Source organism: Chionomys nivalis, chromosome X (assembly GCF_950005125.1).
Source record: "Chionomys nivalis chromosome X, mChiNiv1.1, whole genome shotgun sequence".
Lineage (NCBI taxonomy): Eukaryota > Metazoa > Chordata > Mammalia > Rodentia > Cricetidae > Chionomys > Chionomys nivalis.
Genome location: NC_080112.1, coordinates 38,689,120 through 38,761,208, shown reverse-complemented (window position 1 = coordinate 38,761,208; position 72,089 = coordinate 38,689,120).

Here is a 72,089-nt window from a genome sequence, read left to right as displayed (position 1 = left end):
AGTAAGTGGTCTATGCATAGCTATAATCTTAACTTCAATGCCCCTGCATAGAAATTTATATAAATATATATCTGAAGAAAGCAAATATGTAAGTTGAAATTAAAATTCTAAAATCTACCATAAACATTGAAAGTACCCATTTTTAGTTATTGGTTGATAAACAATGATATTTGTAGTACTGCTTCTTGGTATCAATTAGAGTCAGTGACTTAAACCTTGTTAAAAATTTCTGTGAGGTATCGTCATTCCCCATGTGATGCTTTCTGTGCTGTTGAATAAAGACAGATCAAAGCCCTTTGTCAGGGACAGGCACACATATTCATACAACAAAATCACAGACAGACACAGGGATAGAGACAGGGACAGATTTGCAAGACAAAAGACAGTCTTCTTCAAGACAGACACTGATTCAGACTTATGCAGCAGGCACACAGGAGACAAGATACAGGAATCATGAAGTAGAGAACTCAAATCTGTAGTCTCTTTTGGTTAGATGATTTCAAGGGAATGTGTTTTTATTTCTTTCCTTAATGCAACACCAATGTATTATGGAAACTTAGAGTTAATTACTAATGCATATAATCCATGCATTTTATGTGAAAAATCTTAAATTCCTTAGTGAAGCATTTTGAAGAACTCAGTGAGAAGAATGTATAGACTGAACTCACCAAAGCATATCTGGAAGATCCCTTGTTGGTGATGTATCACTTAGTCTGGATGTACATTTTGAAAGTCTTAGTCACCAAAAGTGACAGGAGCCTGGGAATATCCAAAAAGCTCCCAGTTTATCTGTCTGCAGTGGTAGTGAAGTCCAAGGAAAAAGGAAATTTCTATGTATCAAGTCAGCAGAACTGGTAAATTGATTTCAGAAAGACATATCCTATGCCCCAAAATCTCCCTTCAGTCTCTAACTCTTTTATTTCCTTGTTTCTTTTTCCTTATCAAGTCCAGTTTGATTCTGTTTCAACTTCTGTCACAAAGAAAAATCATGACTCTCTATCAATCATCCCATACCTCTTTCATGTCATTTCAGCTTTCAAACTGCTCCCACAATGGGGAATTCCCTATCTCCTCCCACAGTTCACACCTGCTGGCTTAGTTACTGATCTCTTGGTATGAAATAACACAAAGACCAAGTCAACTCAGAAAAGAAACATTTAATTGAGGGCTTGCTCACAACTTCCAAGAATGAGTCCATTGGCATCATGGTCAGGAGCATGGCAGCAGTCAGACAGGCATGGCACTGAAACAGTAGCTGAGAGTTTCCAACTGATCTGTGAGTTGGAGGTAGAAAGAGTGAGACTGGGCCTCATATGTGCTTTTAAATTCAAAGCCAACCTCTATTGACATACCTTTTCCAACAAGGACACATCTTCTAATCCTTCCGAAAAGCATTCGATCAATTATGGACATAGCATTCAAATAATGAGCCAATAGGGACAATGTACATTCAAACCACTACCCTCAGGCACAGCAGTTAAAACTTCACTTAAAGGAATTTGAGCCCAGGTGTCATTAAGACAAATTTGCAAACTACTGACTGCAATTAAAAAAATATTATCTCTGTCAAAACTGAACATAGATGATGACAATGAACTTTCCAAAATGGGTGGAGAAAAGCCCATGAGGCCTCACCCCTACACAAAGAACTATATAGACAACTGAGGAAAGCTGGGAATGGGAAAAGTGGCCTTCCCCAAGGAAGAGCATGCCAATTAGTTATACAATTCCAAACATTCAGCCCAGAAAACATCATACAGTCAGTATTATATGAACTGAATATGGTATATTTACAAATATATATGTATATACATATATATATATGCATGCAGCAATAAATATTTAGTTAAAAATAGGCCATAAATTGAAGAAGAGTGGGGAAAGGTATAGGGGAGGGTTTGCAGGAAAGAAAGTGAATGGAGAAATTTTGTCATTAAAAATAATCTCAAACACAAAAAAAAATTGTCCCTAGTATCCTGACCATGTAATGCTTGATTCAGAATCCTGGCAATGGGGATGCTGTCCAATTGGACTGCTCTGTAGGATCAGTTAAACTAAAATGTTTAGTCCTTTGGATGAGGTGAGGCTAATCTTATAACTTTAGAAAAATGAAAAGGAAGGTCCAGTAAAGATCCCACCAACTAAATTCTAGACTCCTCCACCACCTAGTTCTCTGAAAAATGGTAATACAATAAATAATCCACACCAACAAAGTACTTTTCAAAATTCAAAAGATTCTCAAGCAGGAGAATTAGTAATTGTGCTTTCAGTTATTAGAAAAGTAAGACCAAACCCTGCATATAAAGGGTTCCTATTCACCACATATAAAGATCTTTTTAAAAAATGTTATACAGACACAGGGAACTCTGAAGTTCCTCATCCCCCACCCTATACTCCCTGGGCTCCCTGCAGGGGCTCTACACCCCGCATACTGCCTCTCTCTTCTTGTTGCACCCAGCTTGCATCCAGAACCCTTCTTTCTTCTGACCTTTTCCTCTTTGGGCACATAACACCATCCAGCTCAGTCTGTCTGGCTCTGGGGGCAAATCCTCAGGGCAAGTAGGCAGACGAGACTTCCTTTGTTTCACTGGCCTGCCTGCAACAAGCAAGGTAGAGGCTTTGTTTACGAACTACCCAACCTGCAGGGAGATTTGATCTTTGCACCAGGAGAGCCATCAGTGGGAGAGCTATTCTGGGTACCAGGAGAGCCGTCTTTGGGCACGGAGATCTGATATTGGTACCAGGAGAGACATCACTGGAGCACCAGGAGAGCTATCACTGCAGAGTGCCATCACTGACAAGGTACATCAGTAGGCAAGGAGACCTGATCCGGTAAAAGAAGATCCATAGGGGACCACTCGGAGAAAGAGATGGGCAGGCGCCAATGCAAGAATTCACCCAACAATATGAAAAACTATATGAAACCACCAGAACCCAGCGACCTCACAACAGGAGGACATGAACACCTTAATCATGAAGAAGTAGAAAAAATTGACTTTATGAAAGTGATTGATGCCCTTAAACAGCATGTAAAAAATGCCCTTATAGAAATGGATGAGAAGTATAACAGAAAGTTTGAAGAATTGAGTAAATCAGTGAATGATACCCTAAGAAACCAAGGAAAAACAATCAAACATATAATGGAAACAGTTCAAGACATAAAACTGAAATGGAGGCAAAGAAGAAAACACAAACAGAAGGCCAGCTGGACAGGGAAAATCTAGGTAAACGAATAGAGACTACAAGCAAGCATAACCAACAGAATACAAGAGATAGAAGAAAGAATCTCAGATTCTGAAGATACCATAGAGAAGATAAACACGCTGATCAAAGAAAACAGCAAGGTCAACAAATTCTCATCACAAAACATTCAGGAAATATGGGACACAATAAAAAGACGAAACCTAAGAATAATAGGAATAGAAGAAGGAGAAGAAGCACAGCTCAACGGTCCAGAAAATATATTTAATAAAATTATAGAAGAAAACTTTCCCAACCTAAAGAAAGATATACCTATGAAGGTTCAAGAAGCATACAGAACACCAAATAGGCTGGATCAAAAAAAAACATCCTCTCGCCATATAATAATCAAAACACAAAGCATACAGAATAAAGAAAGAATACTAAGAGCTGCAAAGGAAAAACGCCAAGTTACTTATAAAGGTAAACCTATCAGACTTACACCTGACTTCTCTATGGAAACCATGAAAGCCAGAAGGTCCTGGATAGATGTACTGCAGAAACTAAGAGACCATGGATACAAGCCCAGACTACTATACCCAGCCAAGCTTTCGTTCACTATAAATGGAGAAAACAAAATTTTCCAGGATAAAAACAAATTTAAACAATACGTAGCCACAAATCCAGCCTTACAGAAAGTAATAGAAGGAAAATCACTAATCAAGGAGTCTAACAATGACCACAATAACTCAGACATCTAGAGACCCTTTACCAGCGCAACTCAAAGAAGGGAAACACACAAAATCTACTACTAAAAAAGTGACCGGAGTTAACAACCACTGGTCATTAATATCACTTAATGTCAATGGACTCAACTCACCTATAAAAAGGCACAGACTAAGAGATTGGATACGAAAACAGGATCCAACATTCTGCTGTTTACAAGAAACACACCTCAACCACAAAGACAGGCACCTACTCAGAGTAAAGTGTTGGGATAAGGCTTATCAAGGAAATGGACCTAAGAAACAAGCAGGTGTGGCCATACTAATTTCTAACAAAGTTGACTTCAAACTTAAATCAATCAGAAGAGATGGAGATGGACATTTTCTACTCATAACAGGAACAATTCATCAGGATGAAATCTCAATCCTGAATATCTATGCCCCTAATATAAAAGCACCCATGTACGTAAAAGAAACATTGTTAAAACTCAAGGCAGCCATCAAACCGCACACATTAATAGTAGGAGACTTTAATACTCCTCTCACCAATAGACAGGTCAATTAGACAGAGACCTAACAGAGAAATAAGAGAATTAATGGAGGTAATGAATCAAATGGACTTAACAGACATCTATAGAATATTCCACCCAAATACAAAAGAATATACCTTCTTCTCTGCAGCTCATGGAACCTTCTCAAAAATCGACCACATACTCGGTAACAAAGCAAACATCCACAGTTACAAAAAAATATTAATAACCACCTCTATCTTATCAGATCACCATGGATTAAAGCTAGAATTCAGCAACAATGCTACCCCCAGAAAGCCTACAAACTCATGGAAACTGAATAGACAACTACTGAACCATACCTGGATTAAGGAAGAAATAAAGAAAGAAATTAAAGTCTTCCTTGAAGACAATGAAAATAAAGAAACAACATACTCAAACCTATGGGACACTATGAAAGCAGTCCTGAGAGGAAAGTTCATAGCACTAACTGCCCACTTAAAGAAAACAGAGAAAGCACACATTGGAGACTTAACAGCCCACCTGAAAGCTCTAGAAAAAAAGAAGCAGACTCACCTAGAAGGGGTAGAAGACTGGAAATAATCTAACTGAGGGCTGAAATCAACAAAATAGAAACACAGAAAACAATTGAAAGAATCAATGAATCAAAAAGCTGGTTCCTGGAGAAAATCAACAAGATTGATAAACCCCTATCCAAACTAATCAAACGGCAGAGAGAGAATTTGCAAATTAATAAGATCAGAAATGAAAAGGGGGACATAACCACAGACACAGAGGAAATTTAGAGAATCATTAGATCTTACTACTAAAGCCTGTATGCCACAAAACTGGAAAATGTAAAAGAAATGGACACTTTTTTTAGATAAATACCATATACCAAAGTTAAACCAGGACCAGGTGAACAACCTAAATAGACCTGTTAGTCGTGAAGAATTAGAAGCTGTTATCAAAAACCTCCCTTCCAAAAAAGTCCAGGACCAGATGGTTATAATGCGGAATTCTACCAGAACTTCCAAGAAGACCTAATACCTATACTCCTTAATGTATTTCACAATATAGAAACAGAAGAGTCATTGCCAAATTCCTTTTATGAAGCTACAGTAACTCTGATCCCAAAATCACACAAAGACCCAACCAAGAGAGAGAATTACAGGCCAATCTCACTCAAGAACATCGACGCAAAAATCCTCAACAAAATTCTGGCAAACTGAATCCAAGAACACATTAGAAAAATTATCCATTATGATCAAGTAGGATTCATACCAGAGATGCAGGGCTGGTTTAACATACGCAAATCTATCAATGTAATCCATCATATAAATAAACTGAAAGAAAAAAACCATATGATCGTTTCATTAGATGCTGAAAAAGCATTTGACAAAATTCAACATCCCTTTATGATAAACGTCTTGGAGAGATTAGGGATACAAGGGTCATACCTAAATTTAATTAAAGCTATATACAGCAAGCCGACAGCTAATATCAAATTAAATGAAGAGAATCTTAAAGCCATCCCACTAAAATCAGGAACACGCCAAGGCTGTCCACTCTCTCCACACATCTTCAATATAGTTCTCGAAGTTTTAGCAATAGCAATAAGACAACATAAGGGGATAAAGGGGATTCAAATTGGAAAGGAAGAAGTTAAACTTGCATTATTTGCAGATGATATGATAGTGTATATGAGCGACCCCAAAAACTCCACCAAAGAACTCCTACAGCTGATAAACGCCTTTAGTAATGTGGAAGGATACTAGATCAACTCCAAAAAATCAGCCGCCCTCTTATACACAAAGGATATGGAAGCAGAGAGGGAAATAAGAGAATCATCACCTTTCACGATAGCCACAAAAAGTATAAAATATCTTGGGGTAACTCTAACCAAGGAAGTGAAAGATCTATTTGACAAGAACTTTAAGGCATTGAAGAAAGAAATTGAAGAGGATACCAGAAAATGGAAGGATCACCCTTGCTCTTGGATTGAGAGGATCAACATAGTAAAAATGGCAATTCTACCAAAGGCAATCTATAGATTCAATGCAATCCCCATTAAAATCCCATCAAAATTCTTCACAGATCTTGAAAGGACAATAATCAACTTTATATGGAGAAACAAAAAACCCAGGATAGCCAAAACAATCTTATACAATAAAGGAACTTCTGGAGGCATTACCATCCCTGACTTCAAACTCTATTACAGAGCTACAGTAATGAAAACAGTGTGGTACTGGCATAAAAACAGAGAAGTCAACCAATGGAATCGTATAGAAGACCCGGATTTTAACCCACAAACCTATGAACAACTGATTTTCGATACAGGAGCTAAAAGTATACAATGGAAGAAAGAAAGCATCTTCAACAAATGGTGCTGGCACCATTGGATGTCAACCTGTAGAAGAATGAAAATAGACCCATATCTATCACCATGCACAAAACTCAAGTCCAAATGGATCAAAGACCTCAATATCAATCTGAACACACTCAACCTGATAGAAGAGAAAATGGGAAGTACCCTACAACGTATGGGCACAGGAGATCGCTTCCTATGTATAACACCAGCAGCACAGACATTAAGGGCAACATTGAATAAATGGGACCTCCTGAAACTGAGAAGCTTCTGTAAAGCAAAGGACACCGTAATTAAGACAAAAAGGCAGCCTACTGACTGGGAGAAGATCTTCACCAACCCCGCAACAGACAAATGTCTGATCTCCAAAATATATAAAGAACTCAAGAAACTAGACTTTAAAAGGATAATTAACCCAATTAAAAAATGGGGCACTGAACTGAACAGAGAATTCTCAACAGAAGAAGTTAAAATGGCCAAAAGATACTTAAGGTCATGCTCAACCTCCTTAGCGATCAGAGAAATGCAAATCAAAACTACTTTGAGATACCATCTTACACCTGTCAGAATGGCTAAAATCAAAAACACCAAGGATAGACTTTGCTGGAGAGGTTGTGGAGAAAGGGGTACCCTCATCCATTGCTGGTGGGACTGCAAACTTGTGCAACCACTTTGGAAATCAGTGTGGCGGTTTCTCAGAAAAATTGGGATCAACCTACCCCTGGACCCAGCAATAGCACTCTTGGGAATATACCCAAGAGATGCCCTAGCATATGACAAAAGCATTTGTCCAACTATGTTCATAGCAGCATTATTTGTAATAGCCAGAACATGGAAGCAACCTAGATGCCCTTCAATGGGAGAATGGATGAAGAAAGTGTGGAATATATACACATTAGAGTACTACTCTGCGGTAAAAAACAATGACTTCTCGAATTTTGCATGCAAATGGATGGAAATAGAAAATACGATCCTGAGTGAGGTAACCCAGAACCAAAAAGAAGATCATGGGATGTACTCACTCATAATTGGTTTCTAGCCATGGATAGGGGCCACTGAGTCTATAATTTGTGATCCTAAAGAAGCTAAACAAGAGGGTAAACCCAAGGAAAAACATATAGATATCCTCCCAGCTATGGGAAATAGACATGATTGATGGGCAAAAAATTGGAATCTTGGGGGTGGGGTGGGACGGGGATGAGGGGTGATGGGGAGAGAAAAGTGTGAAGGAGAGGATGAGGGGAACTGGGGGAATCGGGGTGATTGGGGTTAAAGGAAGTTTGGATAGGGGAGCAGGGAAACTCATACCTTAGTTAAGGGAGCCACCTAAGGGTTGGCAAGAGACTTGAACTTGGAATGGCTACCAGATGCCCAGGGCAATGTCCCCAGTTAGTTCATTGGGGCACCTGAGGATAGGGAACCTGAAATGAACCTATCCTATAATCATACTGATGAATATCTTGCATATCGCCATAGAACCTTCATCTAGCGATGGATGGAGATAGAGACAGAGACCCACACTGGAGCACCAGACTGAGCTCCCAAGGTTAAAATGAGGAGCAGAAGGAGAGAGAACATGAACAAGGAAGTCAGGACCATGAGGGGTGCACCCAACCACTGAGACAGTGGGGCCAATCTATTGGGAGCTCACCAAGGCCAGCTGGACTGCTACTGAAAAAACATGGGATAAAACCGGACTCTCTTAATGTGGCGGACAATGAGAACTGACGAGAGGCCAAGGAGAATGGTACGGGAACTTTCATCTGGCGATGGATCGAGAGAGAGACAGAGACCCAATTTGGAGCAACGGTCTGAGCTCTTAAGGTCCAAATGAGGAGCAGAAGGAGGGAGAACATGAGCAAGGAAATCAGGACCACGAGGCGTGCACCCACCCACTGTGACAGTGGAACTGATCTATTGGGAGCTCTCCAAGGCCAGCTGGACTGGGACTGAATAAGCATTGGTTGAAACTGGACTCTCTGAACATGGCAGACAATGAAGGCTGATGAGAAGCCAAGGACAATGGCACTAGGTTTCGATCCTAATACATGAACTGGCTTTGTGGGAGCTTAGCCTGTTTGGATGCTCACCTTCCTGGACCTAGATAGAAGTGGGAGGACCTTGGTCTTCCTGTAGGGCAGGGAATTTGGACTGCTCTGCAGTATCGAGAGGGAGGGGGAATGGACTGGGGGGAGGAGAAGAGGAGTGGGGATAGGGGTAGGGGAGCAGGGGGAGGGGGCAATATGTGGGAGGAGGGGGAGGGAAATGGGAAACGGGGAGCAGTTGGAAATTTTACTTAAAAAAGAATAAAAAAATGAGAAAAAAAAGAATATAAATACTAGAAAAAAAATGTTATACAGTGACTAAGGTTCAAAGCCATTCCACTGGAGGAAAGAAATGCTATCACAAATGCATATGAAATTTGACTTTTGATTGATAATCTCTTATAAAAACAGTTCTTACCACTGCTCAATATAGCCTGTGGCTCACAACCAAAAGCAGGAGCCCCTCATAAGTACAGTTCCTGATCTTTACACTCCTTCAAGGTCCCTTTCCACTGTCAGACAAAATTCTTCAGACCTCTTCATGAACCTTGTTGATCATCCACTACTAGCTATAGAAAGACAGATAGACAACAAAGATGCTGGTGTCATTTTATCTTTTTCATTAGCTTATAAAAATGCAACTTCTAACTTCAAAACAAAAAAAAACTTCATTCTGCAGTTGCTACTCTTTTATCACACTATTGCCAACAGAATAAGAATATGCAAAAATGTTAACACAGAGGCTCATAAGGCTCAGTCAGATTCTTGCAGCAGCCTTGGAGCTCACTATGTGTTTCAAATGTAGAAAAAGAGGCCACCACCAAAAACTATGAATAAAAACCTGCTAATAAACCTCAATATTATTAAATTATCTGTTGATACCCGCCCCTTAAAATATGCCCAAAAGAGGCCCTTCGTTAGCGAGGTTCCTGGCCACCCAGGGAACCCGATCCTGCTCCGGGGGACCCATCAGAGTGGTTGGTGTGTGTGCTCTTGACCCCCCGGCAGGAGCCCAGAAACAGAGCAGGGACATTCCCCGACACCCTTCACTCCCCGGTCATTCAGCAGGGGCTGCTTCCCTCTGCTGGGGCCTCTCTCTCCCTTACCCATCCCAGTTTGTACCCAGGAACCTCTTCCCTTCTTCCTCCCTTCTGCGGGGCCACTGGATCCGCCAGCTCAGCCTATTTAGGTGCTGGGACGGGGTGCTGAGTGCAACGGGGCTGGCGGGAATTGCTTAGCTTCAATAGCCTGCCTGCAGCAAGGTAGGCCCTTTGTCAGCGAGGTCCCTGGCCAGCAAGGGAACCTAATCTTATTCCATAAGATCCATCATATAGCATTTGAAGGAAGAGATGGGCAGGTGCCAAGGCAAGAATTCCTCCACCATTCTGAAAACAACATGAAAACACCAGAACCCAGTGATCTGACAACAGAAGTCTTGAACACCCTAACACAGAAGAGGGGGGGGGGGTAAATTGACATTATGAAAGCGATAGAGTCCCTTAAACAGCATGGAAAATACGCTCTTATAGAAATGGATGAGAAGTATAACAAAAAGTTTGAAGAAATGAATAAATACGTAAATGATACCCTGGGAAACCAAGAAAAAGAACATCAAAGAGGTAATGGAAACGGTTCAAGAATTGAAAACTGAAATGGACACAAGGAAGAAAACACAAACCAAGGGCCGACTGGATATGGAAAATCTAGGGCAATGAACAGAGACTACAGAAACAAGCATAACTAATAGAATACAAGAGATAGAAGAAAGAATCTCAGACTCTGAAGACACCATTGAGAAAATAAACGCACTGATCAAAGCAAACAGCAAATCCAACAAATTCTCATCACAAAACATTCAGGAAATATGGAACACAATAAAAAGACCAAACCTAAGAATAATAAGGATAGAAGAAGGAGAAGAATTACAGCTCAAAGGCCCAGAAAATTTATTTGACAAAATTATGGAAGAAAACTTTCCCAACATAAAGAAAGATATTCCTATGAATATTCAAGAAGCATACAGAACACGAAATAGACTGGATCAAAAAAACATCCCCTTGCCATATAATAATCAAAACACAAAACATACAGATTAAAGAAAGAATATTAAGAATGCAAAGGAAAAAGGGCAAGTAACTTATAAAGGTAAACCTATCAGATTTACACTGGACTTCTCTATGGAAACCATGAGAGCCAGAAGGTCCTGGATAGAGGTACTGCAGAAACTAAGAGACCATGGATGCAAGCCCAGACTACTACACCCAGCCAAGCTATTGTTCACTATCAATGGAGAAAACAAAATATTCCAGGATAAAAACAAATTTAAACAATATGTAGCCACAAACCCAGCCTTACAGAAATTAATAAAAGGAAAATTACAACCAAAGGAATCCAACATTGCCAACATTGCCTATAATAACTCAGACAGCTAGCGACTCTTCACCAGCACAACTCAAAGAAGGGAAACACACAAACTCTACTACCAAAAAAATAATAAAAACCGGAGTCAACAACCACTGGTCATTAATATCACTTAATATCAATGGACTCAATACACCTATAAAAAGGCACAGGTTAAGAGATTTAATACAAAAACAGGATCCAACATTCTGCTTTTTACAAGAAATACACCCCAACCACAAAGATAGATATCTACTCAGAGTAAAGGGTTGGGAAAAGGTTTTTAAGCAAATGGACCTAAGAAACAAGCAGGTGTGGCCATACTAATTTCTAACAAATCTGACTTCAACCTAAAACCAATCAGAAGAGATAGAGATGGTCATTTTATACTCATAAAAGGAACAATTCATCAAGATGAAGTCTCAATCCTGAATATCTACGCCCCTAATATGAAAGCACTCACTTATGTAAAAGAAACATTACTAGAACTCAAGCCAGACATCAAACCACACACACTAATATTAGGAGACTTCAACACAACTCTCTCACCAATGAACAGGTCAATCAGACAGAAACCTAAAAGAGAAATAAGAGAATTAATGGAGGTAATGAAGCAAATGGACTTAACAGACATCTATAGGACATTCCACCCAAATAGGAAAGAATATACCTTCTTCTCTGTAGCTCATGGAGCCTTCTCGAAAATTGATCACATACTTGGTAACAAAGCAAACCTCCATAGATACAAAAAAATTTTAGTAACCACCTGTGTTTTATCAGATCACCACGGATTAAAGTTAGAATTCAACAAGAATGCTACCCCCAGAAAGCCTACGAACTCATGGAAACTGAACCGTCAACTACGGAACCACACTTGGGTCAAGGAAAAAATAAAGAAAGAAAATATAGTCTTCCTTAAATTTAATGAAAAGAGACAACATACTCAAACCTATGGGAAACTATGAAAGCAGTGCTAAGAGGAAAGTTCATAGCACTAAGTGCCCACATTAAAAAAAAATGGAGAAAGGACACATTGGAGAATTAACAGCACACCTGCAAGCTCTAGAAAAAAAAAGAAGCAGACTCACCCAGAAGGAGTAGAAGACTGGAAATAATCAAACTGAGGGCTGAAATCAACAAAATAGAAACACAGAAAACAATCCAAAGAATCAATGAAACAAAAAGTTGGTTCTTTGAGAAAATCAACAAGATCGACAAACCCCTATCCAAACTAATCAAACAGCAGAGAGAGAACACGCAAATTAATAAGATCAGAAATGAAAATGGGGACATAACCACAGACACAGAGGAAATTCAGAGAATCATTAGATCTTACTACAAAAGCCTGTATGCCACAAAACTGGAAAATGCAAAAAAATGGACATTTTTTAAGATAAGTACCATATACCAAAGTTAAACAAAGACCAGATGAACAATCTAAGAAGAATTAGTCGTGAAGAATCAGAAACTGTTATCAAAATCTCTCTTCCAACAAAAGCCCAGGACCAGATGGTTTCAATGCAGAATTCTACCAGAACTTCCAAGAAGAGCTAATACCTATACTCCTTAATGTATTTCACAATATAGAAACAGAAGAGTCATTGCCAAATTCCTTTTATGAAGCTACAGTTACCCTGATACCAAAACCACACAAAGACCCAACCAAGAGAGAGAATTACAGGCCTATCTTACTCAAGAATATTGACACAAAAGTTCTCAATAAAATACTGGAAAACCGAATTCAAGAACACATTAGAAAAATTATCCATTATGATCAAGTAGGCTTCATCCCAGAGATGAGGGCTGGTTCAACATAAGCAAATCTATCAATGTAATCCACCATATAAATAAATATGGAAAGAAAAAACCATATGATCATTTCATTAGATGCTGAAAAGCATTCAACAAAATTCAACACCCCTTTATGATAAAAATCTTGGAGAGATTAGGAATACAAGGGTCATACCTAAATATAATAAAAGCTATTTACAGCAAGCTGACAGCTAACATTAAATTAAGCGGAGAAAAACTCAAAGCCATCCCACTAAAATCAGGAACATGACAAGGATGTCCACTTTATCCATACCTCTTCAAAATTGTGCTTGAAGTTCTAGCAATAAGCAATAAGACAACATAAGGGGATCAAGGGGATTCGTATTGGAAAGGAAGAAGTTAAGCTTTCATTATTAGCAGATGATATGATAGTATACATAAGTGACCCCAAAAACTCTACCAAAGAACTCCTACAGCTGATAAACACCTTTGGGAATGTGGCAGGATACAAAATCAACTCCAAAAAATCAGTTGCCTTCCTATACACTAAGGATAAGGAAGCAGAGAGGGAAATCAGAGAAGCATCACCTTTCACGATAGCCACAAATAGCATAAAATATCTTCGGGTAACTCTGACCAAGGAAGTGAAAGATCTATTTGGCAAGAACTTTAAGTCTTTGAAGAAAGAAATTGAAGAGGACACCAGAAAATGGAAGGATCTCCCTTGCTCTTGGATTGGGAGGATCAACATAGTGAAAATGGCAATTCTACCAAAAGCAATCTATAGATTCAATGCAATCCCCATCAAAATCCCATCAAAATTCTTCACAGATCTGGAGAAGACAATAATCAACTTTATATGGAAAAACAAAAAACCCAGGACAGCCAAAACAATCTTATACAATAAAGGACTGGCTGGAGGCATTACCATCCCTGACATCAAACTCTATTACGGAGCTACAGTATTGAAAACAGCTTGGTATTGACATAAAAACAGAGAAGTCGACCAATGGAATAGAATAGAAGACCCTGACTTTAGCCCACAAACCTATGAACACCTGATTTTCGATAAAGGAGCTAAAAGTATACAATGGAAAAAAGAGAGCATCTTCAACAAATTGTACTGGCAAAACTGGATGTCAATCCGTAGAAGAATGAAAATAGATCCGTATCTATCAGAATGCACAAAACTCAAGTCCAAATGGATTAAAGACCTCAATATTAGTCCGAACACACTGAACCTGATTGAAGAGAAAGTGGGAAGTACTCTACAACAAATGGGCACAGGAGACCACTTCCTACATATAACCCCAGCAGCATAGACACTAAGGGCATCATTGAACAAATGGGACCTCCTGAGACTGAGAAGCTTCTGTAAAGCAAAGGACACTGTCACTAAGACAAAAAGGCACCCCATTGACTGGGAGAAGATCTTCACCAACCCCGCAACAGAAAAAGGTCTGATCTCCAAAATATATAAAGAACTCAAGAAACTAGACGTTAAAATGCTAGACCTGGATGGAGGGGGGAGGACCTTGGACTTTCCACAGGTCAGGGAACCCTGACTGCTCTTCAGACTGGAGAGGGAAGGGGAGAGGAGTATGGGGAGGGAGAGAGAAGGGGGAAGAGAGGAGGGAAATGGGAGGCTGGGAGGCGGAGGAAATTTTTTTTTTCAATTAAAAAAAATGGGGCACTGAACTGAACAGAGAATTCTCAACAGAAGAAGTTCAAATGGCCAAAAGACACTTAAGGGCATGCTCAACCTCCTTAGCAATCAGGGAAATGCAAATCAAAACAACTTTGAGATACCATCTTACACCTGTCAGAATGGCTAAAATAAAAAACACTAATGATAGACTTTACTGGGGAGGATGTGGAGTAAGGGGTACACTCATCCATTGCTGGTGGGAATGCAAACTTGTGCAACCACTATGGAAAGCAGTGTGGCGGTTTCTCAGGAAATTTGGGATCAACCTACCCCAGGACCCAGCAATACCACTCTTGGGAATATACCCAAGAGATGCCCTATCATACTGCAAAAGTATTTGTTCAACTATGTTCATAGCAGCATTATTTGTAATAGCCAAAACCTGGAAACAACCTAGATGCCCTTCCATGGAAGAATGGATGAAGAAAGTGTGGAATATATACATATTAGAGTACTACTCAGCGGTAAAAGGCAATGACTTCTTGAATTTTGCATGCAAATGCGTGGAAATAGAAAACACTATCCTGAGTGAGGTAACCCAGTCCCAAAAAAGATGAACATGGGATGTACTCACTCATAATTGGTTTTTAGCCATAAATATAGGACGTTGAGCCTATAATTCGCGATCTTAAACAAGCTAAACAAGAAGGCGAACCCAAAGAAAAACATACAGTTATCCTCCTGGATATTGGAAGGAGACAAGATTGCTCTGCAAAAATTGGGAACTGGGGGTGGGGTGGGATGGGGGAAAGGGGAGATGGGGAGAGACAAGTGAGAAGGGGAGGATGGGGAGAGCTTGGGGGAATGGGATGGTTGGGATAATTGAAGGATGGATATAGGAGCAGGGAAGTATATGTCTTAATTAAGGGAGCCATTTTAGGGTTGGCAAGAGCCTTGACTCTAGATGGGTTCCCAGGGGTCCAGAGAGATGTACCCAACTAGGTCCTTGAGCAGCTGAGAGAGAGCCTGAAATGGCCCGATCCTATAGCCATACTAATGAATATCTTGCATATCACCATAGAACCTTCATCTGGCGATGGATGGAGATAGAGACAGAGACCCACATTGGAGCAATGGACTGAGCTCCCAAGGTCCAAATGAGGAACAGAAGGAGGGAGAACATAAGCAACGAAGTCAAGACCTCGAGGGGGCACCCACCCACTGAGACTGTGAGGCTGATCTATTGGGAGCTCACCAAGGTCAGCTGGACTGGGATTGAAAATGCATGGGATAAAACCAGACTATCTGAATATAGTGGAGAATGAGGGCTGCTGAGAAGCCAAGGACAATGGCACTGAGTTTTGATCCTACTGCATTTACTGGCTTTGTGGAAGCCTAGCCTGTTTGGATGCTCACCTTCCTAGACCTGGATGGAGCGAGGAGGACCTTGGACTGCCCACAGGGCAGGGAACCCTGACTGCTCTTCAGACTGGAGAGGGAGGGGGAGGGGAGGGGGCGTGGGGAATGAGGGGAGGCGGGGAGGAGGTTGAAATTTTTAATAAAAAAAATAATTGTGATAACGATGTTTAAGTATAGATTTTCAGAAATGATGTCCTTTGGTACATGTGCAGGTAGGGAAAGACTTTTATTTATTGTTGATATTTTCATTTTAAGCAACTGAAAAATTTTATTTGTTTCTTTCAAAAAAATATGCCAAAATGTTTAATGGGTATTTACTGGGCTAGTTATTGTAACCTAGAGTGGATGGATGCCAAAGGCAATCCAATTTGGGAAAATGCGGGAATGAACGCCAGGGGGCAGCATGATAACACAAACAGGCCCTGGTAAATCCCAGTTTGGAATACCAATGCTCAGGCCCAGGAGCAGCAGCAACAGACTCAAAGCACACTGCCAATTCCATAGCATTCCACCCAGCTCCACTCCTAATCTAAAGACAATAAGATTACTCCCACTAAAAGTAATTCAGGATTAGACTTATCTATAATGAAAGACATAAAACTAGGAGGTAGAGACTCCCCTAAAATTTATGGGAACCCCTTCCAACAAATTGCCCTGGTTTGGTATTAGGCAAATCAATTTGGAGTTTTTTGTTTTCCCATATGTAATTGGTTCACATTTTAATGGTCAATTCGTATTATGGTTTATTCGTATCTACTGCACGCACTTCCAACTTTAATTCAGTTGGTAGAATTCCTGATCCAATCTGACAAATCCTTGATTATGGTTACCAAAATCAAGAACTTGACTTCTCCGACTCAGAGTAGACTGAGTTAATATCTCTTGATAAATCTTATATTATAGTTTCCATCAGCTATCTCCCCATAAAAGGCATTATAAAGACAAGATATGATGTGTCTATTACAGCTAAACAATCCTGGCCTTTTAATTGGCATAATCATGTTCCAGTTTTAGACATTTAAGGGGTTGGTGCCAAAGTAGCTCCCTACAAAGTTCAGAAACACTACATGTTCCAAAACAAAATGCTATTTTTCAGCCCCGTATTTTACCCTTGCCTTTTGCCCTTTGTGGTAGAGAAATGGTGTTTGTGTCTTTCTCAATGGGGTTGTGATAACTCTATACCTGAATATTCTCTTTCCTAGAAACCATAGAAATATACCTACCCAAATTTCTTTGATCGAAAAAAAAACTTCCTTTGGGGTGGATCAGTCACTGATTAAGGGGAACAAACTTAAACATGTGCATCAATTAACATAAGAACAACTTCAGAGAGACCATATAGAAACATCCTTCAACTCCTGGAATGCACCTATCTTTTATATCCCAAAACATCTGGCAAATAAAGGCTTTTACATGACCTCAATGCTGTTATTGTCATGTTTTACATGACCTCAATGCTTCATTCCTTCAGTACTCTTCAGCCTGGAGTTCTCTCCTACCACGGTCCATCAAAACTACAATATTATTATTATTGACTTAAAGGGTCATCTTTTTACTTCCCCTTTGCTTCCTGATGAGGCAAAAGATTTGCCTTTTAGTACCTACTTTCAATAATCAAGCACCTATATCTAATTTCCAATGGAAAAAATCTTCTCCAATGAATAATCAATAGCCCCACTTACTGCAAAAGGTGGGTGAATGGGACAATACACCCTATTAGACAAAAATTTCCTGTTAGTTACATATTTCCCTTTATGGATGGTATCCTATTAGCCTCCTATACTAAGATTGATATCTAATTTATTTTAGAGGATTTGCAAGCTTCATTATAAAATTGTGATTTATAGTTTGCCTCAGACAAAATACAGCTTACTGTTCTATATAGCTATCTTTGATACCTTGTCATTTGTTCCTCAATTAAACTTCAGTGATTAAAATCCAAAAAAACAGAGATAATTTTTTCAACAGATTTTAGGCAATATCAAATGACTTCAAACCTTTTCTGAGAATCCCCAGTGTGACTATTTTTCATCATTTTTCCTCTCTGAAACTAGATACTAACTTGACCTTGCCTCATACATTAACTCCTCTTGCATTGCAGCAACAATGTTCTCACACAAACTTAAATTTGCCTCTTTTTTGTTTTGTTTTTATCTTTAACATCCCTCTTTTATTTTCTGCATCCATTGAACACTTAATTCCTTCTTTAGTCATTTCAAAATGGTTATTTCTGCCCAATATACCTAAACAAGTTTGAGCAGGTGGAACTTATACTGTCCCTTCTGCCTTCAAAAAGTTCCTAGATCAGTCCTCCAGTTTACCAACTCATTCTCATTCAGTGGCACAAGACATTCTACTGTTGTTTCAAGCCACCTTGGCTCACACATCAGACTCCTTCTTGCTATGAGCATGTACCTCCTCTCAAAGCCTCCGTTGTAGAGTTAGTTGCCTGGCACCTCATGGAAAGAAGTTATCCTGACCACCAGTCATGCCCTCCTTTCAACAGCCTGCTGCTTCACGTCACTTCTTTCATCAAGAAGCTAAATGATCTGATCCTGTCCCTACCATCAATCCGTGCATTCCACCATCTCAAAAAGAGGCAACCACTGTGGTATTCATTCTAAGGATCTTTGGCAAATTGATGTGACCTGTTGCAAGGAAGCTACTTGGTCATTCCCAGCTGCTCAGCCCCAAAATAATCACATAGAAACTATTCATTAAATGATTGTTCAGCCCATTAGCTCTAGCTTCTTATTGGCTAACTCTTACATCTTAGTTTAACCCATCTTCATTAATGGGTGCATCACCACGAGGTCGTGGTCTACCAGCAAAGTTTTAGCACATCTGTGTCCAGTAGCTCCATGGTGTCTGCTCCACCCACTTTCTCCCAGCGTTCAGTTCCATCTTCCCTGCTTACATAAGTACAGCCCTATCAACAGGCCAAGGTAATTTCTTTATTCACTAAGGGTAATCACAGCACACAGAGTGGACTCCCATATCACCTCCCCTCTTCTGATTAAATAAAATGGAAGGTTTTAACTTTAATATAGTAAAATTACATATAACAAAACAGGTATCAAGCAAGAATTATAGTTATAATATTTACATCTACTTTATCTTGTATCATAACTAAGGAAAATGATAACTATAACTAAATTCTTCAACTCCATCAAAGATTCCATAAGGGTGTAATATTACCTAAGTAAACAGGAAGTACATTGCAAGCAACTTCTAAAATTTTAGAATTAACAGAGCAATGTCACTACCTGGACAGTCAACCAAAGTTCTTATGTACCATTGGGGCATCCATCTTCAGCCTACAGGCCCATAGTGTCCAGCAGACTTTTCCATGAAGCAGGAAAATTCGAAGACAGTTTTGCCTATTAGCAGATTATCAGTCACATTCTTCTGTGTCCTGCAGAATGTCTTGCAGACTTTTTCATGAAGCAGGAACTCCAAAGGATAGTCTCACCTTTAGAAAAGTTCAGCAGTCATTTATCTGCGGGTCCTGCATGTCAAGTTAAGCAGTCCAGGCAAGAGCTGTTTCTTGTCCAAATAGCTAGCAAACTCCATAAAGAGCCTCTTTGATGCCCATCTTCCTCTTGAAGTAGCTTGGTGCTATCAGGACCAGATGTGTCTCATTATCATGAAAAGTCTTCAGTTTTTAAACATTTTAAATGCCATATTCTGGAAGTCTCTGAAAGATTTGAAGAATACTTATTCATCTGAAATATATATCTGTACATCTAGAAAATCTAACTAACATGATTATAAGCTTGAGTATTTTAGATGACTATTAACTTATATTTCTTAATTACACATATCGTTATTAAATGAGCTACATAATCACAATGCCTTAATCAAGAGCACAAATATATATGTACATATAACAAAATTGACCTTAAATTTGTCTCAATAAACCAAGATTTATACCAATGAAAAGTATCCATATCTATAGTATATCCCTCTTTAAATGTAAAGAAACATTTATAAACAATATTTGGGAATATGGGCATGTTGTGTGGAGCTGCGGGCCTGCTTTTCATCCTGCCCGGCTCCTGCACAGCTAGCTTTACACCAGAAATAACAACACACAAACTGTATTCTTTTAAACACTGCTTGGCCCATTAACTCTGGCCCTTACTGGCTAATTCTCATATCCCGATCAACCCATCTCTAATAATCTGTGTAACACTAGTCTTACCGGGAAAGATTCAGCATGTCTGACCTGGCGGCTTGCTTCATCGTGTCTGCCCCAGAGAGGAGAGCTATCGAGTCAGCCTGGGAGAGGGGAGCATGGCGTCTGGCTCTGAGAGGAGCTGCCCTGCATCTGAGCTCACTTCCTCTTCCTCCCAGCATTCTGTTCTGTTTACTCCGCCTATCTAAATTCTGCCCTATCAGATGGGCCAAGGCAGTTGCTTTATTAGCCAATGACCTTCCTCCATCATTTCCCCTTTTTCTGCTTAAACAAAAAAGGAAGGCTTTAACTTTAACATAGCAAAATTACATATAACAAAACAGTTATCAAGTAAAAATTACAATATTTACATATATTTTATCTTTATCATAGCTAAGGAAAACAGCTATAACTATCTATATCTATCTATTCTTCAACTCCATCAAAGACTCCAGAAGGATATAATATTACCCAAGTAAATGAGACGTAAGCAACTTACAAAACTCTAGAAATCACAGAGACATCTCACTGCCTGGACAGTCATCCAAAGTTCCTCTGTACCATTGGGGCATCCATCTTCAGCCTACAGGTCCATAGTTTCCAGCAGACATTTCCATGAAGCAGGAAATTTCAAAGGCAGTTCAGTCGTATCTGTTGTGTCCTGCAGAATGTCTCACAGACTCTTTCATGAATCAGGAACCCCGAAAGATCATCTCACTTTTAGGCAAGTTCAGCAGTCCTCTCTCTGCAGGTTCACTGTGTCCAGTTTATGCAATAGTCCAGGCAAGAGCAGTTTCTTCCCCAACTGGCTATCAAACTCCATAAGGTGCCTCTTCGATGCCCATCTTCTTCTTGAAGTAAATTGGTGCTGCCAGGAGCAGATATGTCTCATTGTTATGAAAAACCCTAAGTTATTAAAACATTTAAAATGCCATATTCTATAATCTTTGAAAGATATGAAGAATGCCTATCTAAAATATATCTATGCACATCTAGAAAATCTTAAGTAACATGACTACAAACTTGACTATTATGATTATCTATTAACAACCTATATACATTACATTTTTAAATGAACTACACAATCAAAATACCTTAATCAAGATCAGAAATACATACATATATATATATATGCATATAACAAAATTGACCTTAAATTTATATCAACAAAGCAAAACTTATACCAATGTAAATTATCCATATCTATATCATATCCCCCTTTAAATGTAAAAGAACGTTTATAAACAATATTTGGGAACATGGGCGCAGTTTTTTCTCCCCAAACTGCTTCCTGCTGAATGGGGGCGCTGTTAATCAGGTCTTTTATGGTATAACCTGTATGTTAGGTTCCTCTCAGTCGGCAGTTGAGCAAAGTAATTTTTTGAAGGTGTTCACAGCAACCCTTCAGGAGGACGTGGTCCATCACACCATATTGGAATAAAAGTAATCCACAGTGTCTCATCCTCTGTGAAAACAAAAGAAGAAACTCTTTTCCAAAGTATCATATCCTTAGATCCAAATTCTGAAGTCAAGGTATTTTGAAAATATCTTTCATGGATTAGTTCAGCAGCATTTATAAACAAATATCTTTTAGCATCTGTTGCTCCTTCCTCAGCATTCAAACAATTCAAAGAGAGCATAATAGCATACAGTATCAAGATTCTCTGTGTATTTTCCATCTTTGTGCAGCTTTATTTTAACTCTGTTTTGTTTATTTTTACTTTTTGAGATAGGTTTTCTGTATATCTTTGTTCTGGAATAACTCGGTAGACCAGGCTGTCCTTGAACTCTCAGAGATCCTTCTGTCTCTGCCTCCCAGGCATTGGGATTAAAGGCTTGTGCTATCACACCTTGAAGTCACAGAGGTCAATCTCCCTCTACCTCCCAAGTGCTGGGATTAAAGGTGTGTATTACCACACCCAACTACTCTCTTTCTTCCTGTTTTACTTTTAAGAACTTTAATATTTAGCCTGCATATATTTTTAAGCACACTGTAAATCATTTAAAGGTTTTCTTTGTCTTTGAATCTCTCTTTACTGTATCTCTCTCTTTTTCTGACCACACGAGCCTTTAAATTACTGAGCAATATGGGTAGGATTAAAGCTGTGGCTTTGCCAGCTAGATCCAGCCCATTCCTTAGCTTTCCAGCCTCATGGCAGAGGTACCGGCTGTTTCAAGGGCCTTGCCAGCAAACAAGCTACAACATTCAAATGCTCTCTCTGTAGCTGATCTCCTGCCTCAGAGTGATGGAGGAAGGTCATTGGTTAACTAATAAAGGAACTGCCTTGGCCCATTTATAGGCCAGCCCTTAGGTGGGTGGAGTAAACAGACAGAATGCTGGGAGAAAGAAGCTGAGTTAGGGGTCGCCATGATTCTCGCACTCCAGACAGACGCAGGTTAAGATCTTTCCTGGTAAGCCAGCTCGTGGGCTACACAGAATATTAGAAATGGGTTAGATCAATATGTAAGAGCTAGCCAATAAGAGGCTGGAACTAATGGGGTAGGCAGTGTTCAAAAGAATACAGTTTCCGTGTAATTATTTCGGGGCATAAGCTAAGCCATGTGGGCGGCCGGGTGCCGGGGACGCAGCCCCGCAGCACATATTACAACAGAGTGGCACCCAACGTGCTAATGAACTCCACGTAAAACCTGAGAGGGCTTAAAAAGGAGAGAGAGAGAATTCAAGACAGTTTTTTGCTGTTTGTGGGTTGCGTGCCGCAAAGAAATTGTCCTGACTCAGCAACAGGAAAAAACTGGCTGTTTTAAAATGCCAGCTTTCTGGGCTGTGCCGCCATTGCAATCTCTGTCTGGCTCCTGCGGGAGACAGAGCTTCTGAATGGAGCATTTGGAGTAAAGTGCTACGATTTGTTTGATGGCAACTAGACTCACTGTGTGCCTAAAAGGAAGTCATTTTGTGCTGCGGCTCAGAGGCAATGTGCAATGTGCAAGGATCAGAGGCACAAGCGGCTCCGCCATGTTGGACTGGGCGGGGCAAGCAGGCAGTACCTGTTTTTGACCTAGGAATGTCACAGCTTAGATTCTTAAGCGCTTAGCGATTTAAAAGCACAAAACAAAGTGCTCCTGGATACTAAAAAAATTACAGATTCACAATAGAACTGATTCAGACACTGTTGGATGAATATACGTAGGCTTGAGAGAGAGAAAAAAATATATATAAAGAATAAAGTTAATGTCTTAAAAAAAAAGGGTAAAGTGTTTAAAGAGACAGAGTACAGATAGTTGTAGATTAAAAAAAATAAAGAAAAATAAGCCATGTAAAAATGGAAAATTCACAGAGAGTCTGGATTCTTTGTATTATTGTGTTTTCTTTAAAATTTTTGACTGTAAAGGAGCTAACTGCAGAGAGACATTTCATTATATGGGCTGCCAAGCTAAACCAGAATGGATACAAGGATATTATGATTTCAGAATATGGGTCTAAGGATATGATGCTTTGGAGAGGGTCTTCTTTTGTTTTCACAGAGGATGCAACCCTGTGGATTTCTTCTATCCCAATATGGTATGATAGACCACGCCCTCCTGAAAGGTTGCTGTGAACACCCTCAAAAAATTGCTTCACTCAACTGCCCACTGAGATGAACCTGGAACACAGGTTATACCATGAAAGACCTGAATAACAGTGCCCCCATTCAGCAGGAAGCAGTTTGGAGAGAAAAAACTGCGCCCATATTCCCAAATATTGTTTATAAATGTTCTTTTACATTTAAAGGGGGAAATGATATAGGTATGAATAATTTGCATTGGTATAGATTTTAAGGTCAATTTTGTTATATGTATATGTATTTCTGATCTTGATTAAGGTATTGTGATTGTGTAGTTCATTTAAAAATGTAATGTATAATTAGGAAATATAGGTTGCTAATGGATAATCATAAATAATAGTCAAGCTTGTAGTCATGTTAGTTAGGTTTTCTAGATGTGCATAGATATATTTCAGATAGGCATTCTTCATATCTTTCAAAGACTACAGAACATGGCATTTAAAATATTTTAATAATTTAGGGTTTTTTTTATGACAATGAGACACATCTGCTCCTGGCAGCACCAATCTACTTCAAGAGAAAGATGGGCACCGAAGAGGCTCCTTATGGAGTTTGATAGCCATTTGGGCAAGAAACTGCTCTTGCATGGACTGATGCATAAACTGGACACAAAGAACCCGCAGAGAGAGGACTACTGAACTTGCCTAAAGGTGAGATGGTCTTTCGGGGTTCCTGACTCATGAAAGAGTCTGCAAGACATTCTGCAGGACACAGCAAAAAGTGACTGAACTGTCTTTGGAATTTCCTGCTTGATGAAAATGTCTGCTGGATACTATGGGCCTGCAGGCTGAAGATGGATGCCCCAACGGTACAGAGGAACTTTGGGTGACTGTCCAGGCAGTGAGATGTCTCTGTCATTTCTAGAGTTTTTGGATCTCTTGTTTGCTTAGGTAATATTATATCCTTCTGAAGTCTTTGATGGAGTTGAAGAATGGTTAGTTATAGTTATAGTTTTCATTAGTTATGATAAAAGATAAAATAGATATAAATATTGTAACTGTAATTCTTGCTTAATAACTGTGTTTTTATGTAATTTTACTATGTTAAAGTTAAAGCCTTTCTTTTTTGTTTAAACAAAAAAAGGGGAAATGATGGAGGAAGGTCATTGGTTAACTAATAAAGGAACTGCCTTGGCCCATTTATAGGCCAGCCCTTAGGTGGGTGGAGTAAACAGACAGAATGCTGGGAGAAAGAAGCCGAGTTAGGGGTCGCCATGATTCTCGCACTCCAGACAGACGCAGGTTAAGATCTTTCCTGGTAAGCCAGCTCGTGGGCTACACAGAATATTAGAAATGGGTTAGATCAATATGTAAGAGCTAGCCAATAAGAGTCTGGAACTAATGGGCCTGGCAGTGTTCAAAAGAATACAGTTTCCGTGTAATTATTTCGGGGCATAAGCTAGCCATGCGGGCGGCCGGGTGCCGGGGACACAGCCCCGCCGCTCTTATTACAACATCAGAGTCAGAGTTTGCCCTGGCAGGACGGACCAGAATGCCAGCATTTTAAAACAGCACAACTTTTTTCCTGCTACGGCTGAAAACAAACAAGCATGCAGTCAGCTTTTATCAATATCATTTAAGTGTTTCGTGGCAGGACCTCTTAATGAGCTGCAGGGTTTTGCAGCTAAAGCTGAGTCAGGAAGCCTCTCTTAGATGAGAGCACTTGCTTGCCTCTAGCAAGCAGAGCAGACCCGAGAAATTGCTGCTACCAAGAAAACATGCTTTACTTTATTCTTTCCCAAGCTTTCTCAGGCTTTCTGTGGATATAGTCGTCCTCACGTTGGGGGATATTCTGTTGTGTGGAGCTGCGGGCCTGCTTTTCATCCTGCCCGGCTCCTGCATGGCTAACTTTACACCAGAAATAACAACACACAAACTGTATTCTTTTAAACACTGCTTGGCCCATTAGCTCTAGCCCTTACTGGCTAATTCTCATATCCCAATCAACCCATCTCTAATAATCTGTGTAGCACTAGATTGAGATATGAGATATGAGAATTAGCCAGTAAGGGCTAGAGCTAATGGGCCAAACAGTGTTTAAAAGAATACAGTTTGTATGTTGTTATTTCGGGGCATAAGCTAGCCAGGCGACCGGGAGCTGAGTGGCAGGAACGCAGCCCGCAGCTCCCTGCAACAGAATGGCCCCCAACGTGTGGACAACTGAGTCCAGAGAAAGCCTGAGAAAGCTTGGGAAAGAATAAAGCATGTTTTCTTGGTAGCAGCAATTTCTTGGGTCTGCTCTGCTTGCTAGAGCCAAGCAAGTGCTCTCATCTAAGAGAGGCTTCCTGACTCAGCTTTAGCTGCAAAACCCTGCAGCTCTTAAGAGGTCCTGCCACGAAACACTTAAATGGTATTGATAAAAGCTGACTGCATGCTTGTTTGTTTTCAGCTGTAGCAGGAAAAAAAGTTGTGCTGTTTTGAAAATGCTGGCTTTGTGGGCCGTCCGGCCAGGGCAAACTCTGACTTTCAAGCAGGCGGTCCTGACTACAGAGCTTTTGAGTGTTGCTTAATACTGTTGCAGTTTGCTTGCTGGCAGGGACCTTGAAATGCCTAGAGTTGTGGTGGTAAATATGGCTACAGTCAGTACCTCAGCCATGAGGCTGGAAAGTTAAGGAATGGGCTGGATCTAGCTGGCAAAGCCACAGCTTTAATCCTACCCATATTGCTCAGTAATTTAAAGGCTCGTGTGGTCAGAAAAAGAGAGATATACAGTAAAATAAAGATTCAAAGTCAAAGAAAATGTTTAAATGATTTACAGTGTGTTAAAAATATATGCAAGCTAAAAGTTAAAGTACTTAAAAGTTAAAAGAGGAAGAAAGAGAGTAGTTGGGTGTGGTAGTACATACCTTTAATCCCAACACTTGGGAGGCAGAGGGAGATTGACCTCTGTGACTTCAAGGTGTGGTAGCACATGCCTTTAATCCCAGTGCCTAAAAGGCAGAGGCAAACAGATCTCCATGAGTTCAAGGTGTAGTAGCATACACCTTTAATCCCAATGCCTGGGAGGCACAGACAAGTGGATCTCTGAAAGGTCAAGGACAGCCTGGTCTACAGAGTTATTCCAGGTCAAAGACACAGATAACCTGTCTCAAAACACAAAAAATAAAAGTAAAAATAAACAAAATAGAGGTTAAAATAAAGCGCACAAAGATGGAAAATACACAGAGAATTTTGATACTGTGTGCTATTATGCTCTGTTTGAATTGTTTGAATGCTGAGGAAGGAGCAACAGCTGCTAAAAGATATTTGTTTATAAATGCTACTAAACTAATCCAACATAGATATTTTGAAAATACCTTGACTTCAGAATTTGGATCTAAGGATATGATACTTTGGAAAAGAGTTTCTTCTTTTGTTTTCACAGAGGATGACACCCCGTGGATTGTTTCTACCACAATATGGTATGATGGACCACGCCTTCCCGAAAGGTTGCTGTGAACACCTTCAGAAAATTACTTCACTCAACTGTCGACTGAAATGAACCTAGCACACAGGTTATACCATGAAAGACCTAATTAACAATGCTCCCATTCAGCAGGAAGCAGTTTGGAGAGAAATAACTAGGTCCATATCCCAAATATTGTTTATAAATGCTCTTTTTCATTTAAGGGGGATATGATAGAGGTATGAATAATTTGCATTAGTATAGATTTTGCTTTATTGATAGAGATTTAAGGTCAATTTTGTTATATGTATTTCTGATCTTGATTAAGGTATTGTGATTGTGTAGTTCATGTAAAAATGTATTTTATATAGGTTGTTAATAGATAATCATAATAGTCAAGTTTGTAGTCATGTTAGTTAAGATTTTCTAGATGTACATAGATGTATTTTAGATAGGCATTCTTCATATCTTTCAAAGATTATAGAATATGGCATTTTAAATGTTTTAGTAACTTAGGGTTTTTCATGACAATGAGACACGTCTGCTCCTGGCAGCACCAATCTACTTCAAGAAGAAGATGGGCATCGAAGAGGCACCTTATGGAGTTGTTTAGCCATTTGGGCAAGAAACTGCTCTTGCCTGGACTGCTGTATAAACTGAACACAAAGAACCTGAAGAGAGAGGACTACTGAACTTGCCTAAAGGTGAGATGATCTTTCGGGGTTCCTGATTCATGAAGGAGTCTGTGAGACATTCTGCAGGACACAGCAGATAGTGACTAAACTGCCTTTGAAACTTCCTGCTTCATGGAAATGTCTCTGGACACTATGGACCTGTAGGCTGAAGATGGATGCCCCAACGGTACAGAGAAACTTTGGGTGACTGTCCAGGCAGAAAGATGTCTCTGTGATTTCTAGAATTTTGTAAGTTGCTTACATCTCATTTACTTAGGTAATATTATATCCTTCTGGAGTCTTTGATGGAGTATAAGAATAGATAGATAGTTATAGTTTTCCTTAGTTATGATAAAGATAAAATAGATGTAAATATTGTAACTGTAATTCTTACTTGATAACTGTCTTGTTATATGTGATTTTGCTATGTTAAAGTTAAAGCCTTCCTTTATTGTTTAAGCAGAAAAAAGGGAAATGATGGAGGAAGGTCATTGGTTAAATAATAAAGAAACTGCTTGGCCCTCATAGGTTAGAACATAGGTGGGTGGAGTAAACAGAACAGAATGCTGGGAGGAAGAGGAAGTGAGCTTAGACTCCATGCCTCTGCTCTCCAGCGCAGACACAATGAAGCAAGCTGCCAGGTCAGACATGCTGAATCTTTCCCGGTAAGACTGGTGCTACACAGATTATTAAAGATGGGTTGAGGGAGATCTGATCTAGGCACCAGGAGAGACATCAACGGGGTGAGTTTGTGACCTGACCGGTGGCGGCGGAAGCAGCCCTGGACAGGGAACTCTGAAGTTCCTCATACCCCACCCTATACTCCCTGGGCTCCCTGCAGGGGCTCTACACCCTGCATACTGCCTCTCCCTTCTTGTCCCACCCAGCTTGCATCCAGAACCCTTCTTCCTTCTGCCCCCTTTCCTCTTTGGGCACATAACACCATCCAGCTCAGTCTGTCTGGTGCTGGGGGCAAATCCTCAGGGCAAGTAGGCAGGCGAGACTTCCTTTGTTTCACTGGCCTGCCTGCACCAAGCAAAGTAAGGGCTTTGTTTACAAACTACCCAACCTGCACGGAGACCTGATCTCGGCACCAGGAGAGACAGCAGTGTGGTGAGTTTGTGACCGGCGGCGGAAGCAGCCCTGGACAGGGAACTCTGAAGTTCCTCATCCCCCACCCTATACTCCCTGGGCTACCTGCAGGGGCTCTACACCCTGCATACTGCCTCTCTCTTCTTGTCCCACCCAGCTTGCATCCAGAACCCTTCTTCTTTCTGCCCCCTTTCCTCTTTGGGCACATAACACCATCCAGCTCAGTCTGTCTGGCGCTGGGGGCAAATCCTCAGGGCAAGTAGGCAGGCGAGACTTCCTTTGGTTCACTGGCCTGCCTGCACCAAGCAAGGTAGGAGCTTTGTTTACGAACTACCCAACCTGCACGGAGATCTTATCTTGGCACCAGGAGAGCCATCAGTGGGAGAGCTAATCTGGGCACCAGGAGAGCCATCTTTGGGCACAGAGATCTGACATTGGTACCAGGAGAGATATCACTGGAGCACCAGGAGAGCTATCACTGCAGGGTGCCATCACTGGGAAGGTACATCAGTAGGCAAGGAGACCTGATTTGGTAAAAGAAGATCCATAGGGGAGCATTCGGAGAAAGAGATGGGCAGGCGCCAATGCAAGAATTCACCCAACAATCTGAAAAACTATATGAAACCACCAGAACCCAGCGACCTCCCAACAGGAGGACATGAACACCTTAATCATGAAGAAGTAGATAAAATTGACTTTATGAAAGTGATTGACGCCCTTAAACAGCATGTAAAAAATGCCCTTATAGAAATGGATGAGAAGTATAACAGAAAGTTTGAAGAATTGAGTAAATCAGTGAATGATACCCTAGGAAACCAAGGAAAAACAATCAAACAGATAATGGAAACAGTTCAAGACTTAAAAACTGAAATGGAGGCAAAGAAGAAAACACAAACAGAAGGCCAGCTGGACAGGGAAAATCTAGGTAAACGAATACAGACTACAGAAGCAAGTATAACCAACAGACTACAAGAGAAAGAAGAAAGAATCTCAGATTCTGAAGATACCATAGAGAAAATAAACACGCTGATCAAAGAAAACAGCAAGGCCAACAAATTCTCATCACAAAACATTCAGGAAATATGGGACACAATAAAAAGATCAAACCTAAGAATAATAGGAATAGAAGAAGGAGAAGAAACGCAGCTCAACGGTCCAGAAAATATATTTAATAAAATTATAGAAGAAAACTTTCCCAACCTAAAGAAAGATATACCTATGAAGGTTCAAGATGCATACAGAACACCGAAGAGGCTGGATCAAAAAAAAACATCCTCTCGCCATATAATAATCAAAACACAAAGCATACAGAATAAAGAAAGAATACTAAGAGCAGCAAAGGAAAAAGGCCAAGTTACTTACAAAGGTAAACCTATCAGACTTACACCTGACTTCTCTATGGAAACCATGAAAGCCAGAAGGTCCTGGATAGATGTACTGCAGAAACTAAGAGACCATGGATGCAAGCCCAGACTACTATACCCAGCCAAGCTTTCGTTCACTATAAATGGAGAAAACAAAATTTTCCAGGATAAAAACAAATTTAAACAATACGTAGCCACAAATCCAGCCTTACAGAAAGTAATAGAAGGAAAATCACTAATCAAGGAGACCAACAATGACAACAGTAACTCAGACATCTAGAGACCCTTTACCAGCACATCTCAAAGAAGGGAAACACACAAAATCTACTACTAAAAAAAATGTCCAGAGTTAACAACCACTGGTCATTAATATCACTTAATGTCAATGGACTCAACTCACCTATAAAAAGGCACAGACTAAGAGATTGGATACGAAAACAGGATCCAACATTCTGCTGTTTACAAGAAACACACCTCAACCACAAAGACAGGCACCTACTCAGAGTAAAGGGCTGGGATAAGGCTTATCAAGTAAATGGACCTAGGAAACAAGCAAGTGTGGCCATACTAATTTCTAACAAAGTTGACTTCAAACTTAAATCAATCAGAAGAGATGGAGAGGGACATTTTCTACTCATAACAGGAACAATTCATCAGGATGAAATCTCAATCCTGAATATCTATGCTCCTAATATAAAAGCACCCACGTACGTAAAAGAAACATTGTTAAAACTCAAGGCAGCCATCAAACCGCACACATTAATAGTAGGAGACTTTAATACTCCTCTCTCACCAATGGACAGGTCAATTAGACAGAAACCTAACAGAGAAATAAGAGAATTAATGGAGGTAATGAATCAAATGGACTTAACAGACATCTATAGAATATTGCACCCAAATACAAAAGAATATACCTTCTTCTCTGCAGCTCATGGAACCTTCTCAAAAATCGACCACATACTCGGTAACAAAGCAAACATTCACAGTTACAAAAAAATATTAATAACCACCTGTATCTTATCAGATCACCGTGGATTAAAGCTAGAATTCAGCAACAATGCTACCCCCAGAAAGCCTACAAACTCATGGAAACTGAATAGTCAACTACTGAACCATACCTGGATTAAAGAAGAAATAAAGAAAGAAATTAAAGTCTTCCTTGAAGACAATGAAAATAAAGAAACAACATACTCAAACCTATGGGACACTATGAAAGCAGTCCTGAGAGGAAAGTTCATAGCACTAACTGCCCACTTAAAGAAAACAGAGAAAGCACACATTGGAGACTTAACAGCCCACCTGAAAGCTCTAGAAAAAAAAGAAGCAGACTCACCTAGAAGGGGTAGAAGACTGGAAATAATCAAACTGAGGGCTGAAATCAACAAAATAGAAACACAGAAAACAATTGAAAGAATCAATGAATCAAAAAGCTGGTTCCTGGAGAAAATCAACAAGATTGATAAACCCCTATCCAAACTAATCAAACGGCAGAGAGAGAATTTGCAAATTAATAAGATCAGAAATGAAAAGGGAGACATAACCACAGACACAGAGGAAATTTAGAGAATCATTAGATCTTACTACAAAAGCCTGTATGCCACAAAACTGGAAAATGTAAAAGAAATGGACACTTTTTTAGATAAATACCATATACCAAAGTTAAACCAGGACCAGGTGAACAACCTAAATAGACCTGTTAGTCGTGAAGAATTAGAAGCTGTTATCAAAAACCTCCCTTCCAAAAAAAGTCCAGGACCAGATGGTTTCAATGCGGAATTCTACCAGAACTTCCAAGAAGACCTAATACCTATACTCCTTAAGGTATTTCACAATATAGAAACAGAAGAGTCATTGCCAAATTCCTTTTATGAAGCTACAGTAACTCTGATACCAAAACCACACAAAGACCCAACCAAGAAAGAAAATTACAGGTCAATCTCACTCAAGAACATCGACGCAAAAATCCTCAAAAAATTCTGGCAAACCGAATCCAAGAACACATTAGAAAAATTATCCATTATGATCAAGTAGGCTTCATACCAGAGATGCAGGGCTGGTTTAACATATGCAAATCTATCAATGTAATCCATCATATAAATAAACTGAAAGAAAAAAACCATATGATCGTTTCATTAGACGCTGAAAAAGCATTTGACAAAATTCAACATCCCTTTATGATAAAAGTCTTGGAGAGATTAGGGATACAAGGGTCATACCTAAATTTAATTAAAGCTATATACAGCAAGCCGACAGCTAATATCAAATTAAATGGAGAGAAACTTAAAGCCATCCCACTAAAATCAGGAACACGCCAAGGCTGTCCACTCTCTCCACACCTCTTCAATATAGTTCTCGAAGTTTTAGCAATAGCAATAAGACAATATAAGGGTATAAAGGGGATTCAAATTGGAAAGGAAGAAGTTAAACTTGCATTATTTGCAGATGATATGATAGTGTACATGAGCGACCCCAAAAACTCCACCAAAGAACTCCTACAGCTGATAAACGCCTTTAGTAATGTGGCAGGATACAAGATCAACTCCAAAAAATCAGTCGCCCTCTTATACACAAAGGATATGGAAGCAGAGAGGGAAATAAGAGAATCATCACCTTTCACGATAGCCACAAAAAGCATAAAATATCTTGGGGTAACTCTAACCAAGGAAGTGCAAGATCTATTTGACAAGAACTTTAAGGCATTGAAGAAAGAAATTGAAGAGGATACCAGAAAATGGAAGGATCTCCCTTGCTCCTGGATTGGGAGGATCAACATAGTAAAAATGGCAATTTTACCAAGGGCAATTTATAGATTCAATGCAATCCCCATTAAAATCCCATCAAAATTCTTCACAGATCTTGAAAGGACAATAATCAACTTTATATGGAGAAACAAAAAACCCAGGATAGCCAAAACAATCTTATACAATAAAGGAACTTCTGGAGGAATTACCATCCCTGACTTCAAACTCTATTACAGAGCTACAGTAATGAAAACAGCGTGGTACTGGCATAAAAACAGAGCAGTCGACCAATGGAATCGTATAGAAGACCCGGATTTTAACCCACAAACCTATGAACAACTAATTTTCGATAAAGGAGCTAAAAGTATACAATGGAAGAAAGAAAGCATCTTCAACAAATGGTGCTGGCACAATTGGATGTCAACCTGTAGAAGAATGAAAATAGACCCATATCTATCACCATGCACAAAACTCAAGTCCAAATGGATCAAAGACCTCAATATCAATCTGAACACACTAAAACTGATAGAAGAGAAAATGGGAAGTACCCTACAAGATATGGGCACAGGAGATCGCTTCCTATGTATTACCCCAGCAGCACAGACATTAAGGGCAACATTGAATAAATGGGACCTCCTGAAACTGAGAAGCTTCTGTAAAGCAAAGGACACTGTCATTAAGACAAAAAGGCAGCCTACTGACTGGGAGAAGATCTTCACCAACCCCGCAACAGACAAAGGTCTGATCTCCAAAATATATGAAGAACTCAAGAAACTAGACTTTAAAAGGATAAATAACCCAATTAAAAAATGGGGCACTGAACTGAACAGAGAATTCTCATCAGAAGAAGATAAAATGGCCAAAAGATACTTAAGGTCATGCTCAACCTCCTTAGCGATCAGAGAAATGCAAATCAAAACAACTTTGAGATATCATCTTACACCTGTCAGAATGGCTAAAATCAAAAACACCAAGGATAGCCTTTGCTGGAGAGGTTGTGGAGAAAGGGGTACCCTCATCCATTGCTGGTGGGACTGCAAACTTGTGCAACCACTTTGGAAATCAGTGTGGCGGTTTCTCAGAAAAATTGGGATCAACCTACCCCTGGACCCAGCAATACCACTCTTGGGAATATACCCAAGAGATGCCCTAGCATATGACAAAAGCATTTGTCCAACTATGCATTATTTGTAATAGCCAGAACCTGGAAGCAACCTAGATGCCCTTCAATAGAAGAATGGATGAAGAAAGTGTGGAATATATACACATTAGAGTACTACTCTGCGGTAAAAAACAATGACTTCTCGAATTTTGCATGCAAATGGATGGAAATAGAAAATACGATCCTGAGTGAGGTAACCCAGAACCAAAAAGAAGATCATGGGATGTACTCACTCATAATTGGTTTCTAGCCATGGATAGGGGCCACTGAGTCTATAATTTGTGATCCTAAAGAAGCTAAACAAGAGGGTAAACCCAAGGAAAAACATATAGATATCCTCCCAGCTATGGGAAATAGACAAGATTGATGGGCAAAAAATTGGAATCTTGGGGGGTGGGGTGGGATGGGGATGAGGGGTGATGGGGAGAGAAAAGTGTGAAGGAGAGGATGAGGGGAACTGGGGGAATCTGGGTGATTGGGGTTAATGGAAGGTTGGATAGGGGAGCAGGGAAACTCATACCTTAGTTAAGGGAGCCACCTAAGGGTTGGCAAGAGACTTGAACTTGGAATGGCTACCAGATGCCCAGGGCAATGTCCCCAGTTAGTTCATTGGGGCACCTGAGGATAGGGAACCTGAAATGAACCTATCCTATAATCATACTGATGAATGTCTTGCATGTCGCTATGGAACCTTCATCTGGCGATGGATGGAGATAGAGACAGAGACCCACACTGGAGCACCGGACTGAGCTCCCAAGGTTATAATGAGGAGCAGAAGGAGAGGGAACATGAACAAGGAAGTCAGGACCATGAGGGGTGCACCCAACCACTGAGACAGGGTGGCCCATCTATTGGGAGCTCACCAAGGCCAGCTGGACTGCTACTGAAAAAAACATGGGATAAAACCGGACTCTCTGAATCTGGTGGACAATGAGAGCTGATGAGAGGCCAAGGAGAATGGCACAGGAACTTTCATCTGGCGATGGATGGAGAGAGAGACAGAGACCCAATTTGGATCAACCGTCTGAGCTCTTAAGGTCCAAATGAGGAGCAGAAGGAGGGAGAACATGAGCAAGGAAATCAGGACCACGAGGCGTGCACCCACCCACTGTGACAGTGGAACCGATCTATTGGGAGCTCTCCAAGGCCAGCTGGACTGGGACTGAATAAGCATGGGTTGAAACTGGACTCTCTGAACAAGGCGGACAATGAAGGCTGATGAGAAGCCAAGGACAATGGCACTAGGTTTCGATCCTAATACATGAACTGGCTTTGTGGGAGCGTAGCCTGTTTGGATGCTCACCTTCCTGGACCTAGATAGAAGTGGGAGGACCTTGGTCTTCCTGTAGAGCAGGGAATTTGGACTGCTCTTCAGTATCGAGAGGGAGGGGGAGTGGACTGGGGGGAGGAGAAGTGGAGTGGGGATGGGGGAGGGGAGCGGGGGGAGGGGGCAATATGTGGGAGGAGGGTGAGGGAAATGGGAAACGGGGAGCAGTTGGAAATTTTAATTAAAAAAGATTAAAAAATAGAACCACTTCCTAGTAAAAAAATAAAAAATAAAAAAAAAATAAACTGTTTTATATACCAGAAAAAAAAAAAAAAAAAAGATGGGTTGATCGGAATATGAGAATTAGCCAGTAAGGGCTAAAGCTAATGGGCCAAGCAGTGTTTATAAGAATACAGTTTGTATGTTGTTATTTCGGGGCATAAGCTAGTCAGGCGACTGGGAGCTGAGTGGCAGGAACGCAGCCCACAGCTCCCCGCAACATCTCTGTACTTAGCTAGTCACAGTCAAAAAATTCAAAGAAAACACAATAATATACATAATCCAGAGTCTCTGTATATTTTTCATTTTTATGTGGCTCATTCTTTTCTCCTTTTAATCTATGACTATCTGTACTCTCTCTCTTTGAAGACTTTATCCTTTTTTAAAGCATTAACTTTATTTTATTAATCTCTATATTCTTTTTCTTTTCTCTTTTAAGTTTACGTACATTTATCCAACACTATGACTCATATGGATTTATCTTTATTACATATCTGTAATTATTTTGTGACCAGAGGCACTTCTTAAAATTCTAAATGCTTAAGAATCTAAGCTGTCACATTAGTAGGCTACATATGGCACTTTCTACTTGCTATGCCCATTCCAACATGCCGAAGCTGCTCACTGCTTTTGAGACACACACACACACACACACACACACACACACACCATCTCACTTGCAGGCACACAGCTGGTCCACATTGCCATTAAGCAAGCCAGCAAGCTGTAACATGCTTCTCTCAAAACCCATCCAAATACTTGGCCTCCTAAAAGAGCCAGAGGTGGTGCTGGCAGCACATCCCAGAAAGCCTGTATTTGAAAAGGCATTGCTTTTTTTCTGCTGCTGCTGCTGAGTCAGGAAAACCTCTCTTAAAGGAGCTATGCCATGCCACCAGCAAACAGCAAGAAGCTGCGTTACGCTCTCTAATATTTTTTGGCTAGAATTCCTTTTGAAGCCCTCTCAGGTTTTACATGCATTTAGTTGGCCACACGGGCACCAATTTGTTTCAAGGAAGCCCCAAAATAATCACACAAAAACTGTATTCATTGAATTATTGCTCAGCCCATTAGCTCTAGCTTCTGATTGACTAACTCTTACATCTTAGTTGAACCCATCTCCATTAATCAGTGCATCAACACAAGGTCATGGCCTACCAGCAAACTTTCAGCATGTCTGTCTCCAGTGGCCCCATGTCATCTCTCTGCTCCACCCTCTTTCTCCCAGCATTTAGTTCTGTCTTCCATGCCTACCTAAGTTCTGCCCTATAAATAGGCCAAGGCAGTTTCTTTATTCATTAATAATAATCACAGCACACAGAGGGGACTCCCACATAAATTTCTTTGATCGTCTTAAATGTGTTCATGCTTGTGTTGATAACTTCTCATGGGTTATCTATGCTGATGCTCAAACGCATGAGCCTGCTTGAGCTATTTGGAAACATTTATTGTATACTCTGTAATGGGAGTCCAAAAACAGATCAACACAGTCAATGATTCTGCTTATATGTTTAAAACATTTATCTCCTTTTGTCAACTTTGGGAAATTCATGCCTGTTATGGAATTCCCTATAACCACCAAGAACAAGCCATAATTGAAATAACTTGATTTTAACTGAAAAAACAAATACTTGAAACAAAATATAAATGGGTGTATAATATCTTAACTTCTCAGGACCAATGTGTCAAAGCAATTTATACTTTAAGATTTAAAAAGTCATTTCTCTCAATCTTACCCTGTTATCTTTAGAAAAAATATTACAAGAATCAAGAAGTTTTAACCAAACTTGTGATCTTATATAAATTCCCTCAAGGACAAAAGCAATGTCTGAATCTTGTTCCCTTGGTAGCTTGGAGACATAAGATGATAGGCTGGTAATAAAAGAGGTACATGTTCCTAAATTTCAACTATGTATTAACTACATATCACTTCCAATCCTTGCTCCATTTACCAAACTTCTCATTGCACAGTGACTTTTATCTCCATTCTTAGACAACAAGTCCATACATGAATTCCTGATAATAAGACTCATCTAAGGCACAGAGAATCTGCTACATATCAACTCAATTATACCCTGAAACATCTATGTATAAAAAGATTCATTGGAATGGTTGTTGCAGCTATCATAGCTACCACAGTTATCGCTGCCACAGCAGCAACAGTCTTATCTGTCTATCAAAACTGCAACAACTTGAAATTTATGTCTTCAAACTAAATGTCTTTAAATGGTATTTAAAACCAAGTGGCTCAACACTTTTATTTTCAGGATTAAATCATAAGATGTGTTTTTTATGGATATAGACATTCTATTTGTCTGCCTCTTCCTTGAATTCTTAAATTGTAAGTACCAATTTTTCAAGAGAACCATAAATTATGCAGATTCAGTCTGCCCCTACAGTCCACTATGCCTTGACCAACTCTTCACAGTGACCACCTCCATAGCTATGCTTCTTCTTTAATAAAACAAAAAAGTGAAGAATTGTGACAATGCAATGTTCTGAAAAATATCTCTTACTTTCTAAGAGACAGTAATATTTTCTGGATCTCTTTCTTAGTCAGAGTTAAGAGTACACCTTGAGATCGCTTAAGACTTAAGATTGCTATCCTCCTGTGTACTAAGCCTGTTTGGTCAACTTGCTTTTATGAGAACAGTATAATAGCCAAACTTACTTGCCTTGGATTTCTCAACCTTTACAGCCAAAGATAACGCATAGCTGTAATCTTGTTATGTATTCTTCCATGACCCTGACCCAGAAGAAATGTATCATTTACTAAAAGCAGCAAATACAGAGGTGGAAAACACGCTCCTAAAATATGTCATAAAGGTTGAAGGTATCCATCTATGGTCATTAGTTGATAAATGTTGATGTTTGTAAAGACTGTTGTCTGGATCAGTGGGGGCCATCCATAAAACTCTGTTAAAGATTTCCATAAAGAATCCTATTATTTCCCTATGTGATTCTTTCTGTGCAGTTCTATAAAGACAGAATGATGCTCTTTGTCAGAAATTGACAAACACAGTCACATGACAGACACATAGACACAGACACATGGATAGATTCACAGGACAACCTTCTTCATCCAGCCAGATTCAGATTGAAGCTTAAAGCAGAAATGAGACATGAGATACAGTGAGCATGAAGTAGAGAATTCATATCCATAATTTTTACAAGGGGAAATGCATCTATTTCTTTCCTTACTATGACACTGATGTGTTATTGGTAACTCTGTATTTAATCAATAATGGTATAGTTGGTGCACAAATACAGGAGACTTATATGTCTACTCACAAGTTCTTGCATATATGCACACTGAAAAGCATGTGGTTTTGATTACAGTCAAATATCTACTCAATTGCATGTATTTAGACATGTCCATTTCTAAGCACATTCACATACAGGCTCATTTGAATGTGTTCACAAACATGCAAATTCTGAACATGGTCACATGTAAAGTCCACTCAAGAAAGATACAGACAACTATGCTGATTAAACCAATTAAAAGTATATGAGTCCTTTACTGGCTGCTGAACAAGAGTGGGAAAAAACTACAATGACTGTAATTTACATCAAAGTTAGATGAGGGTCAGAGTCACCTTGAAACATTCATTTCTGGCAGAACATAGTAATTATTTCAGATATAACATGACAATTATTTTTATTTATACCCTCTTCATTTATTTTAGTTTATATTAACTTTGTATAAACATTAATTATTTGATTAATACATCTGGACCATGCTGGATAGACCAAGTGTCTTGAGTAGGTGTCCACTTGGGCCTGGAGAGATGGTACCAGCATGGGTGTCCAAAAATGTAATAACTCATACAAGAAAGATACAGGCAACCACAATTAAAAAGTATATGAGTCTTTCATTGGCTGGAGAGCAAGAGCAGGCCCATGGCTCAAAGTCTCTTGGTGCCTAAGCATTTTTAAAGACAAAACCTACAAAGACCATAATTTACATCAAAGTTAGATGATGGTCAGAATCACCTTGAAAGATTCATTTCTGGAAGAACATAGTGATTATGTCAGACAAAACATAACAATTATTTTTAACTTATACTTTCTTCATTTATTTTAGATTATGCTAAGTTTGTATAAACAATTATTTTGGTCAATGCATCTGGACCATGCTCAAGGTCATGAAAATCTCAAATGTGTTGCCAAGCAGATGTGACTGTTTCAGGGGTGAGAAGTGTCTAAACAAATACAAAATAGGTTCAGGGAAATATGGCTTTACCTTTACTCTCTTTAATGTCAGAGCATATATGCAAGTTCATACATGTGCAATTCTAAGTCTGGTCACATATCAGCACGTATTCACATTTTGACTTGAGAAAATTCTGAGAGTGATCACATGCACTTATGCATGGGTTGACAGGAGTGCAAGTTCCAAATGTGGTCACATGATGGTTCATATGCTCATTTCAAATTATGTACAAATTCCAGACATAATTCCAGGTCAACACACATGCATGTATTGACAATCATGCAAGTTCTGCACATGGTTACATGTCAGTGCACATGATGCATGCATTCACCCATATGTAGTTCAGAGCACAATCACATGATCACACAGTTTGGAAGCCAATCACATGTTGGTTCATATGTGTGTGTTTCATCTTGTGTAAATTTTATCACAGTCACTTGTCAACACATATGCACATGCTTGTGCATATGAAATTTCCAAGTGTAGTATATTCAGTTCATATGTGTATGTTCATATGTACAATTTTCAATTGTGGTCACATGTTGGTGCATATGTGCATAGTCACACATGTGAAATTTTTGAGCATTGTCATATGTTGTTATATATGCATATGTTTACATATGAAAATGTTAACGCACATAAAAGTTCTGAACATAGTCAAATATCACACATACATGTACCTTGACATAGGTATGAGCTCCACTATTGCAACATGTTAGCATTTATGCATGTGATCACATGTGGGCAATTTCCAAATGTAATGTACATGTATTAACATATGCACATTTTGAGTATTGATACTTGTCTGCACATATATATGTTTTGATATAGGTGCTATTTCCTACCACAGTAACTATCAGCACATATATGTATATCCACATTTGTGTAAATTATGAAGGCTTTTACATATGAATGATTTTGACACACACATTTAGTCACATCTGCACATTTTGAAACAGATACAAGTGAGAGTGAATGCATATTGGTTCATATGTATTTGTTAAGTCGCATGAGACATCTGCATGAGGTCATATGTCAACACATATGTATAAGTGTATATTCACACAATTCAGTTCCAAGCTAAGATACATGTCTTTCCAAATATGTGTTTACATGGGTATGTTTCTCAACAAAATTACATATTGGCACATAAGTGCATTTTGACAGTTATATAAATTATGAGCATTATAACTGTAGGTACAAATGTATATTTAAACAAATGTGCAAATTCTAAATGTGATAAGGTGTCAGTATAAAGCATATGTAAACAGTCATACAGATTTTGAATTTGGTCATTCATATGTGTATATATAAATTTTGACATATATGGAAGGTCCAAACACAGTCATGTTTAAATACATATGCACACATTCACATATATGTAGTTTAAAGCATGGTACATGTCATCATCACATATGCACATGTTCACACTAATCCAAGTTACAATTTGAGTTATATATTGACACATATGCACATGATCATGTGCAGTACATGTTTGCACATATGTATGCACTTACATATATGAAAGTGACATTGCCATTAAATGTACTTGCATACACACACACACACACATATTCACATGTGTGTAGCTCAGAGCATGGGAACATATCCATGCAAATGACTTATTTATACATGTGCATTTCTGAACATGGTCACATATGAGAACATGTGCATGTGTCCACACACATACAAATTTTTAATGTGGTCACATATAAAAGCAAATGTACATGTTCCTAATTGTGCAATTATGATTATGACCGTATGTTAGTAATATGTACTTTTTATTTTTAAAAAATTTTCATAAAATGTATTCCAATCACAAATTACCCTCCATCAACTCCTCACAGAACCTTCCAACATCCTCACCCACACAAATCCATTTCCTTTCTTATTCTTTATTTTTTTAAGAGCAAACAGCAAACAAAAATTCAAACAAACCAGGATTTTAAAAAACAACAGAGATGCCGGGTAATGGTGGTGGCACATACATTTAATCCCAGCACTCAGGAGGCAGACATATTGTGTTACAGGACAACTTGCTCTACAGAGTGAGTTCCAGGACAGCCAGGGCTACACAGGAAAACCCTGTCTTGAAAAACCACAAAACAAACAAAAACAAAGAAAAGACACAACACACACACACACAAAAAAAAACCCACAAAAAACATATTTAAAAACCACAATATACCAGAAAAAGAGCAGGAAAAAAAATAAATTCCCCAGACAAAGCACTGAGAGAAAAAGTGTACAAAAATATCTATGAATTTGTTTTGTGTTGGTCGTCTACTGCTAGGCATGTTGTCTACCCTTAAGCATAGTTTATATATTCAGTGGAACTTCCTTGTAGAAAACTAAGTTTTCCATTGCAAGCATATGGTTGTCAAGATGGGGATAGCTTATCGGTTAGGGGTGGGAGCCTCTGTATATTCCTCTAAGTTGCTGGGACCCTCTTTGGCTTGAACCTGTGCAGGTCCAGTGCATGCTGCCACATTTTCTGTGAATTCATATGTGCATCAATCCTGTTGTAGCCGCAGAACACTGTTTCTTCAGAGTCATCCATCACCTCTGGCTCTTACAATCTTTCTTCCTCCTCTTCCACATAGCTATCTGAGTCATGAGTGGAGAGTTTAAGGAAGACATTCCACTTAGCAATTAGCTATCCAAAATCTCTCATGATCGGAACATTGTCCAGTTCTGGGCCTCTGCGCTAGTTCCCACATACTACAAAGAGAAGCATCTCTGATGCTGATGATGGCTGAACCAAATGTTGACTTATGTGTATAGTAGAATGTAGGTAGGAGTCATTTTATTGCTATGTACCTTTAGCAGAACAAAAGTATTTGGTTTTGCCCTAGGGCCATGGCCTATCCAGTCTCAGCCTCTTGGTCACCCATGTAGTTTCAGGCATGAGTTCCATCTCATTTAGTGGGCCTTAAATCCAATAGGAGAAGGGGTGGTTACTTGCACAATGTTTGTGCCATAGTTGCATCAGTATATCTTATGGTGAAGTCACTATTGTAGATTTCATGATTTGTACCTGGGTTGATGGCTGCCTTTCTCCTCTGGAAGAATGCAGAGTAACTTCCAGTACCATGGACACTAGTCAGTATGGATGAAAGCTCTAGTTAGGAACTCTTTCAACTTCTTCATATTCAATGAAAATGTAAGTGATGTCTACAGCAATAGGACCTTATCAGTTTGGGGAGAGCAACTGATAGCCTTTACAACAACCTAAGATGTTTGCTGGTTTCCATGGACCACTCAGCTAGATGTAACCTAATCATGGTACTGGACATTTCACTTAGTGGCAAAAGATGTCTGGTTGGGCATTGTCTTTCTGAGTATTTGGCAACTCCATTAGAATTTCTCTCATCTATGTATGTACTTTTATTGTTATGTATTTTACAGAAGTCAGGTTCCATATGACTCCTCAAGTAGCCTTTAGAGTTTATTGTTCCTAACATGTATTTCCTCCCTTATACATTTCCCATTTAATCTTCCCATTCTTTTCTCCTTGCTGTCTTTCCATAACTATATATTCTATTTCCCATGTCTTGGGTGCCCCTATCCTTGCCAGATACTCTATACGTAGTATCTGCGACCACACAGATTATAACATGCATATCAAAAGCTTAAAAGTAACCATCCATCTAAAATAAAACATACAGTATTTGTGGTTTTGAGACTGGCTTACCTCACTCAGGATGATTTTTTTCTAGCATTTTCCATTTAAGTGAAAATTTCATGATTTTTAACAGCTAAATAATATTCCATTTTTTAAATATACCACATTTTCTTTATTGATTAATCCATTGATGGACATTTAAGCTGTTTTCCATTTTTGGTTATTATAAATACAGCAGCAATGAACATGAATGAATGAGATGAGTGAGGGTCTCTGTAGTAGGATATAGAGTCCTTTGGGTATATGCCCAAAAGAGGTATAGTTGGTTCTTGAGGTTGGTGTATTCAAGCTTCATGAGGAAACACTGGTTTCTACCTTGGCTGTACAAGTTTGTTGTCCTATCAGAAATGGATGAGTATTCCCCTCATTCCACATCATTGTTGACATGACTTGTTATTTGTATTATTGATCTTTTCCATTCTGGTGTGTGTAAGATGAAATCTCAAGTAGTTTTGATTTGCATTTCCCTGATGACTAAGGATTTTGGACATTTCTTTAAATGTTTCTCAGTCTTTTGAATTTCCTCCTTTGAGAACTGTTTCTCAATTTTTATCTTTTTGTTGTTGTTGTTGTTCTTTATATATTTTAGAAATTAAGCCTTAATTTGTGATCCTAAAGAAGCTAAACAAGAGGGTAAACCCAAGGAAAAACATATAGATATCCTCCCAGCTATGGGAAATAGACAAGATTGATGGGCAAAAAATGGGAATCTTGGGGGGTGGGGTGGGATGGGGATGAGGGGTGATGGGGAGAGAAAAGTGTGAAGGAGAGGATGAGGGGAACTGGGGGAATCGGGGTGATTGGGGGTAAAGGAAGGTTGGATGGGGGAGCAGGGAAACTCATACCTTAGTTAAGGGAGCAACCTAAGGGTTGGCAAGAGACTTGAACTTGGAATGGCTACCAGAAGCCCAGGGCAATGTCCCCAGTTAGTTCATTGGGGCACCTGAGGATAGGGAACCTGAAATGAACCTATCCTATAATCATACTGATGAATATCTTGCATATCGCCATAGAACCTTCATCTAGCGATGGATGGAGATAGAGACAGAGACCCACACTGGAGCACCGGACTGAGCTCCCAAGGTTATAATGAGGAGCAGAAGGAGAGAGAACATGAACAAGGAAGTCAGGACCATGAGGGGTGCACCCAACCACTGAGACAGGGGGGCCCATCTATTGGGAGCTCACCAAGGCCAGCTGGACTGCTACTGAAAAAAACATGGGATAAAACCGGACTCTCTGAATGTGGTGGACAATGAGAGCTGACGAGAGGCCAAGGAGAATGGCACAGGAACTTTCATCTGGCGATGGATGGAGAGAGAGACAGAGACCCAATTTGGATCAACCGTCTGAGCTCTTAAGGTCCAAATGAGGAGCAGAAGGAGGGAGAACATGAGCAAGGAAATCAGGACCACGAGGCGTGCACCCACCCACTGTGACATTGGAACTGATCTATTGGGAGCTCTCCAAGGCCAGCTGGACTGGGACTGAATAAGCATGGGTTGAAACTGGACTCTCTGAACAAGGCGGACAACGAAGGCTGATGAGAAGCCAAGGACAATGGCACTAGGTTTCGATCCTAATACATGAACTGGCTTTGTGGGAGCGTAGCCTGTTTGGATGCTCACCTTCCTGGACCTAGATAGAAGTGGGAGGACCTTGGTCTTCCTGTAGAGCAGGGAATTTGGACTGCTCTTCAGTATCAAGAGGGAGGGGGAGTGGACTAGGGGGAGGAGAAGTGAAGTGGGGATAGGGAGAGGGGAGCGGGGGGAGGGGGCAATGTGTGGGAGGAGGGTGAGGGAAATGGGAAACGGGGAGCAGTTGGAAATTTTAAGTAAAAAAGAATAAAAAAAAAAGAATTAAGCCTTGCTGGGTGGTGGTGACACACACCTTTAATCCCAGCACCCAAGAGGCAGAAGTGAACAGATCTCTGTGAGCTTGAGGCCAGCCAGGTCTACAGAACTTGTCCCAGGACAGCCAAGGGTGTTATACAAATAAACCCTGTCTTGAAAAACAAACAAAAAAAATAGAAAAAAAAAGGAAGAAAGAAAGAAAAATGGAAGAAGGGAGGGAGGGAGGGAGGGAGGAAAAAGACACAAAGAAAGAAACAAAGATATTAACCTTCTATTAGATGTAAAATTGTTGGTGAATATCTTTCCCCATTCTTTAGGTTTCTGCTTTGTCTGAATGATAGTGTCTTTTGCCATACAGGACCTACTCAGTTTCTTTCCTCCATGGGTACCTAAACATACATTCCCCAATGGCAGCATTTATTTCTGTTAGGAAACACACAGAAATAAAAAAACAAAAATAAATCTTAACAATCAAACATGCAGGCTAGTGAGACGACTCAGCTAGTAAAGACACTTGCTGTGCAATCTGACAACTTGAGTTTGAGTCCCCAGTCCCCACATGGTAGAAAAGAACTGGCTTCCACAAGTTGTCCTCTGACTTCCACACTCATACCATGTCACGGGTGTGCCTCCCTTCCCAACAAAAAAATAATAAATGTAATTTTCAAAACAAAATGAAATTTTAACCTAGTTAAATAAAAATTACATAAAGAACACTTTGCTTTGTTGTGTGGTCAGCACTAGTTTAGTTAATGTGCTTATCCAGGCTATTGCAGAAGGCATTTTCCGAATGGGGAAACCAGAAAATATTTATGAGACTACATTCTTTCAAGCCTTAATTTTCATGAAAGGTAAATATTTGTGACAATGGTTTTGCTCCCCACTGGTTGAAATATTCTTGCTGAGGCTTTTGGCTTGAATCCTTTAAACCTCCTGTCTGATGCCTTAACTCTTCTCTGTTCAAGCTCCGTGTCTGTATCAGCCAGCACAGACAACTAAAGGTACTCCAGGTCAGTCTCCAGATATGACAAAGTCCAGGCTTATTCATGCCTATGAAAGTGATGGTCAATGACATTTCTGTGTGGAGCAGAAGTATTTGAAACAAGAAAGGTGTTTTGTTTTACAGTGCCTATGTATGAAACCTAGACCCTCATGTATGTGAGACACATACTCTGTCACTGAGCTACAGCCTCAGCCCTTACTAGTTTTTTTTTTTTTTTTGGTCTGTTAGGTTTTAAAATTCAGAATGTCACAGCATGTCTTTGTGTCTATGGCATTTTGTGGGTCAAATGCATGATTCATTTCCTAAATTTTCTGTAAATAAATACACAGTTTAGTTTGTAATTGTTGTCTTCTTAATCATTTATAGACAAGATGTGAGACCTGGGAAAAGCTTGCACTGCTTTTGCTTTCTTCTTTCATTTCGTTGCAAGAGTCTCTCTGGAATAAATACTCCGACACCAATGAGAGTGGAAGGCAATTGCCACGTGTACACCTGACTCCAGGATAGCTCCTCAAAGGCCTTGGTATAGGGTTCAGTTTGAATTCTCATTTTATACTCTGAAACCACAAGGTAAGAGGAAGAGAGATTTTACAGAAGCTTACATGACCAGCAGCAGGATGTAAAGGGCAACTTCCCATTGCTTCAGCTATTTCTCCCGACCTCATTCTGTGATGTCATGCTTGGCAAATAGGCAGTACAAACAATGCTTTAAGTAAATCACTAAACAAAATAATAAATCAGTATCTAATAATTGGTCTTTTCTATCTTATTCTACTTCAATTTTCCCTTCATTCTCTTTTCATTCAGAGTTTTGTTTGGGGCTTTCTTTGTTTGTTTATTGCTTGTTTGTTTTGAGACAAGATCTCATGTACCCAGGATGGCCTTAAACTCAAACTCCTGATTCTACTGCCTCCACTCCCTCAATATTGGGATTAAAGGAAGACACTATCACACCTAGTTTCTGGGATCTTAGGTTTGTGAAAACAATTTACTAAAAAATATCACCAACCTATTGTTAATCATTTCTTAAGTCAGCATATAAACCTTGGGTTTTATTATAGCACTTTTACATGAACGTCTCTTATCATACTTTGTCTTATTCATTCACTTTTCAACTGCCCTCTCCCACTGCTTGCGCGTCATGTGTTTCCAACCTTCCACTTTCTGCTTTCAGCTCACATGAATTTTATTGCACTCTTTTTTCCCTCTTCCTCCCTCTCTTAATATCTCCTCCTCCCCTCTCATGATCTCCTATCTACTTTAGTGACCAACATACACACAAACACACAAATCTGGATTCCATATTGAGAGAAATGTGAGTTTTTAAAAAAATCTTTTTGAGATATGTAGGACTTTCTAAAGAAAGCAGGTTCATGCTACTGTATTAAGTCTCTTCTGTATAGATACCAAACCATTCATGTAAGTTCAGATTTTAGGTTTATTTGAGAAAACATGTTGCGGGATATTTGACCACACTATGAAACTCCAAAACTGTGTTAATAGAATTAATCTTGGTTCAAGAGGCAGAGCCACCAACAGGAATTAGCCATAGAAAAGATGGAGGAAACAGGAATACAGAAAGAGAGATGCACAGGAAGGAGTAGGGAAGGACTTTTTGGTTTGGTCTTTTTGGTTTGGTCTTCATGGTCTTTTTGGTTTGGGTCTCTTACCAAAAAGGAAGGTTAGCTGGTTGCTTCTTGACTTCTCTGATGGAGCAGGTTTTCACCACAACGTCTGACTTCCCAGATTGTATTGAGAAATAGGATGATAGAGACTTAGTTAAACCTACGATTGGTGGCAGAAGCCAAATGTGTGCCAGTCAACCAGAAATCCCGCCAGGTCTCAGTCTGAGCAGCAGAGTGCAGAAGGTAGTTAAAATATCAGTAGGTTCAGGTGTGGCCACTAAGCCAACAGAAAAAAAAACCAGAAACACTTGAATTTCCTTTTGTCTTTTTAGATAGGATCTTGCAATGTAGCCTACTCTGTAGCCGAGATTGATTTTTAAAATATATTCATTAGGGAGGAGAAGAGGGATTAGGAATTTGGATTGGTATTGTTTTTAAGAAATCTAATAGCTCTCTCTTCCTACCCCACCCAGATTGCATCCAGAACCCTTCTTCCTTCTGCCTCCTTCCTTCTTTGGGCACATAACACCACCTAGCTCAGCCTGTCTGGGCGCTGGGGGCGAATCCTCAGGGCAAACAGGCGAGCGGGAGTTCCTTTGTTTCACTGGCCTGCCTGCACCAAACAAGGTAGGGGCTTTGTTTACGAACTACCCAACCAACACGGAGATCTGATCTCGGCACCAGGAGAGCCATCACTGGGGAGTACCATCACTGGGAAGGTACAACAGTAGGCAAGGAGACCTGATCCTGTAAAAGAAGATCCATAGGAGAGCATTCGGAGGAAGAGATGGGCAGGCGCCAATGCAAGAATTCACCCAACAATCTGAAAAATAATATGAAACCACCAGAACCCAGCGACCTCACAACAGGAGGACATGAACACCTTAATCATGAAGGAGTAGAAAAAAATGACTTTATGAAAGTGATTGATGCCCTTAAACAGCATGTAAAAAATGCCCTTATAGAAATGGATGAGAAGTATAACAGAAAGTTTGAAGAACTGAGTTAATCAGTGAATGATACGCTAGGAAACCAAGGAAAAACAATCAAACAGATAATGGAAACAGTTCAAGTCTTAAACTTAAATGGAGGCAAGGAAGAAAACACAAACAGAAGGCTGGCTGGACATGGAAAATCTAGGTAAACCAATAGAGACTACAGAAACAAGCATAACCAACCGAATACAAGAGATAGAAGAAAGAATCTCAGATTCTGAAGATACCATAGAGAAAATAAACACGCTGATCAAAGAAAACAGCAAGGCCAACAAACTCTCATCACAAAACATTCAGGAAATATGGGACACAATAAAAAGACCAAACCTAAGAATAATAGGAGTAGAAAAAGGGGAAGAAGTGCAGCTCAACCATCCAGGAAATATATTTAATAAAATTATAGAAGAAAACTTTCCCAACCTAAAGAAAGATATACCTACAAAGGTTCAAGAAGCATACAGAACACTGAATAGGCTAGATCAAAAAAAAAACATCCCCTCGTCATATAATAATCAAAACACAAAGCATACAGAACAAAGAAAGAATATTAAGCGCTGCAAAGGAAAAAGGCCAAATTACTTATAAAGGTAAACCTATCAGACTTACACCTGACTTCTCTATGGAAACCATGAAAGCCAGAAGGTCCTGGATAGATGTACTGCAGAAACTAAGAGACTGTGGATGCAAGCCCAGACTACTATACCCAGCCAAACTTTCGTTCACTATAAATGGAGAAAACAAAATTTTCCAGGATAAAAACAAATTTAAACAATAAGTAGCCACAAATCCAGCCTTACAGAAAGTAATAGAAGGAAAATCACTAACCAAGGAGTCCAACAATGACCACAGTATCTCAGACAACTAGAGACCCTTCACCAGCGCAACTCAAAGAAGGGAAACACACAAAATTTACTACTAACAAAATGACCGGAGTTAACAACCACTGGTCATTAATATCACTTAATGTCAATGGACTCAACTCACTTATAAAAAGGCACAGACTAATAGATTGGATACGAAAACAGGATCCAACATTCTGCTGTTTACAAGAAACACACCTCAACCACAAAGACAGACACCTACTCAGAGTAAAGAGTTGGGGTAAGGCTTATCAAGTAAATGGACCTAAGAAACAAGCAGGTGTGGCCATACTAATTTCTAACAAAGTTGACTTCAAACTTAAATCAATCAGAAGAGATGGAGAGGGAAATTTTCTACTCATAACAGGAACAATTCATCAGGATGAAGTCCCAATCCTGAATATCTATGCCCCTAATATAAAAGCACCCACGTACTTAAAAGAAACATTGCTAAAACTCAAGGCAGCAATCAAACCACACATGTTAATAGTAGGAGACTTTAACACTCCTCTCTCACCAATGGACAGGTCAATTAGACAGAAACCTAACAGAGAAATAAGAGAATTAATGGAGGTAATGAATCAAATGGACTTAACAGACATCTATAGAATATTCACCCAAATAGGAAAGAATATACCTTCTTCTCTGCAGCTCATGGAACCTTCTCAAAGATTGACCACATACTCGGTAACAAAGCAAACATCCAGAGTTACAAAAAAATATCTGTAACCACCTGTATCTTATCAGATCACCATGGATTAAAGCTAGAATTCAACAACAATGCTACCCCCAGAAAGCCTACAAACTCATGGAAACTGAACATGCAACTACTGAACCATACCTGGATTAAGGAAGAAATAAAGAAAGAAATTAGGTCTTCCTTGAATTCAATGAAAATAAAGAAACAACATACTCAAACCTATGGGACACTATGAAAGCAGTCCTGAGAGGAAAGTTCATAGCACTAACTGCCCACTTAAAGAAAACAGAGAAAGCACACATTGGAGACTTAACAGCCCACCTGAAAGCTCTAGAAAAAAAAGAAGCAGACTCACCTAGAAGGAGTAGAAGACTGGAAATAATCGAACTAAGGGCTGAAATAAACAAAATAGAAACACAGAAAACAATTGAAAGAATCAATGAAACAAAAAGCTGGTTCCTGGAGAAAATCAACAAGATTGATAAACCCCTATCCAAACTAATCAAACGGCAGAGAGAGAATTTGCAAATTAATAAAATCAGAAATGAAAAGGGGGACATAACCACAGACACAGAGGAAATTCAGAGAATCATTAGATATTACTACAAAAGCCTGTATGCCACAAAACTGGAAAATGTAAAAGAAATGGACACTTTTTTAGATGAATACCATATACCAAAGTTAAACCAGGACCAGGTAAACAACCTAAATAGACTTGTGAGTCGCGAAGAATTAGAAGCTGTTATCAAAAACCTCCCTTCCAAAAAAAGTCCAGGACCAGATGGTTTCAATGCGGAATTCTACCAGAACTTCCAAGAAGACCTAATACCTATACTCCTAAATATATTTCAAAATATAGAAACAGAAGAGTCATTGACAAATTCCTTCTATGAAGCTACAGTAACTCTGATACCAAAACCACACAAAGACTCAACCAAGAAAGAGAATTACAGGCCAATCTCACTCATGAACATCGACGCAAAAGTCTTCAACAAAATACTGGCAAACCGAATCCAAGAACACATTAGAAAAATTATCCATTATGATCAAGTAGGCTTCATCCCAGAGATGCAGGGCTGGTTTAAAATACGCAAATCTATCAATGTAATCCATCATATAAATAAACTGAAAGAAAAAAACCATATGATCGTTTCATTAGATGCTGAAAAAGCATTTGACAAAATTCAACATCCCTTTATGATAAAAGTCTTGGAGAGATTAGGGATACAACGGTCATACCTAAATATAATTAAAGCTATTTACAGCAAGCGAACAGCTAACATCAAATTTAACGGAGAGAAACTTAAAGCCATCCCACTAAAATCAGGAACACGCCAAGGCTGTCCACTCACCCCATACCTCTTCAATATAGTTCTTGAAGTCTTAGCAATAGCAATAAGACAACATAAGGGGATCAAGGTTATTCGTATTGGAAAGGAAGAAGTTAAACTTGCGTTATTTGCAGATGATATGATAGTGTACTTAAGCGACCCCAAAAATTCCACCAAAGAACTTCTACAGCTGATAAATACCTTCAGTAATGTGGCAGGATACAAGATCTACTCCAAAAAATCAGTCGCCCTCTTATACACAAAGGATATGGAGGCAGAGAGGGAAATAAGAGAATCATCACCTTTCACGATAGCCACAAACAGCATAAAATATCTTGGGGTAACTCTGACCAAGGAAGTGAAGGATCTATTTGACAAGAACTTTAAGTCTTTGAAGAAAGAAATTGAAGAGGATACCAGAAAATGGAAGGATCTCCCTTGCTCTTGGATTGGGAGGATCAACATAGTAAAAATGGCAATTATACCAAAGGCAATCTATAGATTCAATGCAATCCCCATCAAGGTCCCATCAAAATTCTTCACAGATCTTGAGAAGACAATAATCAACTTTATATGGAAAAACAAAAAAACCCAGTATAGCCAAAACAATCTTATACAATAAAGGAACTTCTGGAAGCATTACCATCCCTGACTTCAAACTCTATTACAGAGCTACAGTAATGAAAACAGCGTGGTACTGGCATAAAAACAGAGCAGTCGACCAATGGAATCGTATAGAAGACCCGGATTTTAACCCACAAACCTATGAACACCTCATTTTCGATAAAGGAGCTAAAAGTGTACAATGGAAGAAAGAAAGCATCTTCAACAAATGGTGCTGGCACAACTGGATGTCAACCTGTAAAAGAACGAAAATAAACCCATATCTATCAGAATGCACAAAACTCAAGTCCAAATGGATCAAAGACCTCAATATCAATCTGAACACACTCAACCTGATAGAAGAGAAAATGGGAAGTACCCTACAAGATATGGGCACAGGAGATTGCTTCCTATGTATAACCCCAGCAGCACAGACATTAAGGGCAACATTGAATAAATGGGACCTCCTGAAACTAAGAAGCTTCTGTAAAGCAAAGGACACTGTCACTAAGACAAAAAGGCAGCCTACTGACTGGGAGAAGATCTTCACCAACCCCACAACAGACAAAGGTCTGATCTCCAAAATATATAAAGAACTCAAGAAACTAGACGTTAAAATGATAATTAACCCAATTAAAAAATGGGGCACTGAACTGAACAGAGAATTCTCAACAGAAGAAGTTCAAATGGCCAAAAGATACTTAAGGTCATGCTCAACCTCCTTAGCGATCAGAGAAATGCAAATCAAAACAACTTTGAGATATCATCTTACACCTGTCAGAATGGCTAAAATCAAAAACACCAAGGATAGCCTTTGCTGGAGAGGTTGTGGAGAATGGGGTACCCTCATCCATTGCTGGTGGGACTGCAAACTTGTGCAACCACTTTGGAAATCAGTGTGGCGGTTTCTCAGAAAAATTGGGATCAACCTACCCCTGGACCCAGCAATACCACTCTTGGGAATATACCCAAGAGGTCCCTTATCATATGACAAAAGCATTTGTTCATAGCAGCATTATTTGTAATAGCCAGAACCTGGAAGCATCCTAGTTGTCCTTCAATGGAAGAATGGATGAAGAAAGTGTGGAATATATACACATTAGAGTACTACTCTGCGGTAAAAAACAATGACTTCTCGAATTTTGCATGCAAATGGATGGAAATAGAAAATACGATCCTGAGTGAGGTAACCCAGACCCAAAAAGAAGATCATGGGATGTACTCACTCATAATTGGTTTCTAGCCATGGATAGGGGCCACTGAGTCTATAATTTGTGGTCCTAAAGAAGCTAAACAAGAGGGCAAACCCAAGGAATAACATATAGTTATCCTCCTGGCTATGGGAAATAGACAAGATTGCCGGGCAAAAAATTGGAATCTTGGGGGTAGGGTGGGATGGGGGTAAGGGGAGATGGAGAGAGAAAAGTGTGAAGGAGAGGATGAGGGGAACTCCGGGAAACGGGATGATTGGGGATATAGGAAGGTTGGATAGGGGAGCAGGGAAACTCATATCTTAGTTAAGGGAGCCACCTAAGGGTTGGCAAGAGACTTGAACTTGGAGTGGCTACCAGATGCCCAGGGCAATGTCCCCAGTTAGTTCCTTGGGCACCTGACGATAGGGAACCTGAAATGAACCTATTCTATAGCCATACTGATGAATATCTTGCATATCACCATAGAACCTTCTTCTAGCTATGGATGGAGATAGATACAGAGACCCACACTGGAGCACTGGACTGAGCTCCCAAGGTCCTGATGAGGAGCAGAAGGAGGGAGAACATGTACAACGAAGTCAGGACCACTAGGGGTGCACCCACCCACTGAGACAGTGGGGCCGATCTATTGGGAGCTCACCAAGGCCAGCTTGACTGTGACTGAAAAAGCATGGGATAAAACCAGACTCTCTGAACATGGGGGACAATGAGAGCTGACGAGAGGCCAAGGACAATGGCACAGGGTTTTGATCCTACTTCATGTTCTGGCTTTGTGGGAGCCTAGACAGTTTGGATGTTCCCCTTCCTAGATCTGGATGCAGGGGGGAGGACCTTGGACTTTCCACAGGGCAGGGAATCCTGACTGCTCCTGGGACTGGAGAGGGAGGAGAAGAGGAGTGGGGGGAGGGGGGAGGGGCAGGAGGAGGGGGAGGGAAATGGGAGGCGGGGAGGATGCGGAAAATTTTTTTTCAATAAAAAAAAAGAAATCTAATAAATTAAAAAAAAACTATTCATTATTTCACAATTTCATACATTCTGTTCTTAGATCAAAGAAACAAAAAATCTCTCTTATTCCCATGCCCCTCCACTGTGTGTGTGTGTGTGTGTGTGTGTGTGTGTACTTGTTCCCAATTCACAGAACTGCATTTAATTAGAATACTTCCTTGAGCATAGTTGAAGGGTAATTTACATAAGCAAGGCCAATATACCAATGGCCACATCAATGAAGAATATGATAGTCCTTACCCCTGAAACCTTTAACTTCCTATCCTGCTGAGTACTGAGATTATAAATATATATTGCCATGACTGGCTTCAGAATTATTTTATTTAATATTCTGAATTTGTAATTATTTGCAACATTTTAGTGAATGACATTTTTTCTCTATATTTTTTTAAAGTTTGACAGAGTCTATTATATATCTCTGCCTACTCACTATATAGACCAGGTTGGCCTCAAACTCACAGAGATCCACCTGTCTCTCCTTCCTGAGTACTGGGTGGGAATAAAGGCATGTGCCACCATGCCAGGCTCTTAGGTATGATTTTTTTCCATTAAGAGATATTTAAACCCAGTTTTGGTGAAACATGTCTGTAACCTCAGGCTTTGGAAATATAGTGGGGTGATTTGAGGCTAGGCTCATAATGAGGCCCTGTCCCTAAAAAGTATCTGTTTTATTTTTGAACTATAAATATGTTTGTGGGTGGGTGCTGGCAGAGTCCAGAAAAGGGCATCAGATCCCCTTGAGCTGGAATTGCAGACAGTTGTAAGCTATCTAACTTGGATCCTGGGGTTCTAGGAACTGAACCCAGGTTATCTAAAAAGTAGTATACTCATTCTTAACCACTAAGACATCTCTCTACCTACCCACACTCCCTTTTTTGAGGTAAGGCTCTTGTAGTAAAACCTGCCTACAGCTCTCTATGTAGCCAAAGATGACTTTGGGTTTCTTTCTTTTTAGATTAGAATTTGTGTGTGTGTGTGTGTATGTGTGTGTGTGTGTGTGTGTGTGTGCTTGTATATATACTTGTATGTGTATGTGTACGTGGGTGCCTTCAGAGAACAGAAGAGGGTGTTAAATCCCCTGGATCTGAACTTCTAGATGGTTGTAAGATGCCCAATGTGGTTTGTAGGAACTAAACTCAAGTTCTCTGCAACAGTAACCACTAGCCTCTCTAGCCCCAGACCAGGCTGTCCTTGAACTCAGAAATCTGCCTACCTCTGCTTACCAAGCACTGGAATTAGAGTGTTTGTCCACATGCCTGGCTCTAGCCCCAAATTTGAGTCTCTCTAATCTGCCTGCCTCCACTTTCTAAATGTTGATATTACAGTCATGCACAACCACGCTGGGGATCAGCCTCATGAATACTAGGCAAGCACACCAACTACTAAGCCACATCCCCAGACAGAGATTCTGTACTGAGAGGAAGAGGTAGGAAAAGAGAAACAAGAGAGATGAGGAGATGAAAGAGGAGGAGGGAGTATAAGAATACAAACACAATGACATATCTTATTACAAAAATTAATAATTCTAAATTGAATATCCTTGATAAATCATCTAAAACATGGAGGATCTTACCAACACTGCTTATGCTTATTAGTCATGTGCTGAATTTCTATTAGTATATAAAAGTCATGACACTGTTTTCTATATACAATAGCATTAATATTTATGAATGAGTAAGCCAGGAGGATATATCAAAAATGTTCTAGATGCCTAGCCATGGACCTGTTAGAGACAGAAGATACTCCAAGGGAAAAACAGCAACTACACACAGAACCTGAGGAAGCCTTAACTCAGAAAAACCATCCCTCCAAATCCAGCACCATCTGCCTACAAGGCGTATATTCCCTACTTACTGTCCTTTACTTTAAAAGCTACTGTATGCAAAATAAGTAAATATTCCTGAACTAAATTATACTCAGGTTTTTTTTTATTTCCTTAAGTATCATTTCCCATAAAACACTGTTTAAAACCATTTCCCTTTTTAAAATTTTAAAAATTTATTTGTAATTGTATGTATGTGCATGGAGGTGGGGGTGGCATGTGTCACATAGTGTGTGTGTGTGGAAGTCAGAGGACAATTTGCAAGAGTTAGTTATCAGGTCACCAGACTTGAACAGCAAGTGGCCTTTCGCTAATGAGCCATTTTCCCGGCCATGAAACCTCTTTCTATTATAAACATCGTGTTCTTACATTATGGCAGTACTTCCATGTGATTATGCTGTTTCATGTACTTAGTATTCGAATTTAAGTTGTGAATGGCTTTTCTCCTCCCTTTATCAGAGGTGGAGGGGTCACACAGGTTAGAAGGTCCTTAAAACACACTTAAACCAAACTTCTCTGTTGTGATTTGGAAATTAGAAACACAGAGACATACTCTAACCATGGTGACCATCATCCAGATCACATATCTACAGACAGAAAACCTCTAATATTTAGCATCTAAGGGCTCTGGTTGAAACTGAATCATGGCACGTTTGTACTCTGCCAAGCATTCCATAGGCAGACATTTGAAATGTACACTCAGCACTGTGAGAATACTGATAAGAAAGATACCTGTCCTCTGGCATCACCCTGAGGTGGTCCTCAGGAAAGAACACATGGGAACTAGCAGAGGAAAACACCCTTGAACCCACTAAGTAAGAAATATAGGGGTTCAAATAGAAAGGGTCCTGACGTTTGAAAAATTAGTTCTTCAGAAAGTCAAAAGTAGTGGATCATTCAGTAAGAGTACAAATACATTTTAAAGGTTTTTATGGCTTAATTGTAGAGCGGAGAAAGAAAAAGAAGGGGGACTGGACAGGATAGAAAGGCCAGGTGTAGCCCTGTAATCTTGTCACTCAGGGGCTGGAAGCCAGGGAATCAAGAGTCCTAGGCCATCCTTGGCTACGTAGCTTGAGGCCAGTCTGAGATAAATGAGGCCCTCCCTCAAAATAAATTAATAATAATTTTAAAAAGGTCTGCTTGCAGACGAAGCTTGCTTATGCTCCTAAGGCTGAAGCAGCAATGCCTACTTTATCAGGTCATATAGATGTTACATATGATATGAATTATGGCAGGCATGTGGCTTTCTTCTGGGCATTTGTACATTTGGCAATTGCTAGATGGAATGCCTGTGTTCTGTGTGATTCTATTCCTGGGGAGAGGTGAGCAAATGTCTGGTCACCTCAAACAGGAAAGTAGCATCAGATTAATGTAAGGATACTACCAAAATCCAGCTTGGTGAACCAATGAGTTTTAGTTGGGATTGCTTACAGGAGTATGGGTGAGTGATTACTTACAGGAACATAAATGACTCAAAGACAACTACGCTACTTAAAACTCACCCCAGCGTGGGCAACAGCTCCCAAAACCTGGCAACCTGGAACTCATTGTATAATCTTCAGGCAGCTTGGCTGATCTGAGATTGTCTCGCAGCCATTTTTACAGGTTATAGTCTCTTGAAGAAAGAAGAGCCTACTATATCTGGTCAGTTTTAGAGAAATACTGAAGCTTTGGTTTACTTCCTGAGCTTCAGCACCAATCATCCCTGCAGGATATAATATTTTATCTGGAGAATATTACTTCACAACACCTATGTGACCACCAGTCCTGGAAGAGTCTTGGATTCTAGGACTTATAGATAGTTCAGCACGTAAAGGTGGTTGCTTTGTGCTTGCTCCTGATCCTAATGCCCTGGGTTTGAACCCAGGGTCCTACGTAGTGGAAGGAGAGAACCAATTCCTGAAAGTTTTTCTCTGAGTGCCACATGTATACATTGGCAATATATACACATACATGCACTCATACATGCATGTGAATCTGTGTGCTCACATATAAATAAATAAATGTAAAATATAAAATAAAAATAAAATCTTAGGTGCTATGTCTCTCTAGGTGGCGTAAGCAGATCCACTGGACATGTGCCTCTGTTTTTGTTGCTGGAGAAAGAAACAAATAAGTTGCTATGCCTCCTCACCCCCACCAGGCTAGACAACAACACCAAAAGAAAGAAAGAAAAAGAAGCCTGTGTTATTTTTACTGTGCTGGTCCCATTATGTGCCTTTTGCTATAATGAAGCTAAGTCAAGAATACAGCTATAGCATTAGTCCTGTGAATTATATTTAACAAACAGCCTGGTACAATGAGGCTTGTATAAGTTATACCATCTTTCCTTTCCTAAAAATAAAAGAGCTATTATATTTACATTAAATATTTCCAGGTCACAAGACATCAAAAGACAGTTTTATTCAGCCTATTTTAACAAAGAGAAAGTATTGTTTGAAAGACACAGAAAATTCTAAGCACTCTTGTTTAGACCAAATTAGTTTTCTGTGGGGATTTTTTCAACATGATTCTCACAGTAAAATCTTTCCTCCTTTCCCCTACACCATGAAGACAAGTTGCTAGGGCTACTTTATAAGTATAAGGTCATAAGCTGCACTCCATTCAAGAATGGCATGTTTATAAAAGCTCTGTTTGTCCTACAGAGTGAGCACTGGTTCATTTCAAATATTGTTTTCAGCCTAGATCAGAATTCAAAAAGAGTACACATTGCACATTTTGTTTTAAGCACAATAGAGCAATTGTTTCTCTGTTTTCTTTTTTCTTTCTGTGTGTGTGTGTGTGTGTGTGTGTGTGTGTGTGTGTGTGTGTGTGGTACTGATTGAATCCAGAATCTCATGCATGGTCGACAAATGCCTTCCAATACAGTTATATCCCCAACCCTAATTTTTAAATTTTATTCGTATGGGTCTTTGCCTGCATGTATGTTTGTGCACTCCAGGTGTGCCTGGCACCTGAAGAAGACAGAAAGGGGCATCAGATGGCCAGGAACTGGAGTTAAAGATGGTTGCGAGCTTCCATGACAGTGCTGCAATTGAGCAATGGTCATCTGCAAAGGCAGTCAGTGCTCTTAACAACTGGACTCTCTCTCCAGCTTTTCCTCTTTTTAATGATTCTGTGACCTTTAGAAGTGTACACCTTTAGAAGTCATACACTTGGGCAGAAGAGCAGGAATGACAAGACTCTCAGAAGACAATGTGAAGGTAAATCTCAGGAAAGGAGCAAAGTACGAATTTGAATGGTGATAATTGAACAGCTAAAAAAAATTAAAACTGAGCAAACAACTTGAATAGTTTTTTTTTTTCAGAAAAAGCTACACAAATAACTAGTCAACACATAAAAAGACACCATCGTTATTCATCAGGGAGATGTACATGAACCACAGTGACATGTCATTTCACACCCTGAGGATAGCTAAAATAAGAACAGCAACCATTCAAGAGCTTGTAGAGAACTAGTCTGCTAGTTCCTCAAAATGTTAAAGCATGGGGCCAGCTAGAGGGTTCAGTGTGTAAGAATGTGCCATGGTATGAGTGCACACACACACACACACACACTTGTGCATTTGCAACATAAAGAAGACCTACAAATAATAAATCAAACATTTTTAAATGATAAGCCTTAAGGTCTATGAACCAGAAATTCTAGTCTTAGGTAAATAATAAGAAAAACAAAAGCACAGCTAGCATTTTGGGTCAGTGGCTAAAAGGACTTGCATTCGAGCTTGCATACTTGAATTTGACTCCTGAAACCCATGTAAAGATAGAAGGAGAAAACTGACTCCTATAAGCTGTCTCTGACCTCCACAGGCATGCCTGTGCTCACATACACATATCATACACATTTATTATTATAATAATAATAAATAAAACAAAAAGTAAAAAATAATGTTTACACCAAAACTTATATTTAAATATTCATAGTAAGAAGTACTCATCAGCCACATAGCAGAAACAACCATTCATTAACTGAAGAAAATAGACTAATTAAACATTTCCATATAGTAGATTATTATTTATAAGAGGAACAAAGCACTAGTACATATGCACATCAATGACATTTAAAACATGCCAAATGAGGGCTAGGTATGATGGCACATACCTTTATTCCCAGTATACAGTAAGCAGAGGCAAACAGACCTCTGAGTTCAAGACCAACTTGGTTTGCAACCTACACATATTCCTATTGGGCTGGAGAGATGGCTCGGGGACTCAATGAACCCAGATTTGTCCCAGCACCTACATTGTCTGCTCACAACCATTTGTAAATTCAGTCCCTGGGGATCTAAGCTCATCTTCTAACCTCTGAAGACACTGCATGCATGTGGTATACAGATATACATACAGACAAAATACCCATCCACATAAAAGAAACATAATTTAAAATAAATAAACACATCTTTAAAATGCCAAAATGAAAAATGTCAGACACACACACACACACACACACACACACACAAATAAAAATTAAAACCTACAGAGACTGTATGAAGCTATTCATTTGAAATGTCCAGAACAAACAAATCCATATGGACAGAAAGGAGACTAACAGTCACTTAAGACTCTAAGGCGGGATGGGTTATGAAGAGGGCAGAGCATATCAAGTAGTTCACCTAGTGAAACAGAACAAGGGGCATGTTATAAGCCATGTGTGGTGGTGCACATGTGTATAATCCCAGTGCACCAGAGGTAAAGTCATGAAAAAATTCCAAGGTCATTCTCTGCTACGACCTTTGTAGCCTTTTTCTTTCTTTCTTTTCCTTCCTTCCTTCTGTCCTTCCTTCCTTCCTTTCTTTCTTTAGAAAAAGAGAGCGATGAGGTCTCGTGGGAAGGCTCAGTGGGTAAAAGTACTTGCTACTAAATCTGACAAGCTGAGGCTGGTTGAACGCTAGAATCCACACAGTGGAAGGAGAAAACCAACCCTCAAAGTTGTAATCCAACCTCCACAAATGAACTATGGCAGGCATACCTCCCACCCACAAAAAAAAAACCCTGAATCAATCAATGAATGGGATGGAGGGACCAAAAAGAAAAGACTATGTAGAAGCCTTATACTGAGAGGTTTAATGCAAAGACTTGACTTTTTTGACAGTCTAGGCAACCTTGAATCCATGGACCAGGTAATTAGAAAGGAGAGACGAGAACTCTCAGGCTGAAATTGCAGTCTACTCACAGAATTTCTATGGAAAATCTTTCATCTAATTGAATCAGGCCCTCTTGGAGGAACTCAACTATAAGATACCCTTCCTAGACAGATAGAGATCAAAGTTTTGTTTTTGTATATTTTGATTTTTGTAGTTGTTTTTGTTTATTTATTTGCTTTGTTGTTTGGACAGAATCTCACTGTATATCTCAAGCTATCCTCAAATACATGATTCTCATTCATTAGCCATCTGAAAGCTGGGCATCACCATGGCTGACTAGATTAGTGTTTGATTGAATACCTGGAAACTGTGATCAAGTTGACTCATAAACTGATCATGAGGAAGCAGAAATGAGGAATGGCTTTTTTGTTGGTGGTGGTGGGTTTTTTTTTTTTTTGAGACAGGGTTTCTCATAGCCCTGGTTGTCCTAGAACTAATCTGTAGACCAGACTGGCCTCAAACTTAAAAGATTCACCTCCTAGGAGTGCTACTATTAAAGGAATGTGCCACAACCACCCTGATAGAGAATTTTTAAAGTTTTTTTGGGCGGTGTGGCAGTCATTGTATGTCTAAATATATTGAAAAATGAATTATATACTTTAAGTGGAAAACTGTGTGGCATATGAATTCTATATCAAAAAAAGTTTCCTATTTATAGATTTATATTCATGGTGCTGTAGTTAAATGACAAAAAGGATCCAGATGTCCAAATGCATAGTGATGTAGGACAACATTCTTGTACACTGTAAAGATTTGTCACTCATATTGGTTTAATAAAACACTGATTGGCCAGTAGCCGGACAGAAAGTATAGGCAGAGCAACCAGACTAGGAGAATTTTGGAAAGCGGACAGGTAGAGAGTCAGTCACCAGCCAGATGTAGAGAAATCAAGATAAGAATACCGTACTGAGAAAAGATACTAAGCCACAAGGCTAAACATAGATAAGAATTATGGGTTAATTTAAGTTGTAAGAGCTAGTTAGTAATAAACATGAGCTAAGAGGTCAGTTTATAAGTAATATAAGCCTCTGTGTATTTCTTTGGGACTAAATGGCTACAGGACTAGCCAAAACAGAAACTTCTGTCTATAAGATAGGACCAGCAAATAGTTCATCGGGTAAAGTCTAATGACATGAGCTCAATCCCCATATGTAGATAACTAACTTCCACAAGTAGTCCTTTGGCTTACCTGTGTCCTATGACATGTTTACACACCCTACACCACACACACACACACACATGCACAGACACAATGAGTAAATAAAAGTGTATTAAAATGTTTTAAATGAATAGGTGAACATATTGGCACATATACAGAATAGAATACTAATCTGAAGACAGGAGGGATTCCTGTTCCATATTACAAAATGAATGAGTCATGAGAACATTATGCCAAGTCAGAAAAGGAGTAATATTGCCATGACTTCACTGAAGTGGGGTATCTATTTAAAGCTGTCAAATTTACAGAAACTGAAAGTAGATGGTAGTTCCTAGGTACCAAAATATGGGACACAGAAAAATAATTGTTAAGTACAGAATTTTAATTTTACAGAGTGAAAAGTTTTGGAAATCTGTTGCATGACACTGTGAATATTATTTTTAAGAAAGAGTTATTTATTTTTCTTTTGTGTGTATGAGAATTTTGCCTGTATGTATGTCTGTATGCTAGTAGCAGGCAGTGCCCACAGAGGTAGAAGAGGATGTCAGATATCCTAGAACTAGAGTTAGAGCAGATGGCTGTGAGTTACCTTGTGGATGCTGGGAATCAAATCAGCAGCCTCTACAAAAGTAACAAGTGTTCTTAACCACTGAGCCATCTCTCAGGTCCAGGAATATTTTTAATAATACTAAACCAAACCATAAAATGCTTAGTAGTGCATGCTTAGTGGGCACAGGACCCTAGGTTTGATGTGCACCCCTCAGAAAGGTTGTTATATTTATATAGTTTATGTCACCTGTTTTTTTAACCACAGAAAGAGACTCTACATCATGCATTACTTGAATCATGGGCCATCTACCACTATCACCACCCTTTTTTATCTATGTCATTGTAGGTAGTCTCCAGAACAAGAGGGAATGATTTCCTTCAAATGTAATCAAATTTTTCTTAGGGATTTCAAGCTATATTGCTCAATTGTCTATTTCATTATGGCCTATTTAATTTCATTAACCTCTTTCTAGAATTTGGTAGAGACATTTGAATACAACATAACAAAAACTGGGTTTGAGTTCATTTATTTGGTAATTTTCTGAAACCTGATATATACCCAAATGAATTCTTGGACTGTCTGGTTCTGTTCAGACTATGAAGAGGGGCAGCCAGCAGATGACCTTTTTAGAATGAGGAAGTATTCAACTCCCTTGGCCAACCTGCTTCCTCTTTTGTTGCCATTTTACCAATTTGTCCTCACAGACAAACTCAGAGGGAGATGGAGGCATCTCGGAAAGCTGAGGCTCAGCAATGAATTGTTGTTCATTCTTAGGGTAATGCCTTTGTCTGAGCCTGCTGCTTCTCAAAAAGGTGGCTCCTCCTCAGTGATCTTAATTTGGAGTTGTCTCAGTTTGGGAGAGAACACTATTGGCATCCTGTTGGCAGAGCCCAGCAAGGCTGGCAAACATCCAGGAATTCACAAAACAGCCCATAGCAAAAGATGACCCAGTTGCAAGTGTCAGGGATACTGAGGCTGAGCCCAGGGGCTTTTCAAGGCTAGGTCTTGTTTTCTAGGTCTTGACTTGAATACACCCTTGGTTGAGTAGATTCTCATAAAAGCAGAACTGGAAGTGTTTAGGGAAATATAGGAGACTAAGAAGAAGGAAGGGATAGGAAGGTAAAGGTAGGGGATATGGGGAGGGAATATGCTCAGGACAAAATAAGTTCCTATTGATAATTCTGAAGTGAAAGTACTAAAATTAATCACAATTAAGTGCTGTATCTAAAGCCATGAATCTAGAAAGTGACCTAATTGAGACAAATTAAAGAATTTTTTTTTTTTTTTTTTTTTTTTTTTTGGTTTTTCAAGACAGGGTTTCTCTGTGGTTTTGGAGCCTGTCCTGGAACTAGCTCTTGTAGACCAGGCTGGTCTCAAACTCACAAAGATCTGCCTACCTCTGCCTCCCGAGGGCTGGGATTAAAGGCGTGCGCCACCACCGCCCCGGCTTAAATTAAAGATTTTTGTGATTACAAATACAAGAATTTTCCAGGAAGCCATTTGTTTGTTTGCTATTTTTCATAATTAATCTTTTGTGGAATCAGATAAGCTGGACAAATCTTGCAAAGTTTCTAGCCTAATGGTGTCTTACAAAACATTGTGTACTAAAAGTGTAGTAAATGTGACACCTCCAGCCTAGAGGTATAAGTATCACTTTCCTGTAATTAAACTAATTGCTCAAACTCACAGAGACCCAATTTAGCAGGCAGTTCAGCCCTTTGTTAAGTCTCAACTTGCCACCAAATTGTGTTTAGGAACCTGGAGTTGACTTGGTCTGAATTAATCAGTTCTAAATGGATGTGGCTATACTATCTGACCATTACTGAAAATTAGCCTCTGTAAGAGCATGGAGCTGTACTCATATACTTAGTCATTGTCCCAAAGAAAGTCCCATGCCATATGTAGTTGCCTCCCACCTCAGAGACACACTGCCAATCCTGCTGGCACTAAAAATGATCATAGCAATTATTCCAGTCATGTGTGTTTTTCTAAGACCTTGCCAGCCCTCTCTCCTCTTGCTATTCAGATTGGCTTTAATAATTTCCTCCTAATGCAATGGTTCTCAACCCGGGAATCACAGCCCCACTGAGGTCAAATAAACCTTTCACATATATCAGATATCATGCGTATCAGATATTTACATTATCATTCATAATAGTAGCAAAATTGAAGTTATGAAGTGGCAATGAAAGTAATTTTATGATTAGGGGTCACCACAACATGAGGAACTGTATTAAAGGGTTGCAGCTTTAGGAAGATTGAGAATCATTATCCTAATGGATTAGACCCAAAAGAAACACTTTATGACTTCTGAACAGAGGCTATAACCTTTTACCTAGTTGTTTCTTAATATTTTCAGATTTTAGCCACCATGCTGTGAGAAAGGCCAGACCACAGAAAATACACTCAGGTGTGTCATCCCTACGTGGTGTATGAATCTGCCATGTAGTTGAGTGAATCTTGTAGTTATTCCTTCTGGTAGTGCAGAACCTTCTGTTCTTCCACCAGAGTACTGTCAAACTACCTTTGCCACACTGTAACACAATCTCCCAGCATCAGAAAAGTTTTGAGACAGGGTCTCAGGTGGCCCAGCCTGGCCCTGAACTCATTATACAGTCAAGGATGATCTTAAACTCCTGACTTCATGTAGTGAGATTACAGGAGTATACCAGCATGTCATTTATGAGGTGCTGGAGATTGAACCTAGAGCTTCATTTGGGTACTCTACCAACTGAGTGAAATTCACAAAACTGAAAAGATGGCCATCTGTCTTTGGAATGACAAATGTGATAAGTGACAGTTCAGAGATAGTTAGATTTCTGCTTCCAAATCTGGGGAAAATTTGTTATGCAGTTGTAGTAATCGGCCACTCCCTTTCCACCTATGAGAGTTTGCACCCTGCCACTGAGGTCACCAGTCCAGATATTCCTGTCTTTATTGTTGTTGATAGTCTGGCCAAAGATTAACTTTAAAGCAATCTTTCTGATGCCTTGTGGGGAGACTTTATCTGCTCTTTTGTTCTAATGTAGCATTTATTATCTTGTAGGAAAGCCATGAGCTCTCTTGTAGGCCCTGGCACAATATATTACCTATATTTCCATCCACCTGATCTGTGACAAAGCTACCATCTGCCTAAGCATAAATCATAGAGTTAAAAATTAACAACTTTTACTATATAATATATTTCCCTACCTTTACACACACAGATGGATAAATATGTATGTATATATTATTCTCTGAAAAAAAATTTGCATGTGAACATACAATACCATATTATTAATAAGTAGAAGGGACAAATACCATAATTCTACTTACAGGAGAAACCTAGAGCAGTAAAACTGATAGAGACAGAAAGAGATATGGTGCAGGCTCTGTACACCTCAGTTGGTATAGAGTTTCCATAGTATGCTAGGAGCCATGACCTCCAGTACCATATAAACCTGGCATAGTTGTGATCTCAGCACTTGGAAGGTGGGGTCAGGGAAGAGAAACTCAAGGCTACATAAAGAGTTCAAAGCCGGTCTTAGATATATAAGACACAATCTTTAAAAAGAGACAGAATGCTATGAGACAGACAGTGCTCATATGAATATACTTAATTATAACCTTAAAACAAAGGGAGGAGCCTAGTCCTACCTCAACTTGATATGCCATGCTTTGTTGACACCCATGGAAGACCTTCCCCTTTCTGAACAGAAATAGGGGAGGAAGTGAATAGGAGAAGGGTTGAGGGGAGGCAGGGGGAAGGAATGGGAGGAGAGGAGAGATGAGAAAATAAATAAAAAAACTTTAATTAATAAAAAAAGAAAAGTGCTTACTATGGGAAGGCTGAAGAGACAGCTCAGGGGTTAAAGAACACATGTTGCTCTTGCAGAGGACCTAGGTTAAGTCCCAAGTACCCATGTGTTAGCTATCAACTCTGTAACTCCAGTTCTAAAGGACCTTACACCATCTTCTAACCTCCACAGGTACTGCATGCACATGGTGTACAGACATACATGCTGACAAGAATACCTACACATAAATAAAAATAAATAAATCTTTTAAAGATAGTGGTTACTATGGGTCAGAGGATATAGATCAGTGGAATAATTTACTAGCATGGATACAGTCCCAAGTTTAATCCTCAGTACCGCTTTTATTTTAAAAGTGATTACAATAGTCAAACATGGTGATGATACCAGCATTCAGGAGGCTGAAGCAGAAAGGTTATGAATTTGAGACTAGCTTGGACTGCAATTTTTCAAAAAATAAGCAAAAAGTAAAGTTAAAGGTTAGGTTATGTGACTTTTACCACCTAGCATAACAAATCTCAGTTATTTTCTCAAATATTACATTTTGCAGTATTAAAATGGAAGCCAGAAGCGCTGAACCACTGAGCTGCACCCACACAGCCTTCCCCTACCACCCAGTTTTTACACAGTTTGTAACTTTGAAGTTTCACTAAGAAGTTGTGCAACCCATGCCAGAAAGCTCATCTCTGGAAGAAGCGACACCAATACCTTCTAGCCAGTTTCAGTTCTTCCTCATGAGCCTTCCGTGAAAGGGAGAGAAGGCACATGCTCAGTGAACCACTTCTCTTTCCCATCACATGCTGCCCAGAGCCCGTGAGTTGAAAATGCAGCCCTGATATATGAATTTAACTTTCTGGACATTGAAGTAGCAGGAACCATATTTTTGTATTCTAAAATAATGTAACTTATGTTCTTTTGAGGCAGCAATTGTGACAGTTGTGTTTTCTTTGTTACCCCATTGACCATTATTGTGATAGGAAATAGAAATGAAGAGTCACTAAGGACATTCGTTCTATTGATTCACTTAGAAGAAGTCATTTGGGGGGGGGGCTGGAGCAATAGCTAAGTGACTAAGGGCCCACACTACTCTTGCAGAGGATCCAATTCTGTTTCTTGGCACCCACATTGGGTAGCACATAGCCACTTTTAAAGTCAAGCTATAGGGGATTCAATAACCTGTTCTGGCCTCTGCAGACACTGACACTTTCTACACATGACCCCCACACACAAAAAAAAATAAGCTAGGCATGGTAACCTGTGGCGCGCAACTCCGCCAGCAGAGACTACCACAACAGGATTCTTCTTGGAACGTACTTTATTGGAGCACAGAAGACTGAAGATAAGATGGAGGCGAAAAGACCCCGAGCCCGACAGCGTGCCGTGGCGCGCTACATCTCCCCCTTTTTTGTTTTAAAACAGAACACCCAATCTAGCGGGGAATTTCATGACATTCCTCACGATCAAGGGTGCAAGAGTACCCTAGTCCAACATCCTCTCTAGTGCTAGGACAACAAGGTCAACGAGGTGTAAGGACTGTAAGACCGGGTGAAAGAGACAGAGAAGAGGGGAGCAAAGATGCACCTATCTCCGTGCAATGCCCTAAGGCTGGAGGTGCCAAGGCTGCATCTTGCTCAGAGGCCATCAGCAAAGATGCACCTATCTCCGTGCAATGTCCTAAGACTGGAGGTGCCGAGGCTGCATCTTGCTCAGAGGCCATCTTTAAGGCTGCTTAGCCAGACCTGGGGGGAGACTCCTTGTTCAAGGGCAGCAAGAGCCTGTACCATAATTGCTTTGTCCCTGCGCAGGCGTGTCCTAAATCGGCAAAGGAGCCATAAGCATTTGACCACACCAAGGCAGCACAGGGCACTGAACACTCCCATACCCACCCACTCTTTGAAATAAGAAAAGGCAGAGTAAAGCCAGTCGGAAAACTGTCCAAGAGTGAAAGGATACACATGGGTGCTATTCAAAATGGTTATTTGAAACAGCTGCTCTTGAAGTAGCAGTTCCGTCTCTTGCGACCAATTTCCTGCCAGGTATCGTCCAATTCGTTCGGACTCATTCCGCCCAGAGTGTCATCTTCGCATCTGTTTGAGTCACCCACAGCAGGATGATCAGCATCCACTGGGTTGTCTTCATCCTCGGCAGCGATCTTCAATTCTCTGGTCAGTCTTACTGGCACCCAGATTGGGTCCTCCTGGTCCTGTGGGAAAACACAAACAGCGCCCCTGGATCTGGCAATCACCAGATCCGGTCCACTCCATTTATTTTTTAACACATCTTTCCACTTTACTAGGGTGATTTCTTTGGCGCTCATACTCACATGTTTATCAGCAGGTGAGCGATCTTTATCATCCAAGGTTAAAAAATTCAAGGTAAATGTTGCCAAGGATATAGCATTTCTTGGTAGTAGGCCATGGCCTATTCCTCCTTTTTGTTTTTGTAAAAGTTCCTTCAGGGAGCGATTAGCTCTCTCAACTATTCCTTGTCCTTGTGGGTTGTATGGCAGGCCGGTATGATGTTGAACACCCATGCGTTCACAGAAACGTTTAAATGTTCTGGATGTATAAGCCGGGCCATTGTCCGTTTTTAAACACCGGGGCTTGCCCCAAGTGGCCCAAGCCTCCAAACAATGTGTTACCACATTGGTGACCTTCTCCCCAGTCAGGGGTGTGGCATGAATAACCCCTGAACAAGTATCTACTGATACATGAACATATTGAAGGCGCCCAAAGGTGGGCACATGGATGACGTCCATCTGCCAAAGGTCCCCGGGCTTAAGACCCCTAGGATTGACTCCAACATGGGGAGGATGATGAAAGGAAACACATGCTTCACAAGCCTTAACTATTTCCCTGGCATTTTGTCTGGTTATGCCAAATTTTAATCTCAAGACTTTAGCAGGGGCTGGAGAGATGGCTCAGCGGTTAAGAGCACTGACTGTTCTTCCAGAGGTCCTGAGTTCAATTCCCAGCAACCACATGGTGGCTCACAACCATCTGTAATGAGATCTGGCGCCCTCCTCTGGCATGCAGGCATACATCGAGGCAGAATGTTGTATACATAATAAATAAATAAATCTTTTTAAAAAAAAAGACTTTAGCAGACACATGATATATTTGATGGAACTGCTTTGCGGCCGCTAAGGAGTCCATAATTAAAGATGGAAACGCTTTTGTTGCAGCATCTGCTTGCGCATTAGCATCTGCCAAAGGGCCGGGCAAAAGGGAATGAGCTCTAATATGGGTAATATAAAAGGGATATTTCTTGCTCCTGATCTCTTGACGAAGAGCCAGGAAAACACAGGATACAGGACTAGTAGTTGATATTATTGCTGAGGCCTCTAGACAGCAGCGGACCGCATTAACTACATAAAGAGAATCCGAATAGATGTTCAAGGGTCCTGGGAAGTTGCAAAACACCTCCAACACCATTTGACACTCAACTATTTGCGGTCTGTCAGACTGGAAACATTTTGTCACTGTCTCTCCTCCCAGGATCACATAAGCTCCTTTGCCTGTGCTGGAACCATCAGTAAAAACCGTAACCGCCGCTTTCAGTGGATGTGAGGCTGTTATTTTAGGAAAAGCCACCGGATGGTGCATAATAAATTGTAACAATTTATCTGATGGATAGTGATTATCAAATCTGCCATTAAAGGTGGTAATCAACACGGCCCAGTCATCTACGGTGGCACATAAAATTTGAATCTGTTTAGGATTATATGGCTGTATAAGCAATTGAGGTTGTATAGCAAAACATGTCAAAAACAATTTTATGCCTATCATAGCAATTGTAGTGACTGCTGCAGGATAATATTGAATAACCTTAGGGATGGAGGCATGGGCATGGATCCACAACAAAGGTCCCTCCTGCCAGAGTACTGCAGTAGGGGCTTCTTCAGTTGGCAAGATACACAATGATAAGGGTTTGTTGTAGTCAATGTGTTGTAATTGTGCCTCTTCAATAGCCTTTTCCACCTTTCTGAGGGCCAACCTAGCTTCCTCAGTTAGATATCTGGGAGAGGTAACTCTGGAATCCTCTTCTAATATTTTAAACAGCGGCTGGAGTTCCTCAGTGGTTATTTTGAGGTATGGACGAAGCCAGTTTATGTCTCCCAGGAGACATTGAAAATCATTTAATGTCTTTAAGGCACCCACTCTTAGTTGTACCTTTTGAGGGCGTGTATACTTTGGACATATAACAGCTCCGAAAAAATGGCCCACGAGATCTCTCTGTACCTTCTCAGGGGCTATTAACAACCCTCTGGCCTTAAGGGCTTCTGCTGTACTGGCAAATACTGATTCCAACACATCGTTGTATGGAGCTGCTATCAAAATGTCATCCATATAATGGCACATCCTAACAATAGGGTAAGTCTTTCGAATGGGCTCAAGTGCTAATTGGACATATAACTGACACATAGTAGGACTATTGTTTATTCCTTGAGGTAGAATTCTCCATTGAAACCTCTTGTCAGGTTCTTCATGATTGACAGATGGAATGGTAAAGGCAAAACGCTTACAGTCTCCCTCGCTAGCGGGATGGAAAAGAAACAGTCCTTAATGTCAATAATAATTGTTGGCCAGCACTTAGGAATGCTAGAGAGTAAAGGTAGGCCATGCTGTACTGATCCTAACAGTTGCATTTGTTGATTAACAGCACGAAGGTCATGTAAGAGCCATTTGCCTGACTTATTTTAATAACAAAAATAGGAGTATTCTAGGGAGAATGGGAAACTTCTAAATGTTCTAGGCAACTGCTCCT